Here is a 72,089-nt window from a genome sequence, read left to right on the forward strand (position 1 = left end):
ACAGCAGCACCAGGTACAGAACTGTAGTTAATCGTAGCTGAAATAGCAATTTCCTTACCTCTGCTCTGTGGCTTCTCTGAGGGTGTTATTTAATCTCATTGGAATTTTGACCTTAATAATGATTATAGAATTAGATATAATTCCTTTCCTCATTAGTCTCCACGTTAAAAAAAATTGTGTATATGTGTGGGTGTGTTTGTGATTTGAACTGGCTTATGAGTGGCACAGTTCAAAATGATAGACCTTACTCATGAAAACTAACTCACCTGCAAGGATTAAGACAATGTAGCCATAAATTATGATTTTGTAGCAACTCATGCAAATATTTGCAATCTCAGTTACTCTCCTACTTACAAAGAAGGCTTGTAGTGGCGATAACAGTTATGAGAGGAAGCAGGGTTTCAGTAAATAGGACGGCTTTAATGTAAGCATTTTATACAATGCTAAAACTTCTTTTATATGAAGCGTATGCCAGTGTATACATACCCATCTATGAATGTCTGGGGAAAAAATAAACTAAAAATAAAATAATTTCTTCACTTGCAGTATTTCTACCCCAGAGCTTCTGGACAGACAGGTGAGTGAATCTGACTCTAACATGGCAGATTCTAGTGGCAAACAGGAATTCTTATAAGGGAATAAACGCTGAAATTTGGATATGTCTAGAAATTTCATTTGTTTCAAAGATGATTTTGCTTCTAAATGTTCTTTATATTGCTAATGGCAACCTATTATAGCAGCCCACAAGAGGAAATGAAGCAGCTATCCCACAAGAGATGGGTTAAAGTGTGGTGCACATTCAGTGGCCTGCTCTGCAGCGTACAAAAATTAGTTTGCAGGAAAAAATGGCATAGGTAGTTGTTTATGAAAAAAAAATTAACAAATTGAAAAAGAAAAGTTGTTTATGATCCAGAGAAGAAAACCTGGCTACAAATAGCATAATTTACACACATTCCCGAATAGAATGTAAGTTCAGTAAGTCAGAGTGTCCACCCTTTGTTACCATATCCTAGCGCACTGTTTGGTATGATAGTGTTTAAATTAACAAGTGAAAGTATATACAAAGTAATCACCTCGGTAAAATATATGTTATGCATAGAAAAACTAAGAATATACATTAAAATGTTAACTGTTTAATTCTGAGGAGATTATACATTTTTTTGCCAATTGGTATTTTTAATTTTTATAATGAAATTGTATTTCTTTTGCAAGTAGAACAAAAACAGTAAAATTAAGTTAAAAATATATTTTTTTCATTGGTTTTCCAGAGCAGTCCCCATAAAACAGCCTGTTTCTATATTTAGGCAGTTCACAGAGCTGGCTGGCTTTTTCTTAATCTTGGAAAGCAGCTTATTTTCTCAAATCCTTGCATTTTATCCAAGCTTATCCCTCAGTGAACAATCACGCACAGTCTGTTTCAGATTGTGATCAGTAAATGAAGCGAAAATAAAAATGAGGTAACTATTATATACTGTCTGTCACTCATATATTTCCCAGGTCACTCTGATTTCATTGTTCTTGAAATAAGAACCGAACCAGAAAACTTGTTGCTCACTGGAAGAAGGGAAGCTCGCAGAAACAGCTCTGTCTTCACAGTCTTCACAAGCCACTGATCTGAGAAGAAAAAAATTGGCTAAAATCCTTGGAGCTCATTCTGAATGCTCTAATAATTCTCTTGAGCAGTAAACATGTTTTAGACATTTATTGCTGAAAAATGGAGTGACCATGTTTCTAGACATTAACACAAGTTATGTTTGATTGGCCAAGAATTGTGCATGAATGCTGCTCAAGAGGAATGCTGAGTATATGTGTAGTGTGACAGAGACCCATCACTCTAACCTAGATCGCCAAAGGTATTCAGTGATGCATTTAATTTAAAATTGTGAAGTGAATATGCCCAGGGGCAGCATTAGACATTCTGAATATTATAGGTCAAAGTAAAAGAAAAACAGCAATGTCTGAAGAACCAGAGAACTGGAAGAAGGGAACAGTGTAGATTTTTCTGTTCATTTGTAGATTTGTCCATTTTTTTTTTTTGGTTATATCAATTAGACACAGAGTATGTCAGAATCAGAAGTGTTAATCCAGCTGTAGTACTCTGGTTAAATAATAGCTACAAATTCCCAAAGAACCACTTAGGATATTAATTTGTTCTGTATTTTGAAAATATAATTCCACAAAAATACTATCCCTCTGAAGTCATATTAAGCAAATAGTTCTAAAATTTATTTATGGTTTATCTATAATTAAATGGAAAAAGACTTTAAGTAAATTATATTAGCTCAATTTTGGACAGTTTCCTGGAAAAACATAATCCTTGGAAAGTTTTGAAAGAACTGGAAAAGTTGTTTAAGACAATAGAATGAAGTATTCTAGAATTAGCCTGCCCATGAGAGAAGTCATGATAGAGAAAGAATTTGCCTTTAAATCTTTTTCACCAAAGAGGAAAATAAGTTTCTAGAACCCTATGTCATTGACAGCAAAGAACAAAACCAATGTTATTGGTAAACAAGCAGGAAGTTATTTGTCTCTTCACCTGGCATGACATAATTCAAATCATTTTGGTTTACTTTATGGTGAAATAAATGGCAATACACTGAAAGTAATGTACTGTTTAATTTATTTTTCTTAATCCAATCCCAGAAATCAAAATAGGATAGGAAATATTTCATACTTCCTACCAAGGGCTTATCTCTAAATGAAATGTTTTTCACAAAACACTCAACAAAAAAGCATGCACACTGCCAGTCTACCAAAGGAATGCTGATCATTGGAGGTTTTTCTACTTAACAAACATTTATTTAATACTCAAGTGACCTGATTTCCTTCGTTCAACCAAACTTACTAAAGATTACTATGAGAAACGTAAATTTCATTCAATTTTTCACTGAAGACCATGTCTGGAAGCATCTTCAGTTGTATATAAATTTAGCGTCCATGTCCCTTCGTGGATGTTCTTTTCCTTCTTTTGGGATTCCCTTTTCGGCACAGTGTACACAGCTCCATTTTAACATCCATTACATTTATTATTTATTATGACTACCAGTTCACCGTTCCTGCTAGGCTATGCACTCACTGATGGCAGGAATGTCATTCCGTATTTGTTTCTTAGTACATAATGCCTAATAAAGTGCCTGGCACACGAAGGAGGTCAAGAAACATTTGGTAAATAAAGTAACTAATTAATTAAATACTCCCAAGAAGCTATGAAAGCTATACCTCAACTACAAAATACAAGATGCTATTATTGAAGATTGGTGTATTAATTTAACATTAGGATGGGAAGACTGAGTGAAGTTTAGATTTTTTTGTCCCCTTTGGACTCAATAATATATGGAACTTAATAGTGAAATAAGATAAAAGACTCGACTGGAGATGAGAGAGGAAGGCTCCTCGTGGGAATCTCAGCGCGTGTGTCCGTGGTGCCACCTCAGCGCCGATGTTCTTCCCCAGGAGGATTCAGCTCTGTTAGGGAATCTGGGAGTTGGCTAGCAAGGAGGAACGAACTCCCCTTGAATTACTGTCATAGTCCAGCTTTACTCCTTAGTTAAATACAGAAAATTTACCTTTCGAAAGCAAGGAGGGCCCAGATGAAGTAGTTACAAAGCCCTCCCCTATGGGAACTGTTTTCCATAGTGTGTACGCTCGTGACTCTTATTTGTGGAGGCAGATTCTTCCAGGGCCTTAATCTCTTTCCAAATGGAAATCAGTCAACTTCAAGTCTTCTTAGGTCAGGAGAGGTGACTGGCCGACGTGCAGTTTAGTCTAGTACCGTCCAATTTATAGTCAAGAGCTGTTTGTTGTTGTTGTTTTTAACATAATCTGACTCCAAAACAAGTTGTGTACATGGGGAGTTCCTCTTCACACATATATACCCCAGTAAAACAAATTAAATATAATATACACAATGGGAAATAAAATCCTGGCATAGGTATCAATGACATGGTTGTTCTCCAGAATGGCTTTACCAACGTCCCCCCCGAGGGATTTTCTTCTCTTTGTGTGAGATGAATCTGCGCTGGGGCTGCCTGTGCATCTTCCTTGCACAGAGTCCTCTTCTGAGTGTAGAGAAAAGGAAGTCTGGTCCACGTCAGTCTCACTGTCCTGGTAACATCCATCGAAGGCCATGGCTTGAACTGCATCAATATTGTACATTCTGGAAACCTAAAGAAAAGATTCTTGTTAGTAAGTCATGAATATGGTTTTATGAGCAGAAATTACAGTAAAAATTGAAACAATCATTTTTTTTTTTAAAGATTTTATTTTTTCCTTTTTCTCCCCAAAGCCCCCCGGTACATAGTTGTATATTCTTTGTTGTGGGTCCTTCTAGTTGTGGCATGTGGGACGCTGCCTCAGCGTGGTCTGACGAGCAGTGCCATGTCCGCGCCCAGGATTCGAACCGACGAAACACTGGGCCGCCTGCAGCGGAGCGCGCGAACTTAACCACTCGGCCACGGGGCCAGCCCCTCGAAACAATCATATTTTAAAAATAGATAATTTCAATAAGTGCTAAGAATGTTTTGCTTAAAGAACAGAATTCTGGTTTTGCTTCTGGTATCTGACTAAACATCATCTTAATAATGTACGGAAAACATTATCTTTAGAGATCTGTTTTTAACAGAGATTTAGTGAGGTTTGTAATCATTTCCATAGAGATATTTGAGCATTATACAAATAAGTGTTACACAATGGTATTGTCAATGTTTCTCATTTAATCCTGGCCTGATGGACTGTCGCACTCAGTGTGTGTTTCCCCAGAGGGAACACTATTGTGGGTTTTCCCTTGTGTTTCTGAGCAGTATGAATTGTTTGCCATAAGTCTGTGAGTTGAAATTGAATATGATTTATCAGAAGAGCAATATAAACCAATTGGACTTGTTTTTCAACATACTTTTCCTCTTTAGAGAAAACATAGCAGTATGCCCAGTCACTGTATTTTTGTCCAAGAACAGAACAATATCATCTGGTGACCCATTTATGCATAAATCTGGGGTGGGGGTAGGGAATGATTTTAGCTGCTCTTCTAGAATGCAAATTGCCAAGCCTTCTCATTTTTGCTGAAAACACAGCCCGATCAAACAACTTGAAATTGGCTTATTTTTTGGAAGGAGTGAATTTCGGTGCTTTCCGGCTCCAGTGCCAGATTGAGCCTGAAGTCCGTTCTCCTCTAAGGTTTTAGTCGGAGGGAGGCTGCGGTTCTCGCTGGTCCAGAGCCATGTCTAGGAAGCGGCTGTTACTGGGTGCTTTCTCAGAGCACAAAATCACTTCTTGATCTATAGGGAAGTTAAAAACGAACAAATAGGGACAGGCCACTACTGGGTGAATTTATTCAGAATTCAGAAGACATGGAGACTATTTTGTGTGGTCAGTAAACTACCCAGAGACCCACACTGAACTATGTTGTCCCTTTTCATTTTAATTGTAGAAACTTTCCATAATAAAATGAAAATGGACAAAATAAACATGAAATAAATCAAGATGGTAACTAACCTCAGATAGCCAATAATAACATGAATAATACATTAATCTCTGGATCCGAGGGTATAACTAGGGACAGTGGCTCACTAGCCACCCAGAACGCTGCTGCGTCATCACACTGGACATCCACTTTTTTATCCTGATGAAAATGTCTTTAATGTCTTAAAGAAGACATAATCTTTTAAAAGCAAGGGTGCCATTTTCTTTATCCATGATGATACTTGAGAACTATCTATATAGTTGATCAAATCTTGCAATACACAATTTTACTAGTAGGCTTCTGATTTCCACAAGTTTATAAGTTGGTTGTTTCAATAGAAACAGTTTTAGAACTGGTCTTCAGTTTTTCACTCCAGCCTACAAGTAAGCACATAGCTGAGGCATGTTATATCTCAAATACAGATTTGACTGTTTTGGACTGAGTTCTAAGTCCTGGAATTGGGAAAATATTTGGGTGAAATGATAGGAAAGAAAATAGCCTCCTTTCTCCTTTCTGGGCAAGGCCACCACCAGGGACACTTTTTCCGAGGCCCTGCTGTTCTCTCAGCTCTTGGTGTCTGCGGGGTGGTTGGGACATGTCTGACGGTAGGAAATGAGCTTTGCCTGACTCCCTGGTTTCACAGGGAGGAACCTAACATTCCTGGCCTTTCTCACTGTCCCCAACCACAACACCTTAGGGGTTTGGAGGAGGAACTGGCATGTGTGACTCAGTCCCTTTTGAGTCCTCCCTTTGAGCTCTGCACTGGAGTCCAGGTTTGTTCTCTGAAATAAGGTAAAAGGAGACTGTCCTTCCAGAGAGGGTCCCAATTGTCTAGCTTCACCAGTGACCAAGAAAGTAAGTACATTTAATTCAGTGATGAAGTGTCAGCCCTCCTGCTCACAGATCTAAGCCACTTTCTCCAAATGGCTTTACCAATAACAAAAGTGACACCATCATATCCATCTGTCTGGCTCTCATCTCTCTCTCTCAAACTGGTTTCCCAACTCAGGTATAGAGGAGAGAGGTACCATTGATTAGCCCCAAACCCAGAGACATATCCTTACACCTGCCCCTCACCAGGGCATCCAGTCCCTTAAAGAGCTCTCCTCTTGGACAGCCTGTTCCCACTATCCCTGTGAAAACTCCTGTCCCTTCCGAGCTGATGCTCTGGGTACTAATCACAATAAGAACTTAACCTTTGTGTAAGTTCTTTATAGTGTGCAAAGTTTCAGACTTATTTATTATATCACTTGATCTGCACAACAGCCGTGTGAGGTAAATAGGGAAGAAATCCCACCATTTTGCAAATGCGGAACGAGGTTTAGGAGAATTAGCCTGGAACACACAGCGAGGAAGTGGTGGCCTGAGGTTTGGCATCACCCCTTCTGACTCCGAATCCTGTGCTCTTTCATTTTGTCCCACGACTCCATGAATCGCAGGTAGAACGTTTCTTCGAGATAATTGTAGCTTTGAAGGAGAATGCCTAGAATGGTGGTTTCCAGAGGCTGGGCGAGGGGGAAACGGGAGTTGTTTAATGTGTGCAGAGTTTCAGTTTTGCAAGAGGAAAAAGTTCTGGAGATTGGTTGCACAGTAATGTGAATATACTTAATGGTGCTGAACCGGACACTTGAAAACAGTTAAGACGGTAAGTTTTATGTTATATGTGTTTCACCACAACTACAACAAAAAATAATTTTAAAAATGAATGATGATTGATAACTCCAAAGAATCTCTTCTTAGAGATACACAGAAGACTGTACAATCCCAGTGAATGAAGAAAGAATTGAGATCGGGCGAGCAGGTGTGTAGCGTGGCAGGTGGGGGCAGGAGACATAGAGACTTTGAAGTCAAAGCACTAGGTGGAGGTGGGCCAAAATTATTTCAGAGCCTCTTTCTTAGGTTAACCATTCCACACATAAAAAATGAAACAAAACAAGAACAGCAAAGTTCTTTCCCTTGTCACACGTTTTTCTCTGTCACCTTTCACTCACAGATTGTCTAGATCTCTGCTGTTCACAGTGTGGGCAGGGGATCGGCAGCATCTGGGGCTTGTTAGCAATGCAGACTCTCGGGTCCCACCCAGATCTGCTGAAAGGAAATCTTAACAAATCCAGGCAATGCACACACACCTTTGCTGCATGCTTGTCTAAAAGCTCCACCTGCACGGCAGTCACTGGGGCTATGTATGTGACAGGGGCACATATATGCTGCCAACCAAACAAACTTAAGTGTCTGCAATAAAGCAAAATCAGATCCTATTTCAGCCTTCACTCAAAGGACGTGAAAGAATGGAGTTCGCATTCCAGATCTGAGTTGCAGGTGCAGCTCTGTTGACTGTGAATCTTTTGGCAAATCACTTTACTTCACTAAAACTCTGCCTCTGCATCTTAAAAATAGAGATAATAGTGTCTGCAAGGCCTACATCAGGGAGCTGATATGAGGGTTCACTGGGAGAAGAGGATATAAAAATACTCTGAAAAGGATGAAACGTTCGCACCAGAAGTACAAAAAATGTTAAGTAATATTTTGGGTGTGTATAAATGCTCATATAAGAATTTCTTAAACCAATGTGATCGTATGGCATTAAAATTGTGTGTGTGTGTGTGCATGTGTAGTCTCAAGTGTAGGCTAGCAAATGAATTAATTTGATCAGTTGGGTTTCTGAACCTCTTATGTCAGTTCTCCTAATAACGGGGCACTGGTGCTCCAGCCTCTGTGAAGTGAAGCAGTGGAGGTCCATCTATCCATATTTATTAAGCAATGTCACCAGAGACCTGTGGTAACATTCAGTGCCCAGAAGGCACCTCATTCCCAGTATATATACTGTGGGGAGAAGAGCCTCCCTTTAGGCTTTACCACTGTCCCGAGTGACGAGAAGAGAAAAATCAGTCCTAGCTCTGGGTGGAGAGAAACATATCATGTATTGGTGGAGAGCACAGCCTTTGGAGCAGGAAGACCCAGAAGCAAATCCTGATTCCCCTTGAGCTGCGTGACCTTGACCATCTGCTATTTCACCTCTGTAAAATGAGGGCGGTAAAGTACCGACCTCTTGGGGTTACTTTGAAAATTAAATGACATAATGTACATTAGGTGGTTAGCACAACACCAACACGTAATAAATACTCATTAGATGTTAGCTGTCATTGTCATTGTCATCATCTACTTGAAGCAACCTCTTCTTTTCAAGGGACAGAGCCAATGGGGAGGAGCACTCTGAGAGAAACCCCTCACACTAAACTCCTGGCAGAGTTGAGTGAGGATGCTGAGAAACCAGCCAGCATAGAGCAAGAGAATGAAGTTCAATGTTAAATTGTTACCACCACGTAATCTTGCATCTTGCCAAGGCAAACGGGCTTAATCCAAGGGCCCCAGTGCTGTCAGGAGAGGGACATAGATGAGGACAATCTTTCTCACATTGCAGACGGGACCCGAGGGTCAAAGCAGGGCAGTACCTTCCCTGTCTTCTCGAATCGGTGCTGCTCCTCCACTGTGGTCAGGTAGTTCACAGCTGCGTATTCAATGACTGACAGGAACACAAAGAGGGAGCTGACCCACAGGTACACGTCCACGTCCTTCACGTAGGACACCTGGGGCATGGAGGCACTTACTCCGGAGACGATCGTGGACATGGTCAGCACCGTGGTGATTCCTGCCATTGGAGAACAGTGATGAGCTCAGTGACGTAACCATTCAGTGCCAGGATCTGGTGCTGGATTACAGAGGGCACGTTTCCAGAACAATATCTGGTGATCCAAGCGGGAGGAATCCTGCTTGTTAACCTAGTTCACAGCGTGAGCCTAAGCAAGAAGATCTTGGATTTCTCTTCCAGCCTCCTTGTCTTGCCCTCATTCCTGTTGTCCATAATGTTTCCTTCCTCCTTCTAAAGGCTTCACAGAGTCAGACAGGTCTGAGGGACTCAGTGCTTCCTGCCCTCACATGCTCCTCTTCTAACCTTCTCAGAAAGGTAAAACGGACTCAATTTTAAAATATTCTTCTAGGAAAGAAATTCCAAAACCATTTCCACTCCCCTTCCCCATCCTTTCACGACTTTTACTGTTAAGAAATTGTCTTCATGTCAACCTTTAATCTTCCATCTGTCAGGGACTGGTCTTGAGTAGCATTAAAGAATGATATTCTCCATGTTTTTCTTTCACATGGAACACTTACAAGCCATCATTGTTGCTATTGCTTTGTGCCTTGTTACCGAAACTGCAGTTCAGCTGAGACTGAGACTGGGCATGCTAGGGGAGGCTCAGCTCAGTGTCTGTTTACTAAGCAAATGCCAAATGCCAGTTACTTTTTTCCCTGTCGGCCTCTCCCTTCCTCCCCCGTCACTGCCTCTCCTCCCCTCCCCCCGCCTCCCTTTCACCCCTCTTCCCTTCCTCTCGCTTCCCACTGCCATCCTCTTCTCCTTCCTTTTCCTCTTTCTTCTCTTTCCCTTCTTTATTCTCTGGCATGAGCATCAAGGGTAATGAGATCAGGGTTCTGGGGGACAATGGAGAAAGAAGTGACTCTGAGCTTTCCTTAATAAAATGCTGGTCTTGGGGGGCCTCTTCTGTGTCTACACTAATTTCTCAGAGGGAGGCTGCAAGAGCACCACCTGGAGAGAAAGTATCATATTGTAAATATTTGAAATGTACACTGGCTGGCACGGATTTATTTCTTAACTTCCCACCAGGGAGGCGCAAATGGAATCCTTAATGATTTTTATAAGTTGTGAGGACATTTTAATGTCAGCAGACAGAGTCTGAGCAGCAGGAAGAGCAGCGTGATTTACTCCTCATGGCTCAGACGCAGAATGTGCACAGGCTTCACCAACACACGTCTGTAATAAGTCTGCAAGGGTCTCCTCTGAGGGAGGCCCATACCAAAGACAGTCACAACTCTACAGAGCTATTCGATTTTAAATTAAGTTTTTCTGTTTGTAGTTTGTATGATCAAGACCAACACAACTTGGCGATTGGACAGTCACTGTGGGAGAGCCGGAATCGCATCCTCCCACTGCTTTGGACTGCAGAATAAGAACCCTAATGCTGTTCCAGCTCTCCTCATTAAAGGCGGCCACCATCTCATTGAGTCCCAGGTTCCTCTACAATGTAATGTCAACAATCTGCATATCAGCCAACACTGTTCGCATTCCTTGCTACATAAATATGGAGATGTGAAATTTTTATTAACCTTACAGGTGTGTGTGTAGCTGAAGCCAAGATGATTAAATAAAACTTGCTTTCTCGTGTTGAATGTTTACCCACCACAAACCTAGGTAAATACTATTAGCCACAAGTTGCAGGAAAGAAATATGAGCTGAGAGTAATTGCTCCAAATTTTGTCAGGAGCAGGAGTGAAACCTTTCTCTCTGAGTGTAGGACCCAAGCTGTTTACATGCAAACCTGCTGCCTCTCATTCTGGGCCTGAAAAGAGAATTCCTGTTGTTTTTAAGATTATAAACCAATCTCTGTGTTTGGAGCATCTCTGAGACAAGATGCTAGGAGACTGAGTTTAGAATGATGTCAGGAAGCGTGAAGGGACTTTGTGCTTTTCAACAGGCCAAGAGGCTTGTTCTCTTCAGGATTTCACTCCTAAAACTGAATGCATCTAAACTAACATTCCTACTTAGTAGCTTACTTCATTAGTTTTAAAATTTAAAAGTGTCTTCTCTTAGTGGTTTTTCAAAGATATGGAAGATAGAACTTGATTTTTTTCAACAGACAGTAACATGGGGCTTAATGGACAAAGTAAGGGTTTAGAACAAACACAGGAGTTTACCTGCAGACAGATCCTGTCATGTGTCTTAAATCAAAGGCTGTTGGCCAATAAAAGGAAATTGCATTATCTATATTTGCCAGAGAGCAATAAACTATCAGTCATTTTCCTTAAAAGGGTGCTCACTCCAATTAATTTACTGTAGTTTTATTTTGAAATAAGAATTCTAGATTTTCCTTGTTTAAAATGAGCAATAAAAAAAAAAATAGGGGCTGGCCTGGTGGCATATGGTTAAGTTTGTGCGCTTTGTTTTGGGGGCCTGGGGTTCACAGGTTTGGATCCTGAGCGTGGACCTACACGTCTAGACATGCTGTGGTGGAGTCCCCCATACAAAATAGAGGAGGACCAGCATAGGTGTTAGCTCAGCAACGATCTTCCTCACCAAAAAATAAAAAGAAAAACAAAATAAAACAGAGAGTGAGAAGGAGGGATTATTGACTACAGGGAATGAAGGATGAGAAAACTGACACATAAATTCCTAGAACTCAGCATTGAGAGTCAGGAGTCTTAAGACAGCTGCATTAAACACACTCACTATGTCTTGAGCCACCCCTTTGAAATGCACTAATCTTGACAAATTGTATTCCTTCCAAATCCACTAAGTTAACAACTCAATAAGGGAGTTGTGAATTATGTGAAATGACCATTTAGTCAAAGGAAGGTCCTGTCTTGGGATTAGAAAATGACTTCCCACCTACTGGCATTGCTGTGCATGGTCAGGAAAGTGTGATGAGACAATAGCTAGTTTGGCCTGGGGACTCAGCTCCCCTGAGCCCCCACAGTCTCACCATATTAACACTCAGGGACACATGTGAGGTCCTAAGAACACTTCAGTTTGGGGAGAGTTCTTCATCCTGTGTCTCATTGGCCATCCTGTGCATAATGGAGAGGCTTGTCGACCAGTGTGATGGCCCAGGGCATCACTTACAGAACCGTGGAGTCGGTTCCTGCCCTGCAGTAGCCGTGTTGTGGGTGGTTCTTTTGAAGGGAGAGGTGTCTACTTTCACCTTTAAATGAATAAAACATTTTCCCTGTAGACCTGGGCAGAAAGAAAATATTAAGCGATGTACGGGAAAGGAAGATAGGCTGGATATCCCAACACTGCTCCACGACCAGAATCCAACAACCATCATCCCACAGAGGTGCGCCGGAGTCCACTACCTAGAAGTTGTGGTAACCTCTCTGATGGTTAAGTGAATTGCTCCTAAGTATTTACTTCTCCAGGTACATGGCATATCCTCCGTTAGACATTTTTCTTTGTGGGTGACTACATGCCTGCAAGCTTGAGTTGCCTTTCTCTGTCACGTGTGTTTCCTGGTAAATGATCCCACTACTAAATACATTGTACATGAATGGCACACCCCATGCAGAAGGGCCAAGCGAGATGGAGGCAAGGAAAGAAGAAGGGAGATAGAAGGGAGAGAAGAAAGCACAACACTCCTCCACCTTCCAGAAGGGTTAACACACCCTTGAGCAGCTTCAGAATAGTCTCGCTCTCTCCACACCAGAACAACAGAAAGATGGAATAGGTTTTGTAGCCCATGACACATTCCAAGTCATGATAGTTATTATCTCTATGAGAATTGCCTAATCGCAATGGACACTTCTGTGCTGATTGGCTTCTATTGTCCTTTATTTGAAACACGACAAATGTGGAAGGGTCTTAACCAGCAATGAATCATCATTGTTTTCAGTTAGTAACTGAAATACAGCTATTAAAAAAGTGGTGGGCTAACCACTGGCAATTTAACAACTACGTATTGAGCACAAAATGTGTGCAGGGCACTGTGCTGGTCACTACAGGTGCAAAAATGAGGGTAATAATGATCCTTGTCCGTAAGGAACTCAAATTCTAATAGAGGAGATAGGATAAGCCACCAACCCACCCCACAGCTAAGCTCAAAACAGTGGAAGCGAGAGAGACAACGTGCCATGTGGCTCAAAGACGGGAGAGACCATGTCTGCCTGGAGCCATCAGTAAAGGCTTCTGGCTGTTGAGAGATGGCCAACGTTTGACTGGAGGGAGGGCATTCTAGGCAGAGTGAGAGCCAGAACAAATGCACGGAGGTGAGGTAAGCAGTTAGGCACGGGGGTCTGTTTGAGAACACTGAATACGCAAATTGGTTGAAACTCAGGGCAAGTATATTGGGGCAGGGGTATGGTTCACGATTTACCAAATAAAAACACAGGACAGTCAGTTACATTTGAATTTCAGATAAATGAGAAGTTCAAGATAAACAAGGAATAATGTCTCAGTATAAGTATGCCCCATGCAGTATTGGGATAATACCTAAAGTAAAGCCTTATTTGGTGCTTATCCAAAATTAAAATATAACCAAGTGTCCTGTATTTCATCTGACAGCCCTCAGGGGACCCCTCGGAATCCAAACTGATAGCGTTTACTCCAATGGCATTCGAGGTGAGGGCACCGTGATTGCGTTTTAGGGACATTACTCTGGTGGCAGAGCTGAACCGGGGCAAGAAGAACGGGAGGTGAAATGAGCAATTGCGAGCCCTCCTTAAGCCCAGGCTAGAGCTTTGTGCAGTAAGTAAAAGGCAGCCTCTCTCTAGAGGATGTTACCCCAAACCATGTCCCATGGAGCTGGGGCTGCATTTCTGCTCCCTTCCCCCCGCCCCAGGTCTGATGTCACAAAGCCTTGCAGGATGGCCTGGGCACATAGGGGTCTATTTGGGCAGCCCAGGGGAAGGTTAACAAGGGCCCCACACTGGTCAAGGCAGGAGGAATGGAGAATCCAGGATAAGCATCTCTGAGGACTTTTTATTGAGAAGGCTGACTCTCAGAGTTAGATACCTTACAGCTGCCATTCTCTGAGGGTGCTCAGTGGATCCCTTGGGGTCTCCAAGACATTTTCAAAGGGTCCGTGTAGTGAAATGAGTTTGTTAACAATACTAAGACATTATTAACCTTTTTCACTATGTTGACACTGCACTGATGGTGATAAAGCACTGGTGGGAAGAAGTGCTCTTGCCCCAGCTGGACCAGGGCAGCAGCGGCCAGCTGACCCGCGCGTGGCCCCTGTGTTCCTCAGCTCCCACACTCATCATAAAGAAAATTGGTCAAAATTAATTGTATTAAATTACAGCTCTTGAGTGTTAATGCCCTTGAAACACTGTGGTTGGTGAGGTGAGAAGGATGTGGAAAGCACTTCCGCGCATGCAAGTACAACGCTGTCCTGAGGAAAAGTGCTCCAGCAGCTGGGTCCTGAGCTGACAGCCGGACGTTTTTAACTGGAACACCACTTTCCTTCAGAAGAACAGCTGACAGCAAACCACGGTTGTTCGACTTGGGTATTTGGCAGACATTTTCTCAAAACTTGGTGAAGTAGACCTACCACTTCAAGGAAAATAAGTAATGGTATTTCTTGACAAATGATAAAATTTGAGCTTTCAAGCCCAAACTAGGTGTTGTTAAAATTGTATCCATTAGTATGAGCTTGAGAGCTTCCCAACGCTCAAACACTCTGTGATGAGATTAGTGGTGATATTGATGAATGGGATTATTTAGATATTGTGTAATGAATTATGTAAACATTTGTAAGATCTGTATAACTTGGTGCATCGATATTTTCAAATGACGAATGCACGGTAAAAAGATCTAGTCAGTGTCAGATAGATCAACAGATTTTAATCAAATAGAGTAAAAAAATTCACTGGTATCATTTCAGATTCCACATTGCAACTAACCTTTAAGAAGCTGTTACTTGCTGAGGTTTGGGGCAACATCAAAGAAATCTATGCACAATTATCTGGAAAGACTATCAAAATACGACTCTTTCTCCAACTGCAGATATTTTCCTATATTTCAACTAAAACCAAGTGCAACAGATTGAACGAAGGACCAGAGATGAGAATCCAGTTGCCTTTTATAAAGCCAGACATTAAAGGTTTGCAAAAATGGGTAAAACAGTGCCACTTTTCCTACCAAATTTTTTTGGCTTAGAAAAAAAATTACTTTTTCATGCAATATGTTATGTTAACTTGTAATGAGTTTATTATTGCTATTTTTAAGTGGATTAATACGTATTTTTAAAAATTCTGTTTTAATATCCACCCTGGCTAGTAATGATAGATGTAACCCACAAAAACAAAAGCTCTCTGAGTCCTTAATAATTCTTAAGAGCGTACATGGGTCCTAAGACCAGAGTTTGATAACCACTGGCAGGGACTAAGGAGGGAACTGAAGGCTCAAATTGAAAGCCTCAATGGATTGGGGGCCTTAACAGAATGAGGAAAGTCCAGAGAATAAGTGGGATCTGAGTGTGGGGGGAATAGCAGTCGGCTCGGTTTGGTTTGGAACACGTGGAGTGCCTGGAGTGCCTGCAGGCGAAATCCAGCAGCAGCTGGGAACACCATCGGGACTTGAGACCAAGATTTGAGATAAGGGCACAGATTTGGGATTTACTTTCATAGGGACAGTCATTGGAAGCAAGGAGCTTGTTCCAGTTGTTGAGAGAAACAAAACTGAGCAAAGCTTTGGGAGGGAATTACCCAGACTTAAGGAGCAAAAGGAAGAAGTAAAAAGTGGGAAAGAGAAATGAAAGAAAAGTCTAAAGGAAGAGAAAAACCAGACTAGTGCAGAGCAATGAAGACGAATTTATTGTTTGATTGGTTTTATCAAACCCTGTGGGCCAGGCATCAGCCTAGGCAGTTGACATGCATGCTCCCATTTCATGCTCACAGCCACCTCAGGAGGTGAAGATGAGGCTGGGCCCTTGACCACTGCACTGCTCCTGGATTTGGAGAGGATGCTTAATAATGTCCAAGCTTCAGAGGAAGTGAAGGAGGGGAACAACTGAGAAAAGACAAGTGGGACAGACAGATGGATAGTCAGAGGGGCCCTCTGGAGAATCAGGTAGACAGCATTTGGGAAGAGCCAGAAAAGCAGAGGGTAAAGTATCTTTGAAAGAACTGGAGGGTGGTAGGAAGCTGTGTTATAGGAATACTGCAGGTCTCTTTACTAAAAAGGGGCAGAGGGGCCAGCCCTGTGGCCCAGTGGTTAAGTTTGCACACTCTGCTTCAGCACCTGGGGTTTGCCAGGTTTGGATCCTGGGCTCAGACCTACACACGGCCCGTCAAGCTGTGCTGCAGCAGCATCCCACACAGAAGAACTAGTATGACCTACAGCTAGGATATACAACTATGTACTGAGGTTTTGGGGAGGAAAAAAAAGAGGAAGATTGGCAACAGATGTTAGCTCAGGGCCAATCTTACTCACACACACACAAAAAAAACCCAAAAAGGGCAGCACATCTTTAAAAAAATAAAATAAAAACAATAAAAAGGAGGGGAGAGGGACACTTCTGGTTTGTCTATTTTACATAAATCTGGATAGCGATTTCCTAACCCAGAGGGATCAGATGTAGATGCAAGAAGCACATAATTTCAGGGGCAACTTCAATGCATTTCAGTGTTCTGCATTCATCCCACCTGCCCTGGAACCAGCTTTCACTGCTGTCATTTTCAAAGTGTAAGAGCTGAGCAGTCAGCTTCGGGAATCCTACTGAAAATCATGTTCGTAAACCTTTAGAGACAGAATGTCTTTCTCATCCTGTCTCGAGAGCTGGAAACGTGTCGTTGCTGTCCCATCCGGGTCGACGCTGCCCCATGGCCTCACTGAGGTCAGCCCAAGGCTGCTCCGACACAAAGGAACAGCCACAATAATTTAATTACTAATTCAGATGGTATTTTTTCCCTTGAAGATACTCAAGCCTCAAATGCTTTCAGATTGAAGCTTTTAATAGGGGAAGGGGGGCGAGGAATTATTAATATTAATGACAAATTATGTCTTTCAAATGATTTTTTGAAGTATGTATGCATACAATTTGTGAACATTAACTTAGAAATCACCCTTTCTGGAATGAATTGGGTGATAATTATAATGATTGTGAACCACTTAAAACAATCTTCTCTCTGGATAGAGAGTTACAGGTGAAAGAGCATCAGCCGAAATGAGGGAGTTCTGCCCTGTACCAGCCCAGAGGGCAAGTGAGGTTGACTCCTGAGTCCTCTTCAAGTAGCATGTTATCTAAACGCCTGGCTTGGCCCCTTCCACTCTGCAAGGACTCAATAACTGCTGAGTGGGTCTGAAATGGTTCCCATAAACCGGTATGTATGACAGTGGCGTATAACATGCTAGGTGAAGTAGATAATCACACTGGTGTGGTGACTGAATGAGGCTGGCAATGTCTCCCCACTTGAAATCTCTTGCCAACTAAAATGCCACAATACCTAAAATTCCACTGCGGTTGATTCCAATTTTGGAGTTTAGGTTAAAGCTCCTATTTCTAATTAGCACTAATGTTTCCAAATTCAAGCATCCCCCACTAAAGTAATTTATTAAGATACAGACAGGATAGCGTGAATTAGCTTGAAGGTTCTTTCTTCTAGGATGCAAAGGTTTGTGATGCAAAATGAAATGGACCTGGGCAAGGGAAGCGGAGTTTCCGCAAAAGGGAGAAGAGACGGATTCGTAAGGTGAGGCTGTTTACGCTTCATAATTTCATCCTCCCTCCTTACTATCACCCAGGCGTTGGTCAGTCAGTGTGGCCTTCATACCTAAGCTCTGGGGTCCCGAGGCAAAAGTGCAATTGTAATTTGCCCTGGAGGCTGTCAAGATGCGAACCGTGACCTGAGTGCACATCTCTGAGCATCCCCACTAAACCATCATTCTCTTTTCCTCTCCACTTATCACCTTCTTATTTACCTTCCGCCACGACCTGTCTCCTTATTAGCATTTCACAAAGGCATGGGAAGACTTACCCAGGGAAACTCTCGCAGGAACAGCTCTTCGGTCAATCCAAAATGACACCCACGAAAGCATTACCATCAACACAGCCGGGAAATAGGTTTGCAGCATGAAGAAGAAAATATGCCTCCTCAGCACAAAGTTGATGAAAAGCCTATTGTACCAACCTGTGAGGAAAAGCCGAAGTTTTTATTAGAACAGGCTCCTTCGTGGAAATAAGACACTCAGTGAACTGCGAGCTCCTTGGGGACGTGGACTCAACATGCTCCCCTCGCTTGCCCAGCACTAGCACAGGGCCTGGGCCTAGCGCTCCATCAGTGTTTCCTGAACTAACTTCACTGCAGGCTGCTCAGTGATGTGCGTCAGAGATCCCCCTTCCGTTTCATACCTGCTGTTCAGGAATGAATGGTAATCATATTTTGTGGGATGGCCTTTAAAGAACTTTCTCCAAAATATATTGTGTTTGCAGCATTTCTGCAAGTGGGCAAGTGTGCAAAACCTGGCTAACGACCGCATGCAATAGTCAATAAACCGTTTACTAGCTATAAGGAGTGACCTGAGACATTTCCTCTAGAGGAAAAGACTCACAGTAGTTACTACATCAGTGGATCCCAGGTTGGGCTCGAGACAGGTACGGACTCCCAGACAGGTGGAAGGAAGGCGTATTGGTAGACTGTTTTACTATTTTTATCATTTCAGGGTGTCAGGACACCATATATTTATCTGTGATAAATCTGCAAAAAAATAACCAAATACAGGGACTGTAGGTTAAAAATTGTAACAAAATCATAGGCGTTGCAAAGTTGGAGAACCCTTCTGCTAGTCTCAGTAGTAGTTTCTTAGAAGACCCGAGATGGCAAACTGATGAGACGGGTGAGGTCAACATTCAGGCCGCCAGCCCAAGGCCTAGGCCTGGCAGCCCACGCTGACTCTTCTGTTCTCCCGTAAGTGCCTTCTCTTCCCTCCCTGCTCTGAGGTCTCTCTCACCATCAGCTGACATGCGTTCCAGGAATATCAAATAATTTCCTTACCAAGGGTAATAGAAGATACATAGTGTATTCTAAAGTCAAAACAGACATTATTTTTTAAGCTACTCATTGTCTTGTATTACTCATATCACAGCCTCGCTTTTTACTGTGTGCAATTGAGAGTTTTGATTGCAGCTGTAGTGGGATACCCATAACTCCCATGTTATAGATTTATATAATTATTGTGAGATTAAAAGAGACAAGGAAGAGCTGTGAAAGTACTTCATAAAGAAAGACACTGTTAATGAATGTGGTTTTAAGTCTTAAAATAAATTTAGATAATAGGGTCCTTTCTCTACTCACAATTTTCTGAACAACAATTTATTTATTTATTCATTTGGCAACCAAGCAGGACACATGCTGTGCTGTCTGTGGTTCTCTGGGGAGGGGAGCCAAGGGGCGGTACTGTGGTTGAAGCTGTGGGTCCGGAAGAGCTCCCTTTACCAACCAGGAAGGATGGCGCTGCCTGAGACGTGAGGAGCCCTCACCTTGGATATCGTAACAAAGTGCCTGACTCCTTTTTCGACATTTGACTCTGATAGCTCTCCAGCCCCTCCTTTGGCACTCAAGCGAAACTCAAACCATGCACTCTTTGCCGTGTGCAAGGGAACCCTCACGCCAGCCCCACACTGCCACCACCATAAACCCTCAAGCCAGTCGCCTCTCCCTGTTCTCTCAAGCCATTTTCAGACCTGCTTGAGAGCCCGTCCTGTTCTCTCTTGAAAACCTCATTATGTGAGTAATAAGACTCTTTCTACCCTTTTGCTAAGTGTGTGGAGTCATTGTTTTTCACATCTGAAACAAATTTTGGGTGCAAGGGTCTATCTACCTCCTTCAGGTTGCCACACGGTAGAAAGACGGTAAGTTTATGAAAGAGAGAAAAGGGCTGGAGAGTTGGAAGCCATGAAAATAGGAGAGAGGGGCAGAAATTGGGGAGTCAGTCCCAAGACAAGATTCAAGGAGGTCTTTTTTTTTTTTTGAGGAAGATTAGCCCTGAGCTAACATCTGTCGTCAATCCTCCTCTTTTTGCTGAGGAAGGCTGGCCCTGAGCTAACATCCATGCCCATCATCCTCTGCTTTGTATGTGGGATGCCTAGCACAGCATGGCTTGCCAAGTGGTGCCATGTCCGCACCCGGGATCCGAACTGGCAAATCCCGGGCCGCCGAAGCAGAACATGCGAACTTAACCGCTGTGCCACCAGGCTTGCCTTCAAGAAGGTTTTTACACCTGGAGACTGTCACCTTCAATGGCCTGTTGATGCTAAGGCTCATTCTGTGTTGAAAGGATCAAGATGACCATGTTGATGAAAATGGTGAGGATGACAGCTGCTAGCTAGTATTTATTGAGCACTTCCCGCATGGCAGACAGTTTTCCAAGTGATTTAAACATATTAAATCATGTATCCTCACAACCGTGTGAGGTAGAGAGTATTATGAAACCAATTTAAAGATAAGGGAATTGAGGCTTAGAGAAGGAGGCAACTTGTCCAAGGTGGCATTTCCAAGTGGTAGAGCCAGTTCAGGCCGTCTCTCTACGGAAATTATGCTTTCAGCCTCTGCGTTATGCTTCGATAGAGAGTAATTGTTCAGCGCATTCCTCAGGGGCGGGAGTCGTCTCTTTTTCCTTTGTAAATCTAGCACGGTGCATGAGTTCCAGGGGCGCTGAAGGGGGTGTGGGGGCAGCAGCCCTCACCTGCTTGTTCACACTGACAGGCCGTGGGGAAGGCAGTTCAGCTATAAAGTGGAAACTCAGCTCTACAACCATAACTGTCCTCTGGCTCCTTAAAATTTTAATTGATTGTGGATCACTATCCCATACTGCACAAACCATGTATATTTGAACCTAATATTTTTTAGAAACCAAAATGCTATTTCTTAAAAATGTAACTACACTGGAAAGTCTAGAAGTTTTACTGCATTTCTGAGCAGTAAGTTTTTCAACTCAAGTATTTTGTCTGGCTTTAGATAGACTCTAAAACATGACCAGAAGAAGATAAAAATCAACCAGTGTTGGCCCAGCATGGTAGGGCTCAAAAGGGCCGACAAGCACAAATAAAGAGACAGCAGAGCCAATGCAATGGCTTAGGGGGGAAGCTGGAATTTGGAAGTGAAATTTAACCTCTTCTTTTTAAGAGGATAGCTGGATGTATATTAATGGATACCTGTGCTTCAAAACCTGAAGAAATGTCATTGCTACTATCATTATATATGCTGTCTATGTTCTGTGCAGGAAACAATACTCTTGGATTTCTTCATGTGCTTGGATACGCTTCATATGAATTACATTTTAATAGCGTCAAACATTAGAAAGTCCTTTTCACAATTTATCATGTGCCAAAGGTATTTCATCATCATAATAATAAAGTGAAAAAAACTATAAATTTATATTTTAATATGTATCATTGTTCACTGCATGCATTCCTTTATTTAAACATTAATTTAAATTAGCACTGAGAATGAAAAATCCTAACAAAAACATATCTATAATTATTTATAGACAAAAAGACAAAAAGAGAAAATACGAAGAATGAGGAAGAGAAAATATATAAAAATAACAACATAGTTTATCTCCATGAAGTAAGCTTACAAGGTTTTTTTCTTTAAATTTTTCTGAATTCTTTTCAAATTATCTACCATTTATTCATTCATTCAACAATTAGCTATTGGGCATCTACTATATGCCAGAGATAAACCAATGATCAAAACAAAATAAATGTGTTATATTTAAAATCAGAAAAGGCAATAAGCATTATTACAATTCATAGCATCATCTGTTGAACCCCAAGCAATGTAAACAAATAATGGAGTAAAATAGAGCATCTCTTCTGGCTCTAAAGAGCTAAACAGCTATTGGTCTTAGAAAGCCGTTTAGCTTCTCCTGATGAAAAGTTTGGTTTCTCTGTTAATGATGAAGGCTTATAGATAACAACTGACAGCTTCTCTCCAAGGTCGAAGGGCGGAGAAGAGCGCCTCTGGGGAGAAAAGTTGCCATTGTCAAAGCAGAGGAGGTGAAAGGACTCTAGCCAGGGCGGCGCTGACCCTCAGGGCAGCTGGTGGCACACTTTCTGCCCTGAGTGTGGCTTCAAGAAGCTAAAATGGTATTTTCATGGGTTCTGCCTGAAATGACCCAGAATGCTAACAATCAGGGAAGAGGAGGCTACTTCTAACTTTAGGGAATGGGGATCAAGCATAATTTTAGAAAGTGTCTTGGATAAATGTCGCCAAACCAATAACAGATCTGTTATAGCAAAGAGTATACAATACAGGCCCAATTTTGAACAGATTTTCTTTCTTTCTTTTTTTTGAGGAAGATTAGCCCTGAGCTAACATCTGCTGCCAATCCTCCTCTTTTTGCTGAGGAAGGCTGGCCCTGAGCTAACATCCGTGCCCAACTTCCTCTACTTTATATGTGGGACGCCTGCCACAGCATGGCTTGCCAAGTGGTGCCATGTCCACACCCGGGATCCGAACCGGCGAACCCTGGGTCACTGAAGTGGAATGTGCGAACGTAACCACTGTGCCACCGGGCTGGCCCTCTTTCTTCCTTTTTTTTAATTTTAATTTTTTTTAAATCTCTTGAGTTCTCATTCTTTTTTTTTTTAAGTTCTTTTTTTTAAAGATTGGCACCTGAGCTAACATCTGCTGCCGATACTCTTTTTTTTTCTTCTTCTTCTCCCCAAAGCCCCCCAGTACATAATTGTATATCCTAGCCCTGACTGTCTCTGGTTCTGCTATGTGGGATGCTGCCTCAGCCTGGCTTGACCAGCGGTGCCATGTCTGTGCCCAGGATCCGAACCTGCATAACCCTGGGCCACCAAAGTGGAGCACGCAAACATAACCACTGGGCCACCAGGTGGCCCCAGGACAGATTTTCTATTTGGGGCAACGGCGCACTTGATTGATTTCTTCAGCTGAGATTTATTGAGCGTCTATCGTGTGCCAGGCACATTCCAGGTGCTGGGGAAGAAATGGTGAACAAGGCAGACAGTCCCTGACTTCTTTCTAGTCAGGCACTCAGACAATAAAGCGGCCAAGTAAATATGTGCTTCACGTGGTGGTGAGTGCTCTGCAGACAGATACAGCGGGGGAATGGTGAGGAGGCTGGTCTACGGAGAAAGGACGGTTAGAGAGGCAAGGCCTCCGGGAGGTGGTATCTGAACAAAGCCCTGAATGAAATGAGTAGCGGGTCCTGAGAAGGTCCAGGCGGAGGGAGGAGCAGGCCCAGCAGAAGCCTTGCAGGTGGAACGAGGTGGGGGTGTTTGACTACAAGCAAGAGGCCAGGCGGGGTGAGCAGGATGTGGAGAGAGGGGGAGCTCAGAGGGAGATCATGCAGTCCTGGGAGGTCCTGTTGAGACGCTGGAATTTTATAGTAAGTGTGATGGAAAAGCACTGGAGGGTTTTCAGCAGGAAAGAACTGTGCTATTTCTGTTTTCAAAGGCTCACTCTCTCTGCTATTTTGAGTGTGCAGGACCAAGCACGGAAGCAAGGCATCTAGTTGGAGGAGTCTAAATAGAGGAAAGGAATGGTGCATTGGAAATGCACCTTAAAAGGAGGAGGATCTTATTGACCTAATGGGACAATTGTTTGGATCCAGGTCTCTTCACATGTTGTGGTGCTTTGCACACAGTAGATGCTTAATAAAAGCTGATGACTTGTCCACATAGAATAGCATACCTGTGCTGCTATAGAAGGCGAATCCACTGGATGCACTGAACTCCTCCACGAAGAACTGAGAAAGGGAGATGTGCTCGTCCGTGTTTAGGGACTTGTTTCCGTGTTTCCAGTAGAGCATTAGGTCCTCCTCATTGTAGGCATCTACAACGAGGAAACAGTGTTCTCGTAACTGCAGGCTCCATGAGCTCTATACCCACGTTTTATAAGGCTCTGTCCCCAGTGCTGTGTCCAATGACCTGTGTAAACTAGATGAGGAAAAATATGTTTGCCAATGGACTGATAATGCCCATGTGTTCAAAAAGAAGAAATTTCCAAAGATCAGACCCCGATGACTGGTACAGTGTGCAGGCTTTTCTTGTGCCCACATGGTTGTTCCCATATCTGTGTGCACTGAGGGATGTCACAGCCTCACAGTGACAGGCCTGACCCGGGTCTTAAGACCCCTTTAGTTTGTAGCTCTCTTGGATGAAATTCCAAAGCGAGCCAAGATTATAAAGAATTTTCTTCAGAAACCAAACAGTGTTACAGAAAGTCTCTAACAGACTTGGGAGGAGCAGCCGTGCGGGAGCCATCCAGTGGGCATCCCAGCGTTTTACCCCCATTATGAAAAATTGCCGTCAGCTTCTAAGATGTCATGTCAGAAACAGCTGATGGGTCAAAGTAGTTGACAGGGAGCTGGCTCAGATACCCTTCTCCAGGGCTTTGAACTGGGGTCTATGTCTACAGTGGGGTTTTTCTGGGAACGCAAGTCCACTTAGTGGAAGATTGTGATTCCTGCAGGAACACGAATTCCCGAGCTTTCCAAATTTGGGGAGTCTGTGTCAGTCTACGTTAATAATGTTACCAAGAATACACCTTTTTAGGGAGCTGCTCCTTTATAACTGTGGAAACTGTAGAATGTGTGATTATCAAAGTGTTTTTTCCCCTGAATTTTTTTTTATTTGAGAGACAATCTGCCACCATCCTTAGGAGAAAAAAATCCAACTGTTCTGGGTAAAGAGGTCTAACTTATATCAAGATTTTTACATGCGAGCGTGTGACGGTGTGTTCAGATCACGTGTACTCGCTCCATCAGGAAGCAGGACTTACAGCTTTCCAGTTCAAGGGAGCAGTTTTGAGTGTCAAGAGGAAACCTGCCAAAATCCATAAAGCACATCGCAGAAACAGTTATCCTGTCAAAAGAACGAGAAAAAGAAAACTGCAGATCATTTAACCATATGGCCAAGGAGCACGCAACACTGAAGCTCTCCTTCCCTTTGCCCTTTGTGAGCCTTTCAGGAATAATGCAAAACAGACGTCACCCCCACCATCTCCTATGCAAATGAGGTCAGGGAAGCAAAGCCAGGAAGGTGAGTGACTTGCTGAAGACAGAGTTAATGAGTGAATTCCTGTTCGAATAACGCTTCTGGCTTCACCATTTCCCGGCCAGCCCCCTCTATATTTTCTGGCTCTGATGTCTTAAAAAAAACCCACACTTCAAAGTGAGAAGACTTTTAAATAGGTTTAAATATTTTCTGCTTTTTGGAAGAGGCAAACTTAAACAGTTTCTAGTAATAAAGGCTGGAATGGTGGTAATAAAACCTTTGGGTAAAAAGCAAGTTTACCTGAGGAAGTTCTCTTTCCAGGAGTGCGGGAAAAGCCCAGAGCATTTTCAGTTATAGATTTATGTGCACAATGCATAATTCAGGTGCTATTAAGTTGAGAAGCTTGCATATTGATGAGGATGCTGTTTTCAAATTTTATGTCCTCCTAGATGTTCCCAGCTTCAGGCAGAGGCTGCTGTGCTATGATGCTGCCTCAAAGTACAGACTCTGGTACCCGCCATAGCAGATCAGAGGTTCATAAAAGGCCCCTGAGCAAGTCTGCAAATGACAAAGGCAGCAGCTGCTCCTGCCCACGGCGCCCCCAAGCTAACCAGAGAAGTGGAAGCACTTCATCTCCTGCGGGTGGAACTCTACCGTCCACAGTCTTCTCCATCAATAGACAGCCAAGCCAGGGAGGGGTCTGCACGACTTTGCGTCACGAAACATACTCATTTTGGCATATTCCTAGTACTTTAAAGCTGGGGGGACCTCTGAGGTCTTTGAGTCTATCTCCTTCATAGACACATGAATAAATTAATGACCAAGGAGGTTAGGTGGGTGGTGGTAAAGAAAAAATTATTCATGACACCTGTTAAAGAATAGTAAGGAAGACTTTATGCAGGGGGCTACTGTAATGGGTTTTTTCAGAAGGGAGAGAGATCGGGCTCAACTCCAAACATAACAAGGAAAAGTGGGATTTACAGCCAAGGAGCAGGGTTGCGGTGGTCAGTGGAGGGAAAATTACTCAGAGGAAACTTCAGGAGTAAGAGGGGATGCTGGCTAAATGCACGTCACAGGGTTCTTGCTGAGGCAGCTGGGGTGATGAGACATCACCTGGGGTGGGGGAGATGGGGAACTTGATCAGATGTGGAGGGTGATCAGAGACGGAGGATGGGGCACTCGCAGAACTCATCCGAGCTGTTATACGTGCAGGTACAGTTGATTGCGATGGAAGGATACAGATGAAAACCAGCAATGGGAAAGGAACACAGGGCAGGTCCTGGAGAGACAGGAGCAGGTTCCCACTTGTCCTGCTCCAGTGGAGTGCTATGGACAGTGCTTGATTCTCCCAGGAACAGCGTGTGACAACACCTGTCGGGTACTGCCAACCAGGGAAGCTACCAAGCCTTGGGGTCCAAAATATTTATTGAGGGTTGGTCACTGAGGTATGGCTGCCCTTAGTCTCCCTCTCCTCCCGAGGCCCAGCTGACACCCGGCTCAAGGCCCCCACCATGGATCCCATTGTTAGCTTGACTCTGGGTGTGGCCCAAGGCCGCCATAGACAAAGACGCTCTTATCAGGCAGGACATTCCAAGGGCTTGGAGGTTACCTCCCAGGAGCCTGGCATGGGCCAAGTCTGTCTTTGGAATGTGCAGGGTAAGGACAATCCACTGAGTTAATTCTTTAGAGGACATCCCCTCATCAAAATACGTAATTTAAAACAGTAGATTCCTTGGCCAGGTGTCTCCGTTCTGCTCCTGATTCCTGGAGAGGCTTGACTCCAGTGAGGCCTACGTTACTCCAGGTGTAAAGGTCCTGTTGAAGGTAATACTTTCCTTTAACTGTGTTTTCTATGGACGGCCTCTATGAAATGTGTGGGGGTTGCACCTCTGTACTAAATGAGCAAGGTGTTTTTAATGAACAAAAAGAACCATATTCGATTCCTAATTGGATTATTAGCTAATAACTAACAAATTACCGCAACCTTGGTGACGTAAAACAATGGAAATGTATTCTCTCCCAGTTCCAGAGGCCGGAAGTGTGAAGCTGTAACACTGGGCTGAAACCGCGTGTCGGAGAGGCCCTGCTCCCTCCGGAGGCTCTGGGGGAAACTCATTGCCTGCCTCTTACAGCTTCTGGCAGCGGTCGGCATTCCTAGGCTGGCGGCTTCAATGCTCCAAGCTCTGACTTCATGGCCCATTACCTTCTACTCTGTGTGTGTGTCACATCTGCCTCTGCCTTTCTCTTGAGAGGATACTTATGATTGCATTTAGGTCCCAACCAGATAATCCAGGACATTTTCCCCATCTCAAGACACTTGACTTAATCACATCTACAAAGATCCTTCTTTTTTTTTTTTTTTTTTTTGCCAGATAAGATAACCTTCGCAAGCTCCAGGGAGTAGCACATGGATATCTCTTGGGGAGGCATTTTTTTCAGTTTACCACAGAATCTTTCTGGGATTTCTAAGACATGAACAAAACTGAATTGCTTGTATTTACCAAACATTTTTAGAATTACCTATGATAAACCACTCAGAATGCATAGGACTCAGGCTAAAAGAACATATGGCACATTAAAAATGGGGGATGTTATAGCTTAGTGTCAGAACAAATGTTTTGAGTAAAAAAAAAAAATGAAAAAGGAAGTAAGGAAATTAGCGATAATTTGGATGATGACTATAACTTCCCATGAAAAATGAAGGAGATAGTTAAGAAAATTATTGGGCTAATCCGAGATTCCAAGACTGCTTGGTGGGGTGCAGGGTAGGGTGAAGTTGGTTAGGAAGAAAAGCAGTTTTGTGTACCTATAAAGTTGTGGCCAGACTTTTGAGGATTTCCATAATTCAGCTCCAATTCTGTTTGTCCAAGCTTATTTCCTGTCACTCTCAACATATACCCAGAGTGTGTATAGTTAGACTAGGAAACCATGCTTTAAAATCTGGAAGTTAGAATCAGGAAAAATCACATCTTCTGCTTGTGTCACAGTCTCCAGCATCACTACACAGTCAGCACTATTGTCAGTTTAGTGTGAAGTGAGACCCACCAGCTTTGGTGCAGAGGGCCATGGCACAAGGAAGCCAAAAGCAGTAGACAGCTCTCCCTACCTGAGACTGAAGAGGACATTGCCATCAGGGTGTACACGCGGCATGATGTTCTCCATAGTTGTATCATGGATGAAAGGTCTTTTAGAATGGACAAAAAAGATATCAGGCACCCAAATCTTCTTGATCAATCTGTGATCAAAGGTCATGCTTCTGTTTGTTGTGCTAGGAAAGGAGAGTCTCTCATCTTTCCAGTAGTGTCTGAGATAAAAAGTCATGGTGAAGTCCTAGGCAAAGAGAAAAAGGGACAGGTCAAAGCCAGTAGGAATACGTCTCAGGACCTATAAGCGAATGGCTCATCTCGTGTTTTCAGGTAGATTTAGGATGACGCCGGTGAGCTCAAGTTGCAGAGCCTCTTTCTCACCTGGCCTCTGGTGAATTCTGAGACTTTCTGAGAACTACAGTGTACTCAAGTAGGCGAAGGGAAGCCAGGTTGTAAATGGAAAGCTTTGCTATGTAAGTGTTCTGGTCAATCACCTAAAGAGAGCTCACAAGAAAGGGACCCAAAACTCCGTGGCCCAGTGTCTCATTTTGATCTATTTTCTCATTGTAAATATATATTTTCACTTTTATAATTGATTTTGAATCCATAAATTTGTATTGTTTTTGTTAAAGAAGGCCCTCCATGTTGAATAAACTGCAGTCCCACAGAAGCCTGGATACGGCATTTATTTGAGCTGTTAGTGAAAAACATGTTGTCAGAGGTCCTGGGCCAGGGACAATGCTCTTCCTCAGCTTGGGAGACAGAGAGAATACCACGACATGGTGGTTCTCCAACTCTACTGTGAATTTATAAAAGCGGCACATTCACCCGAAGCTGGTTCCTGGAGATTCTGACCCAGCATGGCTCAGGATTTGAATTGTTAATGTGCGTCCCAGTTATAAGGGGGTAAGGATGAGGGGAAAAAGCAATATTAACATTATTTTAGCAGAAAGAATTTGGTTGGTCAATAATCTGAGTTTTGTTTGGCTCTCAGATGCTACATTTAGTAATTTGTTTGTTTGAACAGAAGCCCTCCTAGCTTCGTCCAAGTCACTGGGTGTGGACAATGACAACGTGTTCCACCTTTTGCAATTACCTACTTCTTGCTATCATTTATTTCCCAACAATACTCGTTTTTCTTGAACTAACATATATAATAGGATTTTGACATTTATTACATAAACAAAGGACAAATCTCAGTAAACTACAAATCAGTCACCAATTAAAGACGAGATTGTTTCCTTAGGTTCAGAATAGAGGTACATCTTGCTACCGCTCTAGGTTAATCTGGAGCATCGGCCCTGTGTAATTTTGGATTAGTGTAGGGGCAAATAAATGGAGTGGTTAATCCATTGCCATAACACGACTCTCAGAGAATGGTGTAGGTGATTGCATGGATTGCTTTAGTGAGCATATATTTAGAATTAGATGCTCAGTCTGATCTGAAGGTCAGTGGGCAGACACTGAGCCTGAAGTCAGATGGCAGACACTGGCGCACATCAGTGATACACCAGCCTCACCACTGTTGGCATTATCCTGAGAAGCAGGCTGAGTAGCATGTTGAGAGAGGAGCAGGACAAAACTTACAGGCACTTAACATGAATCAGGGTGGGACAAGGGAGAGTGGGAAGATGATAAATGAGAAGTAAAAGAAGCCAACAGTGGAGGTCACTGATAATTAGACAGCATTTTCAGATCAGGCATGGAGAACCCAGTCTAGTTTCAGCAGATACTGAATACCAAAGCTAACCTTATTCAGGGGGGAAGGATGGGGTCCAGTTGTGGGGGCTGCGGGGTGCAGACAATGAGAATTTTAGATGCACGCTGAGTCATTCAGGGATGACTTACAGATTATACCAGGAGAGGGGAAATGAGAGCCTACTCCCGGAGTGCAAGACACTCAAGGAAATGCCAGTAAAAGCTGTTTTTGGTTGGGGAAGAGCTGAAACTTTCTCAACAATGCCTTTTTGAGTAGTGAGTAGTGTTGGTGCTATTCCCTTTGGGAGCTGGGTGGTTAAAACAAAGAAAGTTTCATTTAAGGCTTGGTACTGAACTGAAATAAATATTGGGTTAAATAATAAGGACTAGAAAGACATTAACTGAAGATTGAAACAAGATGTAACAGGTCATAAATTTTGTTTAGACTTTTCTAGAATTTTTATGTGTCCTATAATTTTTCACTCAGTTAGCATTTGGATGGCAATGATTTGTTGGAGGAATCATTATAATAAAAATATTAATTAAGTATACATATGAGGAGATTATTTGATCTTTCAATTTAAGTAATTTATATTTTCCAGGCCCTGCTTCCTTAAGAGATCCCTACTTTGTTCTCTCTCTCTCTGTTTTTTACATTTTTATCTTTAGTTGCGGTACTTGCATATTACAAAAATTATATACAGAATGTAAATTTCAAAACTTAATTCTATGAAAAACACTACATTTAACTATAGTTCATGTATCAAAAACACTTTTATTCCAAAAAGTATCCCAAAGCAACTTTTGAAAATTTCACAAGAACACACATGTAAAAGCTTCCAGAAAAGGGAACCAAATGCACGGATTAATGCACATAACAACCCACATGAAATGACTACACTGGATAAACAACAAACTAGATCTCTCCAGAGGGAAAATAGAGTTTGAAATGAAAGTAATTTCCAGCCTCCCTATTCATGGAGGAGGTATTCCCCGGTTTTATTATTAAAACTCCCCCAAAACCAAGCTTCCATATTTAAAGTAGAAAATGAAGGACAATAAGCATTTGGTTAAGAATTGCAACTTCAAATGACTGCCAGGACCAGGGAGGCGACATCAATGAATGAAGCAGGATGAACCTAAGAGAAAAGCCAAGTGTGAGTTCCCAGGTAGAAGGGAGGGCACAGGCCCCATCTAAAGGCTTTCACAAGTAAACTGCTTAATACTTTTGGGGGAGGTGGGAACAAAACTAAAATTCAAACCAAATCCAAAATTGAACCAAACACATTCAGAGCTGCCTCTCACCAGGGAGGACCTGGGAGGGCCCTTGTCACGAACAGGTGCACACAGTGAAGCACTGATGAGAAACGAAAGAAATGCAGCTCCCGGGATGATGGAAAAAACAGCACAACTGAAGAGAACAAAATGAGATGGAAGAGCGATTCAAATATGAGAATATACATGAATTAGTTAAGAACGAGGAAATGGACACTGAAAATTTGAAACTATAAAGCACTCTTTATTTGGCATAGAAAAAGATACTAAAATGGGCTACAAAAAGCTCTGAGATATTAACAAGTTAGAATAATAGTAGGTAAAAAGGAAATACATCTGAAAACAGATAACTTGCTTGTGCATGTAAGTCAGCTGTGGTGTTAGCCATTATTTCTTAAAGTAAAATCCTGAAAAACCTTAAAATTACTTAAATAATAACTGGTTCTGGTAACTATGTAGACAAGGAAGGTGGTTCTAAAGTGAGAGATACAGAATGGAAGAATGATGGGAGGGGACGGTTAAACATAAAAATAGCTGAGGTGGTAAATCCAGGTTAAGGGGGGCGGAAGAGGAAACGAAAAAGCCAGCATACGAAAGGGCAAAGAAGGCAGAAAAAGGCTAAGAGGAAGGCAAGGTAATTACAATTGATCAGCTTCCAGTTTTAGGAAGAGCGGTTTGCAAGGCGTACTCCATCAAAATACAGATATTCCATTGCAAAAGAAAACAACGTCAGTCTCTTCCAGATTTCTAGAAACTATAAGGGAGGGGACAAAGTTTTCTTAATTAAAGTTTTAGTCCCATGAATTTTTAAAAATCCTTTGTCCTCTGCTATTGTTTGCCTACAGATAAGCAAAGTTAATATTAATTGAAACATTTGGAAGTAGTCCACCAAGTCAGGGTCAACTGTCTATCATTTTACGGGTAAAGACTCATGGTTGTGATTTCATATTTCACATAATTATGGTCATCCTTTCTTCTTGTACACTTCTTCCTGGTTCATGTTACAGAGGTCAATATATCACGCTGTCCTACGGTGTCCACCCCTGCAAGACCATTAGAAGGATAAGAGAAGGGCAGGGAAGCAATGGGAGTTGTAATCAAGGGCAGAAGGAAGTGGGTGGAAGAGAGGAAAGCAACATCAACTCTATTAAGCAAAGTAGGAAAAAATAGGTAATATACATAATTAAAATGATTTATTAAAACACCATTGATTTGGAGAATATTGAGTTTCTGTCCTTTCAGAAAAAGACCAATATCTCACGGAAAGACTTACCATGTTAACCTCTGAAATGCTGTCAATGCTTTCAACCTGGACATCTATACCCACTGGGACTGGAGACCCTTCAGAAAGAAGGATGGGTAATATACTGAGAAATCATTAAAATGATTTTTGAAACATTCAAAGCAGAGAGAGATCAATGTTGCAAATAGATGACTTTCAAACTTTTTAAAACAAATTTCTCCATAATCTATTGATATATTAGTATACATTCAATTATAATATAAAGGCACATGTATAAATAAACGCTATTTCAATAGTTGTTACACATTTGCTTGGGAAAAACAATAGTTTCCTTCTTATAATATACTTCTAGTATAGAAGTGGTGTTTTCAGTTTTTTTTGCTTTTTGTTTTTTGTGCTTTTTTTTTTAGCTAACAGTGATTTAGAAAGGAACAATGTTTTGAAAGCCTGTCTAAGAGTACATAGAATTGTGCATTCTCTATGGGAATAGTTGTGTTTTATAGTCAGGCAGTGGAGTAGTCATGGAGTTGATGACTGTGGGATATGTGGGGAGCCTTTCCTCTCCTGCCACAAAATCAGCCTCTCCCACTTGGGCAGTGCCTACGGGTCAGAGGAACACGGTGACAGCACAGTGCTGCACAGGGATGCACATGCACAAATGCCCCTCCCAGGTCATCAGTAACCACAAGCTTCACTGGGATGAAGAAAACATCCTTAGGAATGCATTGGTGAGAACAAACTGAAAGTCAGAACTGGAACAACTTCAGACAGATGACTGCTGAGATCCGCTTGCCATTGGGTCTCACAGAACCACGGTCACGGGGCCAGAGAACCTGGATAACGTACGCACGGGAATCCAGCCCAGACTGAGACCAGACGCCTCCTTGTTACACCTCACAGAGGGTTTCACCAGTTCCCCTGTGAGGGGATAGCGACGTTAGTAACTTCGTTGTTCAGTGTTGTGTATGAAACGTGATGCACATATATGTTAAAATAATTTATATATTTATGCATATAGTCTTTATATGTTTTCTTTCCATAGTGACCAATTCTCAATTAAATTTTATTGTCTCTGTATAGTCCAGAGTTAAAAATATGGTTGAAAAATAGAAATCTTGCCTACGTGGATCCCAGGTGGCTGCTTTAGTCAAGATTCTGGGATTTAGAAGGGTCAGGTCAGAAAAGCTTCTTTACTGAGGCTAATTAATGTCTGGATGTGATACATGTGACATATATGTGCTTACAATTCAATAAAGCACCTATCATTGTGTTTTAAATTTACAACAAACGATAAAACAAGATATGCCTCGCCAGTCCCTGTTCACCAGCTATGACTCCCCCATTTTTTAATGGCTGATGTTACTTTCACTTTATCAGCACAGATTTTCCTGTCCTGTGAGTCCAGACCCTCAGTACCATTCCTCACTCACAAGGGCTCCAGCTGGCCAGCACTGGGCCTGTCACTCAAACACCTCTCTGCTTCAGGCTTCGGGGACGCCTCACTTACATCTTAACCACCAACTACCTCCTGCCATATTTGATCAATTACTTTCTATAACATTAATCATGATAACTCTATTAAAAAATTGTTTAATGATAATCATGATTAAGCATTAACTTGGGAACAGCTCAGTATTATTATTTTATCAGCCTTAGCTCTGACGCTTTTGTTTTGTTTGCCTTTTTTCTTTAATTAGTAGAGATATCAAAGTAGAAAGTCATGGAAAGATCTCATCCATGGCCCTACCTGGACCTTGAGGATGAGCAAATCTTCCCCTTAACTCCAATACTTAAGGGACTGAAAGGTCTGGAGAGGTATTGAGAGGTAGCAGAATGTCCTGGAGACAGTTCTGGCCTCAGAGCCACCGACTAGAGTTTGAACTGAGCTCCACCCACCACCACGTGCGATCCCGGGTAGGAACATCTCCGAGCCGAGCTTCCTCACCTATAAACTCCGAGTGGTAGTTCACCTTCCAGACTTCTTTGAGGACTAGAAATAATACACAGTTAGTAAACTTAACTGGAGCTCAATAAATGACACTAAACAAATGTTATTGCTACTGCAATTCAGCAAAAATGCGAAACTCCTCCCAGGAATGCAAGTCACTACTCCCAGGCCTACACTCAGACGTGGATAATCAGTCCACTCCGCCCCGAAAAATGATAAGTGCTTCTCATAGAGCACTTATTTCATGACAAAAACTGAGAGCAACGTGAATTTAGGATCTCATGACTTTCAGGTGGATGCTAGTTGCTGATGACTCTCTCTGCAAGCCTGGGGACAGTTTTGTGAAGCCACCACACCAGGATATACTCATGCCCCCACTGGACACTTGGCCCTCAGTGTTGTGTGAAGGCTGGTCTGAGAGTGGGGTAAAAACGTGGCTTGTCTGTTAGGAATGGGTTCCCAGAAATGTCTGAGATTTCTTCTTTCCTCCTTCTGGTTTATTCTCTTCTCATGGGGCTGAGCTCTTCCATTTCAAGGGGCCGTGCTTGCCCTCAGATGCTCTCTGACCCCATTTTTGTCTCCTCTGTGCTCCACGCCCAAGTGCACCTCACTCCTGGGTCTAGGAATCTACACTGCGCTCTGACACTCCCCTGAGGACAGAGAGGAGGGTTAGGGACATGCAAAGGCAAGACGCAGAATCAAAGGATTTTGGAGCTGGATAAAAGCTCCAAAGATCATTCTTTTTACAGATAAGGAGCTGAGTCCCAGAGGGAAGGTGGCGATAAAGCAGACGGGCTGACAATCATGGAATTCATAGCCACATAAACCCAAGTGAAAGCCAGACTTCTGTAAATCCTTTCACAGCCCGGAAGCTCAGTTTGCTCATCTGTAAAAGAGAGAAATAAGTACACGGCCCCTACCTGATAGGATTGCTGTGAGACTAAATGGAAGGACGCTTGGGCCCGTAGCCTAACCCCATTCAAATGTCTGGACAACTTACTCATTATCCATTGGATCAGTAATACATGCAACAGCATGAATATTAACAATTTCATAAACACTTTTATTAACTTTCTATATAAAGCATTTGAAATGTGGTAAGAATTCAATAAATATCAACTGTTACGATTATGGTGTTGCTTTCCCAGGATCGCTAACGAGGTAGCAGCACACACGTTTGCAGTTCTTTTTATAACATAAAGATAGATCAGCAGTCTGGCTTTTATGCATGCTGGGACAAGGAGAGTTAACCAAAAGTTAAACATCTTATCTGCACAGTGCATTTAAGATCCATCATGTATACTATCTCATATGGTCATTACAGCCCTCAGTTAGCTGGGTCGAGCCGACTTTAGCCCCATCTGAGCCATGAGGGAATCACTCAGAGAGGTCAGAGACCAGAGACGTTGCCTGAAACCTAGAGCTGCTGACTGCAGGACCACAGCCCAGTACTGTGGCTCCCGTCCCTCCTCTGGTTAGACAAGCAAAGACTCTACAAGTGGCTTTTGCATCTTAGCTTTTGTCTTGACTCAGTAGCCAGTCTCTAGATGCTGAACAGATTTCCCTTTAAAGAAACAAAGAAATGATCATCTCTAAGACAACACAAAAAGCCTTTAGTTATGGGAGATGTAAAGGGTAGGGAGCACATAAAGAAAGAAAATGAGCTGCAATTTATAACCCAAGTGAAACAAAGGCTCCCCTAAATTTACATCCTCCTGTTTCCACATAATGAGTCAATTAATCTTCTAATGTGTTATCAGAGTAAGAAACACTGCGGTAGCAGCTGGTTTTAATGTTAAAGCTAATTAGGAAAACACATTAAGGCAGGAGAAGTGCTGAAGTTACATTTGGCTCAAGAGGGAAGCAGCCTGCGCGTGTCTGTGTTACGGACGGGATGGAGAAAGCGAAGATAAATCAGAGCCTGTCTCTGTATCCTGTGGCCTGACTTCCCCAGGAAGGCAGCCTGCAGAGAGCAGGGCACGGGTCACGGGATAGGAAGCCATTCTGACTGAGACAAGAGAGGGCCAGCAACTGTATTTCACAGACGGACATCAGACTGACGTTTCTGACTGGATTTATGGATTTTTCCGCCTGAAGTGACTGAGCACACAAGCCATTCGGACACCATTTAGCCCCCGTCCATGACTGTCAGAAAAATTTCTTAATCATGTGGTGATTTGCCACCTGCCACTAAGTAGCACACTTCAATTGCATTTTTAATAACCTCACAAAGTAGCCTCAGGAAAAAAAATTGTTTTAAAAAAGCTTTTTCACTCAGAAAAAAAATCCTAAGACGTATCTCTAACACATCAAGAGAAGTGGAAATTTAAGGTCAATGTTCTGTTTTTCTGGGGGATGCGGATGATAACAGGGAAGGGAGAATGAAGGCACACGTGTTTTAAAACGAAAGCGGAGGGCGGCTCCTCGTAATCTATAGCTGCGTTTCTCAAATTGTACCGTGTATTCAACACACCTGGGGATCTGCTTAAAACGCAGATTTTGATTCAGAAAGCCTGGCGTGGAGCCTGAGCTCGTGCATGTCTAACTCCCAGGGCCTCCTGGGGCTGGTCCTCGGGCCACTTGGAGCGACACAACCTTTCAAGGTCCAAATTCAAGGACAGTCATTTTTCTCTCAATCTTTCTGGCTTTCAACGGTCTGAAATAGACCCATAAAAACCATTTCCTCTAGGATAGGAATTCGTTTAACTGAGGAGCCCCACCGGACAGGAACTTGGGCAGCTTTTTGCCTTAGTGTGGAAGAGAACCTCATTCCGGGCGTCCAAGTCATTCCTGTGCGACCGGCGCCCCCTGGTGGCGCAAAGGGCCCGCGGCCGCGCACGTTTATCTTCAGATTTTCTCCAGACAGCGGCGGGAAAAGATTTTAGAAACTTTTTATGGAATCATAGAGACCAAGGGACAGAATCCCTACGTGATAGTTGTAGAGCATACTGTGCCAACTTTGGGCGAATTTGGTTGGGGAAGGAAACGGTCTATTGGGAACGGTAGCTCAGGGCTCAGGCGTCTTTCGAATCGCGCTGAGGACGCGACAGCTGAGGAGGAGCGATGTGAAGAAAAGGAGATGAGGAAGCACTCCCAGCAGTAAAAACGGACGGCTCTTTAAACCTGGTTAATTTCGAGGCTTCTAAAACCTTAAGTTAGGTTCAATAAATGTGAGAAATGCTCTGGAAAAACAAAAAATTAAACCCACCAAGATTTCATCTGAAGCTGCTAAACTAAGTCAGTTCCTAGTTATCAAATGTGATTCCCAGACCAGCAGCACCCGCATCCCCTAGGAATTGACTCACAAAGCAAGCTTCCCGCTCCTCCCCCACCTAGGGAGCGGACCCCCGGGGGTGGGGCCCAGCGATGGGGCGTTAAGTCCCCCAGGTGATTATAAGTTGAGTCACTAATCTAATAAAGTCAGAGCCAGACCCGGAGAACTGCAACCCAATGGATTCCAGGAAAAGAAAACTAACAACCTGCCGCTCACCCCCACCTGACGTAGCTTGGATTTTATCTACGTAATAATATTACGTCAATAAATCAGTCCCCCGTGGCACCTGCCTGCTTGCCTCGCCTCCCCTGGTCAGGACCACGGTCGAGCTCGGATCAAGTCCCGCCTCCCCAGAACGGGAAGTCCTGGTTATTTATCGGAAAGCTGCCCCTGTTCCAGGGCCGCAGGATGCCGCCTTCCCGCCCTCGCGTCCGCTGCTCTTCCGGCCGCATCCCTGGGACTCCGAGCGTCCTCCCTGCAGGAACTGCGGGAGCGCGAGACTTGAGGGCAACGCGGGTGTACAGCGAGGCGCGGAGTTCAGTTTCACCGGCTGATGTCGCCACATCCCGTGGGTCTCTCGAAAACTCGGCGCCCCCAGTGATGCAGCTGCTCCCACGTTGGAGCATCTGGGGAGGAAAGACTGTTCCAAGTATGTCGTTCGAATGGCCTTCTCCACCCGCTTCCCGCCGCTGCATCTTGGTTCCACCACTCGCTGCTGTTTTCACGGCCTGGAGCAGATCGAACCTCTCTGAGCCAGTTTCCACACTGGAACATGAGGGGTCGTGACAGCCCCGCTTCCTGGGGGCTCTGTGGGTGGAAGGAGCTGGTGCAGCCGAGGGCTCAGCACAGGGCCCGGCGCTCCAACGTGTCAAACAATTTCAGCTGCCAGATGTGGTGAAAAATCCTGGGCGGAGTGTTTCCCAGGGAGCCGTGGCGTTTGACGTGCTAGTTCCCTTAGGAACGCCGGGCGTCCCAGCTTACGAGAATATTCAGTAAGACTTCATGAACATCATCACGTGATCCAATTTCCAGGTTTTAGCTGAAACAATAAGCTGGTGTGTAGGCAGGATGTAGCCATTCACTATCTATTGAACACACACTATTTATAATTAGTAAGCAGTAAGGATATTTACTAAAGATATTCCTCTGTTTTTTGGTCAATTTAAAATGCATGAAGTATCAGTTGTTCTCCCTCGAGAGAATATCATTGTAAAAGTTTGCTTTTTTTAATTGATGATCTTTGCGTGTGTTTTGGTCTTAATTGCTTCAAATGTTCAAGTCCATTTGGACAGTGCAATGGATTGTGACATAAGAGTTTTGTAAAGATAATACTCACCTCCAAATCCAGGTCTCATTGCGAAGTCGTGGTCCTCGATATGGAAAAGTTGCTTGTATTTCAGAGGCCACACTTTGGTGCTGTCGTCTTTCCTCATTCTGGTTCCTTGTTTGCTGACCCTCCAAAGGGGAAAAAATACTCTGAGATACATGTGCTTCTGGATATTCTGATTTAGGTTAGACTTCTGTGTTCATACGGTGTCCTCTGAAATATATACTTAAGAGCTCGTACTCTCAGCTCATGTTACACACGGCCACAGATCTGTCAACATGTACTCTTTATTGTATAAGGGTGGGGCAGGTATGGTAAGCCAAATTTTGGGGCACCTTAAATGACAAACTGAGTTTGGATGTAATGCCCTGTCAGGCAGTGTTTCTCGGAGTATGGTTTTTACATCAGGAAAACCTGGTCACTATCGCTGGGTGGAGGTGATCAAGATTTAGGTCCACAAACTTCACCTCCAATCACCTAAAGCAGAGTACTGGAGTCACTCAAGTAAAACTGCCTCTTCACTGAGACAAAAGGACAAGAAGACTGCAAAATTGTAAACCGGTGAAAAGAGTGTTTTTCCAGAGACGAAATGAGCAGAACGTATAGGTGCAGGTTGAGGTTAGAGGTAGGATCACTGCAGTAGGTTCTAGAACTTGAGGGATGGCAATGGGAGTGGGGAGGAATCCAAAGGACAAATGAACAGATGTGACAACAGATTGGGCCGGATGCCGGGTCCCATAATGAGGTCAGTGAGGTCCCTGTCCACCTGCAGTTCTCCAGGGCAAAGCAGAGCAGGGGGTGGCCTCTCGGGGTGTGGAGGGTGCTGACCTGCGACTGGAGCCTGTTATTCCCTGGTCTGTGGACCCAGGCACGTCCTGGGTCTCCCTGACTTGTTTCAGTCCTGTGATGCAAGCTTCCCAGCAACAGTCCAGAGTGGAGCAGAGTGTGAGCACAGCTCCTCTGTAAGTGACACACAGCCGTCCTCTTGTCCCGGGTGCTGGAGACTTGGCTCAGCATCTCCTTTCAGAACAATGTGCCTGACAGCATCACCATCATCGTTGTCAGCAGCAGCAAAAGCACAAGACCCCGAGGGGTCTACCAGGTGGAGTCTAGCTACTCTGAATTCCTGATATGCTTTTGCATTAATAAATGTCTTCTCCAGGAAAGAGATGCAAATTTTAACAGAGAACTGACTCGTGGATGCAATGTCCTAACTCAATGAAGTGACTTTGATGGTGAGAATTTCACATCCTGAAGCATCTGGTTAAAGAGCTGTGTCAGGCCTATGGGCACCTGACGTCACCCAGTGTGGTCTTTCAATAGGGAAGTTTCTGGTTGAGACCCTCAGACACCTATGTTTGTATTTTTGCCATTGATAGATGGGGAAGTTGGAGGAAGAAATATGCTTTGGGTGGAAGACAGAGTTTGATTTTAAACGTAAATCATTATATCCTATGAATAATTGAATGCATAGAATTATTTCTTCCAAGGATCTCAAATTAACTAGAAAACATCTTCCCAGGAGCTAGAATGAACTATTTATTGAAAATGCAATAGCAGTTGGTTTTTATTAAATGCCTCCTATGTTGAAGGCCCCACTCCAGATGTTTTGTGAGTATTCCCTTCCTTGGCATGCATCTGAGTCACTCGCTGTGCTGGGCCCCATGCCCGGAGTTTCTGATTCAGTCATTTGGGGTATGAAGATTTGCATCGACAGCAATTTCTCAGGAGAACCCCTGGTCTGGAAAATAGTAGACATTTATTAAAAGCTAGCTAGTTATTATTTTAGGAAAAAGGGAATATAACTTTGGGTGGATACCTGCGACAATTTGTGAACTCCTTTGAAATGGAATACAACTAAATGGCCTGTCACTGATGTGTCTTTTCAGAGGCAAACTTCTCCGTGAGATTGGAAGGGATAGAACTTAATTAAGGACCCCAAGAACACTGCGCACAGAGCCTGCGGGAGACACTCTCTCCACAGTACCTGACAGCACGCACCTGTTCTCACGAGGCCTCCTGATGTACACACGGGGGCTCCTGATGTACAAGCAGACATCCCCAAATTTTACATATTTCTGACGGCATTTATACCTCCTCTATTTCTCAAAAAGGATTATGTGGCTTACAGACCCTCAAAAAGAATTTCGAAACTCTATATACTCCTTCACACGTATTTAGACATCTACATTTTTTTTTTTAAAGATTGGCACCTGAGCTAACAACTGTTGCCAATCTTTTTTTTCCCTGCTTTTTCTCCCCAAATCCCCCCAGTACATAGTTGTATATTTTTTAGTTGCAGGTCCTTCTAGTTGTAGCATGTGGGATGCTGCCTCAACGTGGCCTGAAGAGCAGTGCCATGTCCACGCGCAGGATCTGAACCAGCGAAACCCTGGGCTGCCACAGCGGAGCGTGCAAACTTAACCACTCGGCCACAGGGCCGGCCCCTACAATTTTCTCATTATAAAATTTTATCACTTTATAAAAACTTATCACTTAAATAGTGATAATTTAAAATAAAACATATTCCTCCTTTTACTGTATCCAATGAATCTAAATACCCACATTAAAAGACACAAATAAGCTCTTCTTTAAAAATAAGAAATTTGATATCATCCCTTGTTTTCTTTGAACTTGTATTTCCATTTTGTTTCTTTCATAGAATTTTATTGCCGCATCATACTGCTTTGCAAGAGTATATGTATACACATTAAAATTTTTTAGCTTCAATGACTATTACAAATGGAGCAAAACACAACCCATATGGACATGACAGAGCTGTGCGTAGCCCATAGTGTGATGCAGATAATACAATGTGGTATAGTAAAGGTAGGAGGGCAGGTAGAGTGTGGAGTTTCCACCACACTGATACGATGCACGGAAATAACCTCAAGAACAAAAGTAACAGCAAACTGTAGTAAAGAAATTAGGAAGGGGTGAGTTTTGAGTATTTATTGCCTTTGTTTTAAAAATAATATATTTAATTGTATGTTTATATAATTTAATTTTTAATAATGCTTATTTTTAACGGCCTCAGTGTTTAACAATTGGCTCTTGTAAACTGATTTAAGCAGACTCCACACTCTGCTCATGTTCTTAAGGTCAGAAACGGTGTGCTGTTCCCCTGGGATCCTTAACCCCCAACCCCGCCCTCGGCGTATAGAGGGCCCTCGATACAATTGTTGAGAGAATGGATAAATATTCAGTGGGTCTATACGCCTGATCCTCTTTCGTCCCTAGGGAGCTAAAGCTCTTCCTCAGGCAGGCAAAACAGGGAACTTTTCCCCCTGCCGTAACTAACTTATTCACCAACCTGTCCCCCCATTTTGTTTTTTAAAAATAAAGGAGATCTTTGAATAAAATATTTAAAAAATATTTGGATAAAAAAAGAATTTTAGGGTAAAAAGTAAGATTATATTCTGAATGAAAATAGTTATTAGCAAAGCCTTTAAGGGCCTGATTGTATGAAAACTGACTCAAAATGATGCGCATAAATGTGAGGTGATGTGTATAAATCCACTCATAATTTTCAAAGACAGATCATGCCTTTCTTCCATGTCCATGCTGTTAGATCTCTTGAGTTGTAAGAGTGGATTATGAATCCATTCATTACTTATTGATTATCAGATTGGTATGGGACAGAGAACGTCACAGTATTTATTCACATACTAAGGTTGGAAGAACCTGGGCTTCTTGCTCTAGAAATGACACTCCACAGTAGTTTCTGCATTTTTGTCAGAATGCCTTAGGACCTGCATGAGAAAGGCCGAGGGACGGCTCAGAGACTGGCCGGTGGGATTCCCCTCTTCACTGGGGGAAGATGCCTGGCTCTCATTCAAAGCGGCTGCTTCTGAAGCTTGTTGATAGTTTACTCAATGCCTAGTGCCCTAGAGGATTTTTCCTCTGAAGAACAAAAGACGCAGATGTAAATTTTAACGAACCGTATTCTAGCTTGTTGCTGAAAGGGGTACCTCATTTAGGATATGGAGAAGTGACAACAAGCAGGCTGGGCCCATGTAGCAGAACCCTGGGGTTCCCTTTTCACTTAGGAGTCTAAAAATGAGACATCTACCGTAAGAAAAAAATTCCCACCCCACACAAGGAACAGATGTCCTCCTTTTGTCCCTCACATGACACCTAAATAATACACGTGGTGGATTTTTCTGCAGTGACTCTGCCACCGATAGTGAGCCGGTGTGACGGATTTGCTCCCAGGACAATCTCCCTTCTCCTCATCCACACATCCACCAAACAAGCTGGACAAATCTGCTGCTGCTGGAGGGGCAGACGGTATTTTGCGCAGTCTCCATTGATTTCAAAGTTAGATAAAATATACCATGCAGCTGTTATAAACAACCTGAAAAAACATAGTCTGGTGTTATAACCCACCGTATCCCCAGTATTGCTTGTCTAATTGCCTTGAGGAAGACTCAGAAAGTGGTTAAACTGGACAAGACTCCGTGTCATCTAGATCTGAGTGTGCGAGTGGACGCACGGGAGGAGAGTGTGGGAGGCGGGCCTTGACTTTCAGGAGCAGAGCAGAAATCAGGACTCTAGTTCCTTCTTTCCCCTCTGACCCCACACACCTCTTTTGTTTTAGGTCGTTAACCTGAGGCTTCAAAGGATTTATTAATTTTTTTTGTTCTCTTTCCTGATCTTATTGTGAGCGCTTCATAAATATTCAACATTGAGAGGAATCTGGCTGAAACATCTGTCACCTCGTTGATTGTCAAGTCAGCTGGGTGATACCACTCACTTTCATTCCTCAATTTCTCCTGGGGGGTCATTTTGGAAATCTTGTGCTTGGGGACAAGGAAAGACTTTCCCAAGACAGAAGGTCATTCCTTGGTTATTGGAGGAACATGGGCAGTAGGGTGACTCATAGTTCCCGTTTGCCTGGGACTGGGGGATTCCCGGGAATTTCAGTGCTGAGACCCTTGAAGTCCCCACAAATCAGGATGAACTGGTCACTCTGGTAGAGAGCTATGCTCCTTCACCACAATGTCCAAAGATGCGCTTGATTATTGACGACAAGATAATAATGAGGATGTGCTGACATTCAGGATGATATTTTAAAAACAAATTTTGAAAGAAAACAAATGGCTTTAATGCCCTTCAATACTATCTCATCACTATACGGAACTATCCACTCTACAAGGACTGGGCATTAGAAGTTGAGGCTTAGATTAATTTCTACTGTAAAAAAATTGAAGAAACATTTAACATGTGTCATCATTAGTAATGAATGCATTACTCATTGAAGAAATATGTTCCCTGAAAGAAGATCTCTACATGAGCCCTTTAACTGTTTTCTCCCAAAATAAGCATACAAACGCCAGCAGAGACCCAAGATTCTGCTCTTTCTGATAATAACCAGAAGTGATATATCTGAAGTGTGAATGCTCTCCCTAGAGACAATCACTGCTGCAAGATGTGCTACCACCAAAAATGTGTTTCTAGGGTTCCCGTAGGTCTGAGGCAGCTGGTGAGAGAAACTGGGCAACGATGCATGGACCACTCTGGGCGTCTTACCGGGTTCGTTTCATTGAAGAGGAGCACCGCTGGGGCAGCTTCTTGATTTCAGAAGCAGCAAAGGCATTTGGCATCAATGTGATCCGGATGCAGGTGAAGAGGACCAACTGGGAAGCCAGGATCATCTCTTCCAAACGAAAGGGATGTAGACCCTTTCCAGTACTGTTATCAATGTTGCTTCTTCATGTGTCTTTTTAAAAGTAAACAGTACCAGGTAAAACGTATCAAAGTAAAAAGAGAGACACGGCCTTCAATGCGGCATCTCTTGTCTTAGTAGATTAGACAGATGTGCGTCACTTACAGGCAGACATCTGTCTGGATCATCAGCAATTTAAGGAATACAGAGCAGATTTTTCATTTTCAGTTTCCATCCTGCAGTGCTCTTTCCAGAGGAGGTTCTTTGCGGACGCTCGATCCCTGCTTGATAGGGTCTCAGCTGCCGTCCTGGCAGACAAAGCAGTGAGGTTGGCCACGAAATCCCCTTAATCCAGCACCATATCGTTTGAGTATGTTTAATGACTTAGCAATATAATATGCTTATGAGAACAAAGATGATTAATTTAATTTTTATTACACATTAAATTATCTCCTGGCTCATTTTTAATCCAGGAAGGAATCTTTCACTCCCCAAATGCATACAGATTGCCATTAGTACAACAAAAAATTATGTGATTATTTTTGTCAAATAAATAAGCACATTTTAAGATGATGGTTTATTCCTTTCATATCAAAAGTGGTTCAGATTAAGGTTAGCATGGTAAACAGCCTGATAAATAAAAAATAAATTAGTCTCGGGCAGAGGGACAGGAGCATACTATCACTGTTAAGTTATGGCTCCTACAGGTACTTGGCACACATGCAATAGAAATACTCACTGGAAATACTTCCTCTATGTGTGCAAAGTACTAATGAGTGGGTATGTCAGTGAAATTACACTTCCCCAGCTGGAATACCACAAGGTGAGCAACACAGCGACAGCTGACCTGCTCACTAGGAGTTAAGAATGTCATTTCCTTCCCAGAAATAAAGTGTGAAGGAAATTCTTACACTTCCTGGAATTGATTTGTCTCCTTGACACCTTGTATCTTGAGTTATTGCGTTATCATGGTAATTTCCTTGGCTTGGGTTATGTCTTCTCAGCCCGTGGATTAAAACCTCCTCCTATGTTTCTTAGGCATATCTTTCCTCTTTAAAATATATGTTTAGTATAAAATATTACAGAATGATGGAATAAATCCTTACTTCCCTCTCAACCTCTATCTAGTATTCATCATTATATATAGCTATACTGTTATTATATATATTATTCATAAATAATGTACAAACGTGCATGTTTCAAAAAACTTTACATAAATGGTGTCATATTACACTTTTATTTCTACAGCCTACTTTTTCTTTCAGCATTATGCTTAGAAATTTATGATGTTGCTGGATATAGCTCTAGTTGATTTTAGCTGCTATATGATATTTCAATGTGTGGATAACTAACATTGTATTTATTCATTATTTTGTTGATAGACATTTATTTCTTATTTTTCTGTCATAAACAATCCTGCAGTGAATTTTTGTAAATATTTCCTTGTGCACATGTTAAAATTGTGCCCCCCCCCCCTTAGAAAAGAGAAAGAGAATCAATGCATGCAAGTCTGACAGCTAAAAAAAATCCATTAAAAAACAGGCCTTTGTGATGGTGGAAGATATACACACCACATGCTTCTGTTTTCAGTTAGTCTTTGGATCATAGCAATGTATGAAGAAGCAAAAATATTAATAATTGACAGGAAACCAACAATGGAAATGTTACACCGAAATGACAATCAGTGAACAATGGACATATGCAATAACGATGATTCTTTAGGGAGAAAGGGGAAAGCAACTGAAATATGACCAATCCACCCCTTTTCTGTGGCTTCAGGGATCCCTCAGAGGAGCAAAAAGAAGGCAGATGACCTGGGCTCATCTTGTGAACCAGACCTCAAGGAATATAGAGTCATGATATTTGTTTTGAATACCTATATGTATGGTGTTTTTAAAACAAACTTCTAATGAAGGGGCTTCTCCCTGATATTTTGTCATACTCTATCCCAGAAGCCAATCCTAGTGATAAGAGGATCAAGAATAATTCACTTCAGGTGTATGACGTTTGTGATTGTCATGAAAGAAACTTAAGAAGGTGAGCTGGTGTGCAGCATTCATTCCAGACCCAGATCTCTCTCAGCTCATTACAAGATTGAAAATGAGTGATGCTCTCTTACTGCATTCTATGTCTTTGTGCTGTCAGATTAATTTAGTTTTACAAATATTTTACACATACTTATTTAGGACCTCATGTGTGTAAGCCACTGGGCGACCTACTCCAAAAGATAAACTTCTAAATTATAACCTAAAAGAGCTCGTAGGCCGAAAATAAGAATTACAGAGGCCAAGTGTGGCCTAAGGGGAATAAATAAACTGCTAAAAGTTCGAAATGAGTGAGCATTCCTGTCTTGTTAGAAGTGATCTGGAAATGCATCACAAAAATGATAACGTTTGGGAGAGACTGAAGATGTGATGCTGTTTCAATTTTACAGGAACGGGGCAGATGAGTGGGGAGGAATCTCCGTGGAGATTCTTGAATGCAAAAGCTTGAAACTGAGAGAGTAAGATTTGTCCAAAGGCTTTTCAGTACTCAATTTGGGTATAACAGAGTCCATGAGGAGAATTGTGGAGGAAAAGGCTCAGAGTTAAACCAATGTTTTATTTGAAAGAACCTCAAATAGTGCCAGTGAACAAATGCAACTTGAAGTAGAAATAAATAAATAAATGCATTTAGATACCATATAATCTGTATATATAGGTACAGTCATGGCCCAATTAATGACGTCTTGGTCGACAGACTGCATGCACAATGGTAGTCCCATAATCTTAGTACTATCTAGTCTAGATGTGTAGTAGGCTATACCATCCAGGTTGCGTAAGCGCACTCCATGACGTTCACACAATGATGAAATTGCCTAACAATTCATTTCTCAGAACACATCCTCACGTTAAAGGATGCATCACTGTATATTTGTGTACCTGTATCTATATATGACGTTCTAGATATATTTACCATATATGTGTATAATTTGGTAGCTATGATAATCCATTGAAAGTTATCAAAGAGGGATATGATATAAGGAGAGTTTGTTTACAAAGATTAATCTAGCAGCTATGTTTAGAAAGTAAGAGAATATCAGCAGGGTGAACGAGATAAGTAACTAGAGTTTTACAAAACAGAGGCAGGTAGTTTTCAGGATAAAGGCCTCAGTGGTACTAGTAGGAATGTGTATAGAAGCAGGGCTGAGAGAGGAAGGACAGACATGGACCTGAAGATGGATCACCTGTTATATTGCAATAGCATGGAATGTGAGGAAAGCTACCTTTGAAGGACTTTTAGGGTACAAAACATCCAAACTCCTGCTCATTTTCGTGTCTTCCCCAGACCCCACTGAACCCTGTGACATCATATCATCCTAACATTATGTGAATTTTGGTAACATGCATTTAAAGCTCCTCCTTGTCAACAACATAGTCCAATAACATTTACATATTACTAATTTCTTTATATTACCAGCTTCATTTTTTTTTAATTCTAGGAAGATTGAGACCATTTCCTTCCTATTCTGCTGCTTCTCTCTTCTTCACTGTGCCCATCTCAACTTAGGTCTCCAATCTTGTCTTTCAACTTTCTGAATTAGTGAAACCTTTAAGATTACCCAACAACATACAAGTAGAGCTACAAAGGGCCTTGGAAGGCATCATAGACACTGAGAGGCAACTCTCTTCTGGCTCCTCATGGAATCACCTCAGTGAAGAGCTGCCTCTTACAGTCTGGCGCTGTCTTCACTGTCTTAACTCATTTCTCATGTTTTCCTCATTGCTTTCCCATTCTGTTTATTTCTCTGTGTGACATGAGAGTTGAACCCCACAAGAAGTGACATTCACCATGTCCCAAATAAAGTGGAATGAAAGGCCTTTGGTGGCTAGCAGAATTACTGGGATTTGCCTCTGTTCACCCAAACACAAACCTGCCTCCACTGTGGAGTTCAATGTGATATGAGCCTCCAGGCTGCCCAGCTGTATTATAATCAAAGATGTTATAATCGAGTCCTGTGCAGAGGAACTCCACTATTTTAGTACTTAATGCACTTATGAAGCCACATTGAAAACATACAGTCATATAAAACATTGTATTTGCTTTCCTGTTTAATTATAATAGTATGACATGAACATCTGATTAAAATTCTCTCTCTGTTTTGAATAATGTACACACATATATTAAAGAGTTTATTAGGTACTCCCACTTTAAGTCAATAAAACAGTAGGACAATCACAATTACAAAAAACTTTGCACACTAACCAAACAAAGCCACATCTCATCTGCACAATTGTGTAACAGTTTTAATAGAAAGAGAACAGATATTAGTATGAAATCTAAACATTTCTCTTCAACAGTTTTGTCAGTGAATCTATGACTTTCTTATTTCTCAGGATTTAACAACGGAATGATGACAGTGTAAAATAGAGAGTCCATCATATCTTGGTCACCTCTCTGTGCAGTTCCAGGGCGCATATACATGAAGAGAAGAGGGCCATAGTATAAAGAGACAGATAAGAGATGGGCTCCACAGGTGGAGAAGGCTTTCCTGATGCCTTGTACAGACTTCCTTTTTAAGATTGTAAAGAGAACAAGTGTATAAGAGACAAGAACAGTCATGATGGTGAACAATTGTATTGACCCAGAGGAAATAAAAACCATCAGAACATTAATAGAAGGGTCAGTACAGGAAATCTTAAACAATAGCATGATGTCACAGTAAAAGTGATGTATTATGTTAGAATTACAGAAGGTTAATCTGAGTAAAAAAAGTACATGAAATGCAGGATGAATAAGGCCACACACAAATAAGGCGACTAACAGTCGGATGCATAGTCTATCGGTCATAATCACCGGATAAAGTAAAGGTTTGCATATGGCCACATAGCGATCATACGCCATTGCTGCCAAAAGAAAACATTCTGTGGTTGCACTGAATGCAAAGGAAAAAAATTGTAACATGCATTCAGAGAGAGAGATCATCTGATTTGTGGCAAAGAAGTTGACCAGCATCTTGGGGGTCACTGTGGATGATATCCAAGCATCCATGAAGGCTAAACTCCCGAGGAATAAGTACATGGGGGTGTGAAGGTGAGGGTCATTGCAGATGAGTGCAGTCAGTCCAAGGTTTCCCACAATAGTGATGAGGCATATCACCAAGAACACCAGAAACAGGGGGATTTGCCACTCCAGTTGATATGCAAGTCCTGTGAGAACAAACTCTGTCAGCAATGTTGCATTTTTAGTTTCCATATCCTTAATAGATGACCCCTGAAATAAAATGTAATCGAAGTAAAAAGAATATTCACCAAGGTTTTATAGAAGAAAATTTGGTGAGGGTAATTGAAATAAAACCCTGCACTAGCCCGAATGCCATTAATTTTATTTGCTCTTACTCTAATACATGGAAACTATCTGGAGTAATCGTTATATTAGAAAAATCCAATTATTTCTATTCAAACTATGAGCTGGAATGAACAGATTGAGAAGAGAAGGAAGACATGCTAAACATGAGCATCCTTGTGGGGAAACTATTGAATGAGGAGGGAAATCTGTGTGTAGGACATGGAAGCAGCATAAAAAGTAAAAATATTAGAAGGGCCTGGATTATAAAATGAATTGAAGGCCATGTGAAAAATCTTGAAATTTATTCTTCAATCAGTAGGCAAGCACTGAAAGCTTTTAAGACAAGTAGTGGCATCATTAGATATTTTTAAAATTATGTATTAGGTTGTGTAACATAGGCTTCAGGGAGGAGAACCTAGCATCAGGGATGCTGTTAGGAAGTTGTTATTATTGTCCAGGGACTCAAGCCAGATTACACATCGGAATGGTCTGGGGGATTTTTTGTGCAAAACACAGCTTCTGAGGTATTACTGTAGAAATTGACCCAGTAGGTTAAGAATGGGGTCTAATAATATGCGTTGTTTACATGGGCCCCAGTTGATTAAAGTGCACGTTCAGTTCATAGTCCACGTGTGATAACACATTGGGAGTGGGGAGGATGTCAAAGAGATAGATTAAGAAAAATGAGAATGAAGAGTCACTAGGACTTGGTAAGAAACTAGATGAGAAGGGCTGGTCAGCTAAGAGATGATCACTGAAAACTGAGACTGAGAACTCAGGTGCATTGGAGAGAGCATCCTCTGAACATCCAGGTGAGATGTACTTAGTAGCATGAGTCTCCCAGAGCTTAATAGAAATAATGACGTGAGGGTGTTCAGGATGGCTGAAAGCATAATTATGTATTCCTGTCCTTTGGAGAGGGAGCATATGGTAAAAAGAAGGAGAGCATGGATAGAAACTTGAAGAAGTTATACTAAAGAGATGACAAAATGGATATACATCATTTATTAGATGGATCACGTCTGATCCTCTTTCTACCACATGAGTCTTGGTGTCAGACAAAAGCTGTCATCCACACTAGAAGCCAAAAGTTCTAGAAGCTGACTTTCCCATCCCCCTTGCACCTAGAGTAGAGGACTTAATCTAGGATTAGCCACTCAAAGCCACCCACACTGGATTTGAAATATGGGGAGAGGGAGAAAAGGGGTCAAATGAGGACAAGGAGAATATTGGTTTCAAAGTCAACCAAGGGAACCAGATCAAGACCCTGGAAAACGCATCCTGCACCCACAACAGTGGCATCTTCAGTGTGAGCTGTGACAATCCAAATGCAGCAGCAATGACAGCAGCTCTTCCTGAGCTAGAGTTGGGACATGATTTTGGCTGTTGAAGGGCTGCCTTATTTCTTTGTTTCTTCCCATTTCTCCAGTGGTTTTCTCCTACTTCCCTAACATTTCTATTTAATTTCCATTCAATGAACTAATTTCCTCTTGCAACCCAGAGCTCTGGCTCACACAAAAGGAGACAAGGAAGAGACAGAGAAGGATATGAGCAGAGTGATCAGAAAAGCAGGAGGAACTGGGAAGCTGAGTGTTGTGGACTTACAGAGAGGAAAATACTCGAGGACAACGTGAAGTACAGTGCCAAAAGTGAAATAAATGCTCTGGTAGGATAAGGAGTGACCAGATTTCACTGAGTGTGGAAATTAAGAGATCTTAGTGTGTTTAGTGAAAGCAATTTCCATTTAGTGATAGAGTTGAGGTCAGAGAATAAAGAGAAGTGATTGGGAAAGAAGTGGCAGTGCAGTAGGAGAATGAATAGAGTTCTCCAAGATGTGGACAACAGGGGACACCTGTCCACTGCCCATAGACAGATGTGAATTTTCCTTCTGTAGAACAATGTCATGAAGTTTTCAAAAGAGAGAGGAAAGCACTGAGAAGATAGAGGGGAAAGAAGTGGAATGGGAAATTTGGTGGGTGAAAAGAAAACAAGGGCAGGAAGAGAAGAAGGTAGAGAGTAACAGACAGAGACAGTCAGTGTCGCAAAGACAAGGCCGGGAAGAGGGAGAGAGGAAGTCTCTCTGAGGCCTGAGGGGAAGACAGGGAGGCTCAGAGGCTGGGGTGAATGTTTGTCTTCACCTCGGTTTTCACTAAAAGTGTCAACACTGGGAGTCCTTTCTTTTTCTTTTAGTCAAAATTCCATGTTTATTTTCCCTACAGATTTGTGTATGAAACAGATTTTCACTTTAAATTTTACCTTAGAAAGTCTGTACTGTTCATAAATATACTGGCACTGCCTGAAAGTTGTTTCTATATTTAAAAGTTGCCGTATCTTTCTGTGACTGTCATTAGAACTGTCTTGCCCAGAAATCCTGCTGGTTTTACTTGAGAGCACAGTCTTCACCAGTTTTATTAGCAGAATAGAACTGAGCCAAAGACTAGAACCTAACTCAGACAACATGAATAACCAATGCCAATAATTGTAGTCGTTAAACGTATTTTTACTTAGAATGGTCTTCCTTCCATGCAATCCCAAATCACTTAAATAAGCAAAAATTCTCGAATTCAATATGTGGATACTTATTAAGTCATAAAGCTGGAAAGAGCAGGCAAGGGACACTTTCCACATTTGTCCTCTTCTCCATATGTATAACATGTATATTTATATCATTTTATAAATCACATGTACATAAAAAATACTCAGTTTAAATTATTGTCAGAAGTAGGTGGGAGGTAGGGAGGTTAATATCCAAGTGATTTAACTTAAGAGTTAGTCAGAGAATGTCGTTAATTAAATGGAATAAACGTTTTCATCAGAATCTTCAGAAAGATTTCTTATGTAGGAATCGTGATGGCCTGAAGCCTTAAATTCACTATTAAATTGTTGAATGTTCTAGTTTACCAAAACGTATGTTATGTAGTCGTTATAATTGTGCTAGCCAGATAACTAAATATCATTAAAGAGTACAATTCACTCTCAGAGCTATTTTGTTTATCTAGATTTTCCTCACAATAATAAAGTAACACAGATTATTCACTATTTGTTTTCCATTTCAACTGGCTAGGGCCTCCTGTAAACCAAATCAAAATTATTATGAACAGCATTATTTTCAACTTTCTATAAAAAATAATGAATATTATAGAAATCATTATCTCTTACAAATACCTGTTAAGAAATAGTGGAGATCCTTTCAAAGAGTTAGGCTTTCTAAAGTAGAAAATTATACAGCAGCACAGGAAATCACAATAACATAGGTAGCAGTTCTTTGCACACTGATTCATTGTGGAGGCTTCATTTCCCAAGCTCAGTAAGATATTGTTTATATTAATTGTTTTGAACAGAAGAGTCAACTAATTATACAACTGTGTGCCTTTTCCAGAAGAGGAAGGAGTGAAGAACTGAAATTCCCCTGGCAGCACCCAAGGATTCCCTTTAGGACAAAGCTAAGCTGCTCCTCTGGGCATTGTGGACTTGGACATGCGTGAGAAGTCCAGGTTGTCCCTCAGGGCATTAGAGACTCCGAAATCCTAAACATCAACTCATTGCAGACAATGCTAGTTTGAACACTTGAAACTGCACTTTATGCCACTATTTTCCACCACAGATAACACTTCTGACAAGGTTATGCAAACTCCAGTTTATCTATACATTTTGGTGTTCTGAGTGCTTTGATCAGCGTGGTCTTGTCTGAGATAATCATACATGATCTTGATGAGGCCAGAGTTCTAGATTCCCTTCAGGAGCCAACCCCAAGACAGTTGTTCTCATGCAAACCGGAGCGCACATCCAGACCTGTATCTAACTCCCCAGTTTAAGCCGAAATCTGATGAGAGACCTTACTAGGCAAATGTCAGGAAGGAGCAAAGGAAAAAAGGGCAAAGGACCACAGTGGAAGGAGGCGCAGATCAGAACTTCCCAAACTTTACAGACTGTGGATCTCCTGGAGATCTTGTTAAAATGCAGATTCTGTTTCAGAGGTCAGGGTGGGGTGAGGGCCTTCGTTTCTAGCAAAATGATGCCTGTGGACATGTGCCATCCACAGGGCCTTCTTCATTGGAGGGCCTAGATTATCGGAGAGCTAGATCCCGGGAGAAGCTCAACATGGTCAATGGAGCTGGCATGCCAAGAGAGAAGCAGGAGCCGGATTGGGGCAGGGAGGCCAGCCTGGGTGGGCTCACAGGGGGTCTGGAGGCCAGGTAGGGCCTTTGTGCTGTACGCCAAATTAAAGGAACTTTATTGAGGAATTTTGAACGTCGTTGTAATGTGTTCAGCTTTGTCTTTCATGCGTTAGCAGAGAATGTTTTCAAAGAGCATTCGTTCAGAAAAATAAAACAATTTACTCATCTGTAACATTTTAATTTGTTATCTAAAAAGTAAAAAATAAATTAACCTCCAGTGGCTACACTGGGGAAAAAAGGATATATTTTTTAATACTCATTCATCTATTTTCCTGCTTCCTTAAAATTTTGCTAATGAAAGAGAAAGAAGTGGTGCAAAAATAACATAGACAAAACAGCATTCACTGGGAACTCTGCAGAAGGGTGGGGTGAGCAGTGTGATGGGCACAGGTAGCTTCGACATGACCCGAACTTGACTTAAATTTACTGCCCCCTTCAATCTTGTGAGATCATCTCCTAACTCGCTGGTTTGCCTCTCTGTGAGCACAGAGGTCTGCATTGCTTCTTCTGGTATGGATTGTCCTTGCAATTTTAGTTATTTCAATAGGTGGGTTGGGGTATCTCACTGTGGTCTCCATTTGTATTTCTCTAATAACTAATGATGGTTAGCATCTTTTCCTGCCCTTATTGACATCCGTATGCTATCTCCAGTGAAGTGTCTGCTCAAATCTTTTGCTCATTTTTTAATTGGCTTGTTTGTTTTCTAATTTTTGAGCTTTGAGAGTTCTTCGTATTTTCCAGATATCTTTTATCAGATATACGATTTACACATATTTTCTGAAAATCTGTGGTTTGTCATTTCATTTTAGTAATGTTTTTTGAACAGCAATTCTCTTATTTTAATGAAGTTATCAATTTTATCCTTTTGTGGATTGTGCTTTTGGTATTATATTTCTTGTTTGTACGTAAGGTCTATGATCCATTTTGAGTTTGGGGCAAAAAGTGATTGTACCAATTTACAACTGCACTTGCCGTGAATGAGGCTTCTCAATTCGTAAAATTTTTTTTAACACTGGTATTATAAGGCTTTTAAATGTTGCCCAATCCCACGGATGTTGTGGTTTTAATTTTAACTCCCCTACTGGCTAGAGCGGTTTGAGGCTTTGTTGCATGTATTTCTGGGCCAGTGAGCTTTCGTCTTCTGCGAAGAGCCAGTCGACAGAAGAAATGTAAGAGAGGCATTGCTGGTCTTGAGCTGCTGTCCCTTTGGCTGCTGGGGGACTCCACTGGGGTCAAAGCTTGTTTTCGATGCTTTCCACCTCAGGGTTCTCGGGAGCTCCAGGGCACTGACCCCTGACCCCGGCAGGGCCTGTTCTCTTCATTTCGAACGATGCTTCGAGGTTTGGTGTCTAACCCTCCATCTCCCACGGTAGTTCTTGGCTACACTGGAGACATTTTGTGGAACAATGTTCTGCTTGAAGAGAGTGTGGGACACACGGTCTTATTGCCTCTCAGGGATGCACAGTTGACAGTGCATGGTACAGGGAGAGTGCTCTGGTCCTTCAGCAACATGGAGGATGGCGGGCGTGCATCCCATGGTCCAGTCTCCGTCCTTATCTCCCTCCATCCCCCTGAAGCCCTGACACCCTAGTCTCTCCCTCCTATCGGGACGTGTTCTTCACCTGTCTTCCGGGATGCTGCTCTCCTGATTTCTTTTACCTCCTGGCTCGTCCTCCCTCAGTCCTGTGATCTGATCCCCCTCCTCGATCAGACCTCGTCACGCGGAGCAGCCCTGCACACAGTACTTTGGTACATCAGTACTCCGGTACTGCAGTACTCCAGTACTTGTCTTTTCTATCAACGCACTGCTTTAGTGATCTCATCCAGTCTGGACGCTTTAAAAACCATATATGCACCAAACACTCCCAAATTTATAGCATCAGTCCAGTCTTTTTTCCCAAAATTCCATCTCATATTGCTATGGTCTCAATGTTTTTGTCTCTCAAAATTCATATGTGGAAGTTCTAACTCCCAAAGGTGATGGCTCTGGAAGGGGGACCTTTGGTGAGTGATTAGGCCGTGAGGGTGGAGCCCTCGCGAATGGAGTTAGTGCTCTTACGAAAGCGACCCCAGAGAGCTTCCTCACCACTTCCACCACGTGAGGACCCAACGAGAAGTCTGTGACCTGGAAGGCGGCCCTCATGCAAGGTGGCCTCTGACCTCAGCCTTTCAGCTTCCAGAAGTGTGAGGAATAAACTTCTGTGGTTTACAAGCCACCCAGTCTGTGGTGAGGCGTTATAGCCGCCCAAGCGGACGGAGACACATATCCAACCGCCTGCTAATGTTTCTACTTGGGTGGCTGACAAGTACCTCCAGCGTGGTGTCCAACAGTAAGCTTGTTAGTATTTCCCACATCCACCTGTAACCTTCTTTTCTCAACACATAACAACACTGTCATTTCGTGACTCCTCTCTCACACTGCACATCCATCCAGTCCGACCACCTTAAAAATAGATCCTGGATCCGGAGCCTCTCACCACACCGCAGCGACCTGCCTGGCCTGGTCGCCGTCACCGCCTGCTTGAATGCTCGCGGTCGCCCCGCGAACAGGTCTCCCTGCTTCTTCCTGTGCCCTGTTTGTCAGTTCTCAGCACAGCCAGCCACCAGTGAGCCCTTAAAAATCTCAGTCACATCAATTACTCCTGTCTTCAAAACTCTGCAGTGGCTCCTCGTTTTCCTCAGTTTAAAAAGTCTTTGCGATGGCTGGGAAGACCCTGCGGAATCTGCAGCTCCCTCCTCGTCCTCGCCTCTTTCTCCTCCTCCACCCCCGCCAGCTGTTCCTCAGACACACCTAGCACATTCCTCCCTCGGGGCCGGGCGCTGGCCGCCCGCTTGCGGACACTCTCTTCATCCAGGAGTCTATGTGACTGACTCCTCCAACCAGCTTAAATCTCCGCTCGAATATCACACGCTCAGTGAAGCACCCTACACCGCCTGTGCTACCAGCCGACCCCGCACCCCGCAGGGCGGGCGGGGTACAGCTCACTTTCATGTCTGTTATTCACGTCCGTCTAATCCGGCCAGAAGGGAAGCTCTGCGAACAAGCCGTCTCTGTCCCGGGGGAATCCCAAACGCTTCTAACTATTTTTGGCATATAATTAGTGTTTAATAAATAGCTGTTGAATGATTATTAACACAAAGGCTTCAGTAAAAAAGCCTGTTCAGTGCTGCTGAATTCCATGTTTCCCCAACTTCGTTGACCTCAGATCTCCTTTATAAAAAAATCCACATTGCTTACGAATATTTTTCAAAAAAAGTGCTCCTCCAGAGCATCCAGTTTGGGAATTCTGATTTATAGATAAATCTGTGCTTTACACATCACATCCTCCTTATCAAAATTCTATGTCCTATCGTCTCGGGACTATTTTGGTGACTGCTAACTGTGAAAGTCACAATGAAACAGTGGCGGCCGATAAAGAATAAGCAAGACATTCCGAAGGGGTCTTCTGGAAGCCATCCTTTGACTTAAGGGGATGAAGCCTGAAGCAGGAGCTGTCTGTCTCTTAGGCCACCACTGGAGCTATTTGAGAGCACGAGTTTTCAGAAACACCTGGCGGATCATGTGCCTCCTCACCATCACGTCAGTCACGTCAGGGTGCCCCTCCCCACACTGCGGGGGTGAATCACGGAGGCAAATCTATCCGACCTCCTTATCGAATAAGCTTTGCTGGACCAACTGCCCGTGTCAATATTAACATTCAGGGAGGAGTAAAAGCAGTTTATATTTTGTCACTTATTAATCTTAAGTGGGGAATGGTTTGCATAACAATAAGGCAATGGCCCAGGCTACACAGAGCTGGCCCACAGGAGGTCTTGGGGTTTCAGTTCAATTACAGTGAGGCATCTGTCTCTTGATGCAGAATCGGCTCCTTAACCTTATCCCTTTCGTGCTTTCTTTGCAAGCCCTGTAAGCTTCTTAGGAAACAGCAGAAAACCACATCTGTCAAAATTAGAAAGTGGTAACTACCAGGAAACAAAATGAATCACAGGGTCACTGGAGAATTTTGTGTTGGTTTAAGCTCCCTCTCGCACAGCTGCCTCCTGTCCCCTCTTCCCCCACTCTGATGACGTCAGCCCGCTTCTATTCTTTTGGCAAGGAGCCAAGGAGAAAGCTGGGATGGCTGTGTCCTCAGTCAATAGCTTGGGATATGTAGCTATTATTTTGCCTACAAAGAGGAAACGAAACGAAAGTGAAGGTCTTATTTAGACTGGATCGAGAACATCTGACAACCACGAATTCTACGCTTTCAGAAATTTCTTGTGTCTGCGTGTTGTCACGTAGGCAAATATCTTGAGTGGGGAATTGCAGTCAGAACGTTGATGGGGGAGAGATCTTGAGACTATTCAGACTGGCCCAGTCTCTCTTTTTTATGTATAGGGAAACTTATAGTAGAGTGATTAAGTGCACAGTTCATTTGCTTTTTTCTTTCTTCTGTTGCTTCGGTTCACTGGAAATATATCACCTGCTCATGCAAGAGCAGCTGGTAACGGGCATCTGCTATCCCTCCAAAAACCTTGCTCCCAGAAATGGCGTTTTCTCTTCCGTTTCCCAGAATTACCGGAGGTCCAGGAGAGCATCTTTCCTTTGCATAGCCTCTTTCACTCCCCTCCCACCTTATTCCTGAGATACAGAGCCCGCTGCGGCAGGTGCGGGACCCTGAAGAATTGCTCTGCTTTAGAGAAAGTGGGCGACACCGGAGCAGAGCCAGCTTCATCACAGTGCAGTAGTGCAATGCGACCACCAGATGGCGGCACAGGCCAGACGTTCCCATCCAGACCACGCTAGGGTTTAAAGATTGTCTTCCTTAGGAAAGGAAAACTCCGATACTTGGCGTTTACCAATACAGGCAAAATTAAATGAAAAGGTTAATGGTATAACGCCAAATGATTCAGGCAGGAAAAAAAAAAAAAAAAAGAAGAAGCCCTGTTGTCGAGGAAAATGCAATTACTTACCTTGAATGAAGATTGATGATGTCTGCTGGTTTCTCTGAACACAGGATGTTTTTAAGGTTTGGCCTCTTTCCTAGATGGAAGAACAGCATTTTGTTTTTCCGTGGAAATGCTGGGAGATCAAGGTGAACACTGTGGAAAACGACACTTTCTGTCAAAATGAAGTGCCTGTCATGAGTGACGTACTGGAAGGACAATAGATAAGGAGCTGGAGACCCGGCTCTGGGACGGGCTGTGGCATTCACTGCTCCGTCTTTAGGAAGCTGCTTAACCTCCCTGCACTTCCATCGCTCTTCTGTGTTCCTCAGGCAGATGGATTTAGGCGACTTTTGAAATCCCTGAGGAGACAATAAAACATAGTGCTTGAGAATGTGATCTTTGGCGTCAGACGTCCTGGGTAGAAGTCCTAATTCTCCCCCTGACTGTTGTGTGCGCACTGGCAACGGCTAAAGTTTTCCGAGTTGGTTACCTTGCATGGCGATTAGGGGTGACAGCCCTAGGACCTGTCTCTTAGGAGTAGACTCAGAATTGGTGAGAGAATACTGGGGAGTTGGCACATTATCTGGTAAATTGAAAATACAATAATTAACACAAATGTTAGCTGCCAATCTTCATCTCTATTAACTTCTTTGCATTTCCAACATCATGATTTTGGTCACAATTACCACCATCCTTCCCATCTCCCACGCCTGAAAATCTGAAGTCATCTTTGATCCCTCCCTTTTCAAGATTTGATTTTTTTTCTGTTTTTAAAAAAGATGGTTTTTTTTTCTGTTTTTAAAAAAAGTTCCTTTTTTTGCTTCGACACTTCTTTGGCAGTTCCTTTGTCTTCCCATCGGCACTAGACTCTTTCTCTAATGCACATGTATTTCTCAGGCAGCCTCCTCGCCCCACGTCTCTCTACTTTCCTCTCTTCTGTACGCAGTTGCCGAATTTATATTAATGACACTTCCTTTGCTAATTTATTTTCTCTAGCTGAAACATTTTCCTGTTGCCAATAGCAGAAGGTCTTCCGTTGCATCGGTCTACCCGACTCTCTCTTGCCACTACCATACTGTCTTGATCACTATAGCTTCATAGTAAATACATTTAAAAACCCTCCAACTTTCTTCTTCTCGAACCAAAGCCGTTTTGGTAATTCTAGTTCCTTTGCCCTTTAGTATATGTTTTAGAGGCAGTTTTTCTATCTACAAAAAATTCTGAGAATTTTTATTGGCATTGCATCAAATCTGTAGATCACTTTGGTGAGAACTGACACTTGGCTACGTTGAATCTCCCAGTCAGTGAGAAGTAGAGAAAAGGTCTCTACTTGGACGTTTTATGATTTAATTCATCATGTTCTAGTTTTCAGCATATAGATCTTGTATATCTTTTGTTAGGTTTATAACTAAGTATTTTGTGTTTTTGGATTGTAAACGGCATTGATTTTAAAATTTTGGCTTCCAATCCTACATTGCTAGTACCTGGAAATAGGATTGACTTTTTTCTTTAATTTAAAAAATTGTGGCAAATTACACATAGCATAAAATTTACCATCCCACCCATTTTTTGGTGTATAGTTTGGTGGTATTAAGTAAATTCAAATTATTGTATAACCATCACCACCATTCATCTCCAGAATTCTTTTTAAGAAACATTTAAGAGAATCTTTTCAGAGAAGTTTAAGGGTCATAGCAAAATTGAGAGGAAAGTACAGAGAATTCCTGGTTACCCCCTTCCTCCTGACACGCGTAGCCTCGCTCATTATCAACATCCCTCGCCAGATCAGTACATTTGTTACAGTTGATGGACCTGCACTGATATGTCACAATCACCCAAAGTCCATGCTTTACATTAGGGTCCACTCGTGATGTTGTATATTCTACGGGTTTGGACAAATGTATAATGACATGTATCCATCATTTTGGTATCATACAGAATGCCCTAAAAATCCTCTGTGCCCCACCTGTTCATCCCTCTTCCCTCAGCCCCTGGAAACCACTGATTTTTTTGCTGTGTCCATAGTTTTGCCTTTTTCAGAATGTCATATAGTTGGAATGTTACAGTATGCAGACTTTTCAGATTGGCTTCTTTTGCTTGGCAATATGTATTTAAGGTTCATCCATGTCTCTTCATGGCTTGATAGCTCATTTCTTTTTTTAGCACTGAATAATATTCCATTGTCTGGATGGCTCAAGACAAAATATTTCACTCTGTATTCTTGCTTGCATTGTTTCTGAGGGTAATTCAGATTGTTGTGATTTGGTTAAATTAACATTTGTTTAGAGCTCCAAGTGGGGTGTTGGATGGTGAGCCATGGTTCAACAAAGACCACAAGGGAAAGTGAAACAGAGAAGTTGGTTACTCACAGGTCCTGGACGAGGTACATGGCGCACGCACCTCGAGGGGCTGCATGGGGATGTCACAGCAGAGTGCAGGCAGAGTGGAAGCACCAGGATCTGGGGCATATGCCTTTGTTAGGTTCTGTGGGTGGATGTTTCTGGGGTTCCCGGGCTAAGGCAGGCTTGCTCAATTCAAACCAAAGAGTGGGGTTTTGGTAAGCTCTGAGGTGGTCTTATCTAAGGAGTGCACAAAGGGAAGGATCTGGAAAGCAGGAGAGACTGTATCACCAGGTGCACTGGGGAAGTCCCACCAGGAACTTACACTTACTTGTGACTCTGTGGGCTGCTATCTGGGACACTTAGCCACACAGAATGGAAGCCAAGAAATCAATATTATGGAGTAGTTTAACTCAACTCTGAACACAGATGTAATTCTTCTCTTCCTTCCTCTGTAGGTGAGGGGTTTTATCCTCTGGCTTCTTTTAGGATTTTTTCTTTATCTTTGATATTGTGTACTTTGAAAATGATATGCCTAGGAGTAGTTTTTACGTTTATCCTTCTTGGAGTTCTCTGAGCTTCCTGGATCTGTGGTTTGGTGTCTGACTTTAATCTGGGGAAATTCTCAGTCATTACCACTTCAGATATTTCTTCTGCCCCTTCCTCCTTTCCTTTTCTTTCTGACATTCCCATCATGTGTCTGTTACAGCTTTTTCAGTTGTCCCAGAGGAGGAAAAATTCTCTTTGCTCTTCAGCTTTTGAGGATTCCAGTGATATATCCTCTAGCTCAGAGACTCTCTCCTCAGCCATGTCTGGTCTACTGCTAAGCCCATCAAAGGCATTTTTCATTTCTGTTGTAGTGTTTTTGATCTTTAGCGTTTCTTTTTGGCTCTTAGGAATTCCGTCTCTCTGTTGACATTGCCGATTTGTTCTTGCGTGTTGTCTACGTCATCGATTAAAGCCCTTAGCAGATTAATCATAGTTTTAAACTCCTGGTCGATAATTCCAACACCCCTGCCATGTCTGGTTCTGCTGCTTGCTCTGTCTCTTCAAACTGTGCTTTTTGTCTTTTGGTGTGCCTGGTAATTTTCTATTGATAGTTGGACACGATGTACTAGGTAAAAGGAACTGCTATAAACATGAAATTTAAAAACAATATTAAAGTGATCAAAAGTAAGCCTGCTTTTTCTTGTCAACATTTGCTAGAAATTCTAAACAATGTCAGTGATAAAATATTCCTCCCTGAAGAAAATATTGTGTTTGTTTGAAACACTTGCTGTCATTCCTGTTCTCACTTGTAGGCATGTGTGTTTCACGTTAGCATGTTTTATTGCATAAACACCTGTAAACATTACATTCCGCTTAGAAGTTTATTCAGAGAACTCTCAGTTTAACAAGCACTCCGGAAGGATGGGAATTCAGCTGTAGGAACTCCTTTTAAGAATAAATTCATAACAGTTTGGAATTACTTAGATTAAATTATTTTGTCTCCAGTCCCATTGGTATTACATACTCTCATATTTAAGTGTCGGAGTAAAACAATGAGAGCACATCAGTTGTGAAGACAAATAGATTTTGAGTTACTTTAATCCTGTCATTGTATGGGACCACTTGAAATTTTTACATGTGTTTCAAATTTACAGCAGCGACACAGCATGCTAATTGAAAAGTACAATATTTTTGTTTGCAAAGGGTATATTTTAGTTCTTCAGTCAACTATAAGCAGAGATATTGATGAATCTGGTTATAGAGTATGTTGAATATAAATATTGGGAAAATCATTGACAAACTTGCAGTTGAGGCACAAAAAGAGAAACTAATATTAATTACTCATCACTGTGACAGATCAAAATGTAAATGTATTATTTTTCTTTTTAAAAATATATAAATGTAATTAAAAGTATTAATCTGTTACTTTTTCAGTTTTATGCTATTATACTTATTTTATTTTTTATTTTTTACTACCACAATACAAAGTTCAATAAAAGAAATTTTTTATGGTTTGCATTCTATTTCTGACCATTTTATTTGTTTTATTTTGTGATTTTTACTGAGAATAATTTTATCATACAGCAGAGGCATTGCTAAGAAATTATCGACTCTATCTGTCAAATAAGCAAGTTATGCCACTGGCCCTGACTGTCCTATGAAACAGCAGTTCCCATCTATTCCTGGGGGAAATCCAAGGAGGTGAGTGCACACGTCTGCTGAGAGATGAATTCATAGCTAATTTATTTATAGCCAAGCACTGAAAACAACCCAACTGTCCATCAATAGGACGATGGAAAAGCTGTGGTGTTTAAAAAGAATGGACTTCTACACAACAGTAAATTGATTAAACTCATGGTACACAAGGATGTGGGTGAATCTCAAAAGACTTATGCTGAGTGAAATAAGCCAGACACAAGAGCACGGCTTACATTATTTCATTTATAACAGCAGGCAACAATGCTATGATAAAAATCTACATTAACAAAACCCCTCCTCTAAAGCAGCTTAATGCTGCTCTTGATAAACACTGTTCTCTCTTGAATACATTCAGTTCGTACTGTTTCTTCTTCCAGGTGTGGCTAAAGAAAAAGCCGGTGACTGAATCTGTTTTCCATCAGCCTCTGCGTAGACAAACCCTGTAGGGTTCCTCTTACAGAGCATCCTGCATCCCCCCACCTGCCTCCTGACACACCTCCTTAAACGGCCTTGTGACCATAACCTATATGCACTGTTTTACATGATGACCCAATGACTTACCCTGTGACAGTTTAGCAAGGCTGTTACTATTCCTAGGAACCGCCAGTGGCTGTGAGTGGGTACGCATGAAGCCACAGAGCATAGGCCCTGGCAGATGGTGGGGGCTCAAATAAATAAATGCTTGGTAAAGGAAAGTTATGGCCTTAGTTGTTTTAAATATATTGGTGTAAGATGTATACAGAGCATCACCATTTTTCACCACACGAATATCCTTTTACTGTTTTTGGAAGTCCAGCCCAACTGTCTCTATGGTAGTAAATAAGAACCTGGAGTCTGCTGTTTGGAAACAAATGCACTCATGAAAAAAATGCAGATGACACCAATTTCTTTCACATTGTCATCAGACAATCAGTTTGGGGGCACTGGCTGTGCACATCCAGACAGTTCACAAAAAGCTAACTGTGGGGCTGGTCCCGTGGCATAACGGTTAAGTTCAGTGTGCTCCACTTCGGCAGACTGGGTTTACAGGTTCGGATCCCACGTGTGGACTTACACCACTCGTCAGCCATGCTGTGGTGGCATCCCATATACAAAATAGAGGAAGACTGGCAACAGATGTTAGCTCAGGGTGAATCTTCCTCAGCAAAAGAAAAAAAGAAAAAGAAAAAAGCAAACTGCAGTTCTTTCCTGACAAATGTTTCTCTTGCCTTCTTAGTGTCCCGTATTTCAGCAGATATTTTATTCATGGCAGACAGTTCTCCATTTTTGGCCATATTATATTGTAGAATAATCAATCCATCGAATATCATTGAGCTATTGCAAAGTGTCCACTAGGCACCTAATTTACACAGTTGGAGTGAAGAGCTTCTATCTCACATTTACAACTGGTCACTTGGGCAGAAGAGGAGCCGGTGACACAGAGATTTTTCACCTGAGATGGTCGTTCTCGAACTTCAGTGCACCTGAGCCCACAGGGATTGGATTCAGCAGATCCAGGCGGGCCTGAGGTTCCGCATTATTCAGAAACATCCCAGGTGATTCTGAGGCAGGTGAGTCTTGGGCCACATTTTGAGGGTCAAATCACTAAAATTGCTCAGACATTCACGATGATCACTTCGATTTTGAATTCCTATTTCTTCTTAGTCGGAAGGCCTACCTCATATTTAAAGATTAAATCAACACCTTTAAAGTATGTTCATGACCTCTTATTTGATACTTTAAGACACTTTGGAAGAATGGAAAGGAGGTGGTATTTCTTCCACTTACAAGTGAGGCCGCTTGGAATAGCAGAAAAAACACATCAGAAGACGTGTTATTTTTCCTAAGTCTCAGATGAGGCTAAAATGACCACGACAGCCTCCTGTAATTCTGCTAGTGAGTTTGAGAGAAGGGAATAATGAGTGTTTGATGCTAATTTAAGGGGCAGTGCCTTAATTTCTTCATTTGTGAAATTAGGACAAGAATATGTACTCGTATCCATGTTCAGCTGATCAGGTGATTCAACCCAGGTGGGAGTACGTTATGGAGCATAAATCACTGTACAAATATAGGATTTATTTTCCTGAGGGAGTGAAAATTTGACTTTCCAAATTATATAACCAACGAAGGGCCATGCCAAGATGAGAGCCACGGTCACAAACTGCACTACCAGAGACGGCCGATGTGACTGCTCCAGGATTCTTTTCATTACAGCGAGGTAATGACAGAAACGTCAGGCTCTCCAGTGCTCCAGTTCTGTTGAGAAATTAAGATAGTTTATATGAATAAGTTTTGGTTGAAAGTTAAATGTAAAAACACAATAAAATATATTATTATTATAATTATTTTTTTAAATTAAACAAATATAAGTTAAAAAATTAGCCTTAGGAGACCTAAAAAAGCAAGTATCTATAAAATTTCTCTTTGGGAGAAAGGTGTCAAAAAGCAACAATGCCTCACATGGACATTTTCTGGCAAGAAATAATTTGATCCTTAAACAGATAGAAAAACCAATTTTTTACAAAGTGTGAGAAACAAGAATCATCGGACCAGACACAATTTGGATTTTAATTGACTCATCTCTTTCCTTTCAAAGGAAAGGACTGGAAAGATTGCAGACTAGGGTCCATGATAACAGACATTCAAACATATTTGTTGACTGGAGACTAAGCTATTCCAGACGAGCCTTTCCTGAATCACTAACAGTCGGACTACGCCCAAGAAGGAAGCGGGGGTGTGGAGGACTCGAGAAGCAGCTGTGAACTTCTGGCAAGGTCAGCTAAGTCTAAACAACATTTAGACATTTGCTTGAAATTGCTGTTTCTTTTTACATGGTGCATTTCAAAACTTTGTTGTCATATTTTCCTTTTATATTGTAGTTGTGTTAAAATATGCCAGTTAAATAATGTAGAGCAAATGATAGAATTAAAAAATTACCTTAAAAAACCCCTGATGACATAATTAGTTCTGGCAAAGGTCAGGAAAGGATGCTAAAAATCTTAGCCAAAAAGTGGGTGGAGACCCGGATATTTGCAATGTGCTAAAGGATCGTGTCGCTAGTCACTTGGTAGGTGTAAGGAAGATGGGTGACTTTGCAGGGCAGAGAGCTGGCTGTTACACCTGCACCCGGGGTGCCACTGAGTCTCCCTGACAGTGAGACAAGCACACCTTCTGTGCTTCCTGATGCGAGGAACGTGAAGTTCATGGTGTCATCTCGGAAGTGAACTTGCCAAAAATGCTTAATCAAGCCTTTAGACATAATTTCCACTGGGAACAGGAAAATACAGGGAATAGGAGGACAAATCAAACAAAGGCAAGGAGACAAATCCAGAATGTGGAAATGCCACAAAACAACTGAATATTGGCCCAATTTCTCCAACGAGTCATGACCACTATGGAAAAAAAGCAAGAAATCATTGAGATTAACAAAAGTAAGTAAAGGATGGGGAAGAAATGAGACTGTGCTGGATTAAAAGTCCTGATAGAAACAACAAATGCCATGCAGTGCTGTAAAAGACAATTTGGGAACAAGTGGAGAAATGTGAATATAGACTGACTATTAGATGGTATTAGAAGAACAGTATTAATTTTGTCTCATGTCAAAATGGCATCATGATTAGGAAGGAAAATGGCCTTATTTGTTAAAGATGCACTCTGAAACGTCTTGATTTTGCTCACCAAAACACATCCCTTAACAAAAGAGCTTAGCTGCTTTGCTTATGCATAACTAAAATAATTGACACGAGTAGTTAAAGTCACTGTTTAGTGAGCCCTTACCATCTGTCAAGTACAGCACCAGGGGCTTGACGCACATCCTCTCATTCGATTCTTGAACAACCTTGTGACTGTACATTATTAGCTTTATTTCAAAATCAGGAAATCAAAACTTGGAGAATATGTTATCAACCAAAGCCTTAGAGGCAAACCCAGATCTGAACCCACTTGTCTTCATGAAGTCCATGCCCTTAGTCAACTTTCCTCCTCTTCCTCCTAATGTCTAGAAGCAGATACTCAGTTTCAGAGAATTTGTGCCTGTGGTGAAGCTTAAGGACATCAAGCATAATTTCAATTGTTACAGCTAACTTTATGATATATGGCTGTATCTGACATGAAACATCTCCCTTCCTTGTTTTTTTTTGAAAAATTCTTTAAAAAATCCATTTGCTCTTCCAGATGAATTAGAATTTACTAGTCAAATTATCTCTCAATGATTTTGTTTGAGATCGCATCAAATTTGTATATTAATTTGGGAAAATCAATACTTTTACTGGATCAAGTCTTTCTATTTAGGCAAAATGATAGGTTTTCATACATTAAATTTTTATACCTCCTAATAGTTCTACATTTTTGCCAAAAACATATAGGTTAGATATATTTCTTGCCAAGTTTAATCATACACATTGATATAGATCTATACGATTATGTGAATATGAGTGTTTGTGTGTGTGTATATATGTATTTTTTCCTTGTTGCTAGTGTAAAGGTTGATAAATGAGTTGTTTGAAAATTTTAAGTGCAAATTGGTACAATTACCCAGAGGTCCCATTGCAGATTTGTAAAAAAGATCCTTAACAGCATGCACCTACTTGGAAAAATTAGCTTCAATTATAGGAATTTATAATTACAGATTTCTATGAAAAGTTATGTGACCATGGAAAACCCCACATTTTTTCAAACTAATGATATAGAAAAGTGTAAATGATACATTAAGTTAAAAATAGTTAATGACAAATTATGTATAGTAGTGTCATAATTTTATTTTTATGTATATAAACATTTTTATATAATTATGTTTACATAAATATATATAAATTATTATTTATAGCTAAATGCATGGGTTAAAGGTGGGAGAAAAATAAATGAAAAAATTAACTGTATTTATTAATGATTAGTGAGGTTACAGTAATTTTTTTCTTTGTATTTTCTACATTTTTTTCCTACAATTAACCTGTAATGCTTTTGTTTTCAGAAGAAAGAAACAAGCTATAAAACTAATAGTTACAAAGAGTGTGTTAGACGTGATTTGTTGATCAGTCTATAATGCCCCGTAGATTGACTTTATCCCACGGGGAATCTTTTGGTGGCGTTGAGGGAGTTTCAACATTATCTTCCCAAACAGCTTGAAGATGGGAAAATATAAATACCTTCCCCCCCAAACTGCATTTCTCAAAGAAAATTACTGTGAGACGGATAACTATCTTTGACACGTTCATTCTTGTACCTTAAGAGTTCTTCAGGAAAATTTATATTTTATGACATCTCTGCACCTTCTTATAGGAATTGGGTGAGATTGCACTGCTTTATTTTATTGTCATTATTCTTTCCATGAAAAGTGATAGAACATATCATTTTAGTACCAAGAGTTTCTCCTGAGCTGTCAAAATATCTGAAAAAAGTTTTTTCAGATGATTTGTCTGCTGAATGGAACAGAAAGCAATCCTGAACCGAATGGCTAAATAAACATTATGTTCAATTCCTCTGAGCTCTTACGGATAAGAAGCTGTATGTTTATAGAATGAAGACTTGAACTCGTGCAGTTTGGTTATAGAGTCCGTGTGGTGAAGCACTGTGCCAGGCTACCCCCTAAACAGCAGAGTCACAGACTCTCCTGGACTGTGGGCGGACGTTCCTTAGAAAACCCAGTGCGTCATAGATGAGAACCTTAACACACGGGGCATAATGTGGCTTTGGCATAATCTCTTAGTAAGTTAGAGGTGGAATCGAGACTCAAAGCTTCCAAAATTTTCTTTGCCAGGAAAATGAATTGCAGAAAAAATATTTAATACTTTGTGTCTTTAAAAGTCAAATTCATTCTGGCCTTTACTGTGCTTTGGAAACTCATAGAATCGGGAGATTTATCCAACGGTTAAGAATCATAGAATTCTGGGGCTTTTAAGGGCAGTCTACGCCTCCCCTCTCAACACAGTTCTTGTTCCGATAGTACTTCTCTGGAAATTTGCAGAAAAAAAGAGCTCACCAGATCTGCCAAGAGCCACACCTCATTGTCGTTTTCTCTGAAGAGCATAAAGTGAGGAGAATGTGGCTCTGACAGCGTGTGCTCACTCACCGGTTACTGCCAGCGTCACCAGCTTCTCTATCAGCACCTTTTAACATCAAATATAAATTCCAAACAAATTTTCTCTTTTCCTATTCCCAATGACGATGGAGAGAACCGTTTTCCTTGCAACAGCCTCTCTTTTTAAGGGGAAAAGACTCTAGATACTTTTTTATGGAAAACATCCCAATTCTTCTATACATATTTTTACTGTTCAAAGATTATCCTTGTCAGAACTGAATTTTTCGCAAACTCTATCTTCCTGAAATTTTCCACATTGTTCCCTGTCTTTGAATTACAAAGCAGGCGCTCTGAACAAACGTTTCAGGCCAGCAGAGACCTGGGAGTGAAGACTTCAGCTACATTCTAAGAACTACTGACTAGGTTACAGAAGGAAAATCGGTGCTGGAGTCACCCCCACCTGGCTGGACTTGTCCCGGGAGCTGTGACTCCTAGACTTGTGAGCACTTGTCACATTCTCAGGCGGGCTGTTTCTAAATGGGTTGACCCTGCCGTAGATAACCAAGGCAGGGATTTCAATATACAGAACACATTTTGTGTTCAGAACTGTGTACAATTGGTATTGATGAAATGTATTATGACGACATGGGCTTAGGTTGTTCCTGGGTTTCCGCAGGATCCAGGCTTCTCGCTCGCTTCCCAGGCTTATAGATCTCATGGATGCATTTTCAGTTTGGGGCTCTTTTCTGCCTGTCTAGCTGTCTGCTACTCATTGCCTATTAACATGGTTCATCTCTTCTCCTCATTTGATTTGCTGTTTAAACAAAATTTATAGTTTTTACTATTTAAATTGAATCCAGATATTAGAAACACTGACTCTTCTTTCTGCTGTGGTGTCTTTTCTAACGTTTCATTCCGCTCTGACCTTACAGGCCTGCTTGTAATCTCAAAAAGAGCAGGAAGGGGCCTGCCCGGTGGTGTAGTGGTTAAGTTCTCCCCCTCTGCTTAGGCGGCCCTGGGTTCACAGATTCAGATCCCCAACGGGACCTACACACTGCTCATCAAGCCACGCTGTGGCAGCATCTCACATGCAAAATAGAAGAGGATTGGCACAGATGTTAGCTCAGTGACAATCTTCCTCAAGCAAAAAGAGGAAAATTGATGACAGATATTAGCTCAGAGCCAATCTTCCTCACCGAAAAAAAAAAAAAAGAGCAGGAAAAGAAAATCCTAATTCTGATTTTAGAATTATGTGCTTCTGAAATATGAAAAACATTCTTGGTTAACTCGATAATAATTGTCTCATTGGCTTGTTTAATGACAACTCTTAGGTTGATCTCCAATCTGCAGATAAGCTGCTAGTGTCTTTGTTTCTTCTCTCCTGTTAAAGAGGTATTCTTTTAGCCTCGTGAACGTAACAGCAGAGTGAGAGGTTCTGTGTGTGACTAAGCTAAGAATGACAGCGCTCTAACTGAGAAGGCAGTAAATAGATATTTGTTGACAGAATGAATGATTGTGATTCCATGTGAGGTTTAGTGTGAAAACCTAAAATATCCCAGTTGAAATTTGGAGTGGTTTTGAGGACAGTATAATCAAAAGAGTATATTATAAATTTGGGGTGGTTCTGATGAATATATAATCAAGTAACATATAGTAATGGACAGAAACAGCAGAAATGGCATTTTAACTTACTCTCATTATTCTACTCATCAATGTCTTAGGAGGAAATAATGGTATATATATCATATCTATGTCATTTGTACCAAAAAGGGATCCCATTCTTTGTTCAATAGGAAAGATATGAAAGAGTTTCTGAGATAGTGTGAAAGCACTTTTTAACCCAAACCAGTGTCTAGCTTTAAGAGATTTTAGTACAAAATGTATTATGTATTTTTTATTCTTAATTTTGTATAACATTGCACTGTCAATACATTCAATTTAAGGTATTCGTGAGTGACGAATTATTGGACAAAGTCAAATTGGTGTCTATAACCTCCTGAATAATCCTTCAGGTAATTATATATTTTAAAATAAAGCCCTTTAAAAGGAGCCTTTAATTCTCAAAATTATTTACAATATACTTAATATTCTTTGGTGTCTTTTTAAAAAGGACAACAGAGTGTATTCACGTTTCTTGATAAAGGGGCATCTGATGTAGAGGGACAGATACTGCAATCCAACACCAGTGGTCATGAAGCTTGGTTAATTTTTTTCTTCACCTGTTCTCTCACTGCAGTGATCAGCCGGAGGGGATATGATGGAGGCAAACACGATGCTGGTGACTGAGTTTGTTCTCACAGGACTGACAGAGCGTCCAGGGCTGCAGGCCCCTCTGTTCCTGGTGTTCCTGCTCACCTACCTCACCACCATGGTGGGCAACCTCGGACTGGCTGCTCTCATCTGGAAGGATCCACGTCTTCACAGCCCCATGTACTTATTCCTCAGCAGCTTGGCCTTTGCAGATGCTTGTTCTTCATCCTCCGTGACTCCCAGAATGCTTGTCAACATCTTAGACAACAGGCAAATGATATCCCTCTTTGAGTGCATGGCCCAATACTATTTCTTTGGTTCCAGTGCCACCACAGAATGTTTCCTCCTGGTGGTGATGGCCTATGACCGCT

General features: G+C 41.9%; 3 protein-coding genes across 3 annotated transcripts in view; 1 reads left to right on the forward strand and 2 right to left on the reverse strand.

Moving 5' to 3' along the window:
• Window positions 1–2,604: 2,604 nt before the first annotated feature.
• On the reverse strand, window positions 2,605–44,615 carry GABRR3 (gamma-aminobutyric acid type A receptor subunit rho3). Its single transcript, XM_014864082.3, has 9 exons — window positions 44,377–44,615; window positions 38,854–38,972; window positions 32,326–32,393; window positions 28,100–28,323; window positions 24,779–24,861; window positions 23,690–23,830; window positions 18,002–18,154; window positions 8,911–9,107; window positions 2,605–4,164 (listed from the first exon to the last, which is right to left on the reverse strand). The coding sequence occupies exons 1-9, from the start codon at window positions 44,499–44,501 to the stop codon at window positions 3,862–3,864; spliced, it is 1,413 nt and encodes a 470-aa protein (XP_014719568.2). The 5' UTR covers window positions 44,502–44,615; the 3' UTR covers window positions 2,605–3,861.
• A 4,138-nt stretch (window positions 44,616–48,753) lies between these two features.
• Window positions 48,754–49,747, reverse strand: LOC106845717 (olfactory receptor 5H2-like). Its single transcript, XM_014864081.2, has one exon. The coding sequence runs from the start codon at window positions 49,745–49,747 to the stop codon at window positions 48,878–48,880; it is 870 nt and encodes a 289-aa protein (XP_014719567.1). The 3' UTR covers window positions 48,754–48,877.
• A 21,963-nt stretch (window positions 49,748–71,710) lies between these two features.
• The window catches only part of LOC106845708 (olfactory receptor 5AC1-like), a 1,247-nt gene continuing 868 nt past the window's right edge, over window positions 71,711–72,089 (forward strand). Inside the window, exon 1 of the mRNA XM_014864072.3 lies at window positions 71,711–72,089. This exon is cut by the window's right edge and continues 868 nt beyond it. Within this exon, the coding sequence (XP_014719558.3) occupies window positions 71,723–72,089 (367 nt within the window). The 5' untranslated portion in view covers window positions 71,711–71,722.

Source organism: Equus asinus, chromosome 5 (assembly GCF_041296235.1).
Source record: "Equus asinus isolate D_3611 breed Donkey chromosome 5, EquAss-T2T_v2, whole genome shotgun sequence".
Classification (NCBI taxonomy): Eukaryota; Metazoa; Chordata; class Mammalia; order Perissodactyla; family Equidae; genus Equus; species Equus asinus.

Bases quoted from the DNA above. Each gene is read 5' to 3' on its own strand.
- LOC106845717 (XM_014864081.2), bottom strand. From the start codon at position 49,747: ATGGAAACTAAAAATGCAACATTGCTGACAGAGTTTGTTCTCACAGGA.
- GABRR3 (XM_014864082.3), bottom strand. From the start codon at position 44,501: ATGATCCTGGCTTCCCAGTTGGTCCTCTTCACCTGCATCCGGATCACA. The intron at 32,394-38,853 runs GTGAGTATTATC...TTCTTTCTGAAG, and splicing joins AATGAGACCTGGATTTGGAG to GGTCTCCAGTCCCAGTGGGT. The intron at 28,324-32,325 runs GTAAGTCTTTCC...CTCTTTGCCTAG, and splicing joins GCATTTCAGAGGTTAACATG to GACTTCACCATGACTTTTTA.